The following is a 72,089-nucleotide window of genomic DNA, read 5'->3' on the forward strand; positions in this document are numbered from 1 at the left end:
TTTTCCAATAAAGGATAGGCTAAAAAGATTGTTCATGTGCAGAGAAACAGCATCGCTCCCACGTTGGCATGATGAAGAGCGCTTAGAGGATGGTGCGCTTCAACATCCAACTGATTCTCCGGCATGGAAGAACTTTGATGAAAGGTTCAAGCAATTTGTATCTGATTCTCGTAATATACGGTTTGGGTTAGCTACAGATGGGTTTAACCCATATGGTATGTTGAGCTCTACATACAGTTGTTGGCCAATTGTTTTAGTAATTTATAATCTTCCACCATGGCTCTGCATGATGGAACCTAATCTTCTAATGCCATTAATAATTCCTAGGCCCAAAAGTCCTGGAGATTACATTCATGTTTTCCTCCAGCCACTTCTAGAAGATTTAAGAGACATATTTTTCAATGGCATTTCCACATATGATGCATCTAGAGATGAAACTTTTAATTTGAGGGCAGCTGTACTATGGACTATAAATGACTTGCCAGCTTTAGGAATGCTTGCTTCACATATGGTGCATAGAGAATTTGCATGCCCGCCTTGTGGTCCAAATGTATGGTCCAAACGTTTGGCACATGGGAAAAAATCTTGTTTTATGGGTCATCGTAGATTTTTGCCACCTAATCATGAATTTCGTTTTGATAGAAATTCTTTTGATGGAACCACAGAGATTAGTGCAGAGCCTATAACTTACTATAGGCGTCCAGTATTGGATGAAATAAATGCTATTGGTGATTTTAAGAAGTCAAAAACTTATAAGGCAGTAAGTAGTCTATTCACATTATCTTACTGGGATGGCAATCTTCTTCGGCATAATCTTGATGTGATGCACATAGAAAAAAATGTGTGCGACAATATTTATGGTACACTTCTAAAATTTAGAAGGAAAGTCAAAGGATAATCTCCAAGCTCGTCTTGATCTCAAAGAAATGAACATTAGAGAGGAGCTGCATCCACAACAAAGAACTTCAAGCAAGTTTTACTTGCCACCTGCTAGCTTTACTATGTCGAAAAGCGAGAAGCAATTGTTCTGTAAAGTTCTTCGGGATATAAAAGTTCCTGATGGCTATTCTGCAAATATATCCAGATGTGTAAACTATGCCGAAGGAAAAATTCATGGGCTCAAGACACATGATTGCCATGTTCTAATGCAACAATTGATGCCAATTGCTTTGAGGGGTATTCTTCCCGATGATGTCACATCCGTCTTGTTTGACTTATCTGCTTACTTTCAAGGAATATGTTCAAAAGTTCTTCATGTTGATGAGCTTGACCGTTTGGAAGAAGCAATTCAAATCACATTATGCAGAATGGAAATGATAATTCCTCCTAGATTCTTCACGGTTATGGTTCACTTGGTTGTCCATTTAGCTACTGAATGTAAGATTGCTGGGCCAGTTTGCTATCGATGGATGTACTTTATTGAAAGGTACTTTATTAAATATATTAGTATACAATTTATAATATTTGTCATATGTCATATGATATAGTAGTAACTTATTAATTTTGTGTCTTGTATATATATTACAGGTACTTGGGTAAATTGAAGTCGTATGTTCGCAATAAAGCGCGTCCAAAAGGTTCAATTGCAGAATCATATTTGGCAGATGAGTGTATGGCATTTTGTTCACGATATTTGGAAGGTTTCCCTACCAAGCATAACCTACCATCAAGGAATAATGACAAGCCAGATCAGTTTGAGACTCCCATGAGTAGGCAAGAATCTACTTTGTTTCCTCCAGTAGGAAAACCATTGGGAAAACCATCAGTGTACTCCTTAACTGGTAGAGAGAAATTGCAAGCCCATAGGTATGTGCTATACAACTGTGATGCTATAGTACCATATCTAAAGTACGTATTGTCCTGACATAGCCTTTTATATGTGGCGTAAAGTGTTTTGCTTAGCCTTTTATGTTTATTTGTTTTGCAGAGAACATGCTGCTGATTTGAAAAGGAATAAGCGCAAAAGGTTAACTCCAAAAAAAACATTGAGGACATGTGACGGAGCTCGTTGCCCCTCACCGGGAGACTGCGCAAGCCCCCCTTTGCCGGTTCGACCAGGGGCTTAGGGTGCAATCCCAAGCTCTCTCTCTCTCTCTCTGTATGTGGAAAGATCACCCGCCCGCAAGACACACGAGACACGGCGATGTATACAGGTTCGGGCCGCTGCGAAGCGTAATACCCTACTCCTGTGTTTTTGTGGATTTGTGTATGGACCAGTTACAAAGGATTAACTTCCTTTCCCCTCAGCCTTCCAAAAGGGAAAAGTCCCCTCTCTAAATGGGCAAGGTCCTCCTTTTATATCTCAAGGGGATACCACATGCACCTTTCTCTTTCCAAACTGGACTGTTCTTTTTCTCTTTAATGGGCGGAGATCGGTACGGTTTCCATCCGGGAGCCCTTCTGATGGGACAGCCCACACCTACCCCCACCTCCCCCGAAGACAGAGATGACGCGGGACCGTGGCTGTCTGTCGATGACGCGACCAGTGCCAGACCGGTCATTCTTGTCCACCACGCGTCAGCTTAACAACGTGCATGTTTGCCCTTCTTCGTGTAACACCTTGCCTGTAATGGTTAGGATGAAGCCTGGTATAAATCTGACCAGGGCTAACGTGCCATCTCTAAGAGATAACACGCTAGCTCCGGCTTGAGACGAGTGCCTAGAGGCTTTCGTCTTGACGGGATGGGGCAAGGCGTGCGTCAGACCGCCAGTCGCCACCTAACCCGTGATCTGACCGGTCTGTGACTGGTCACAGACCGGATAAAGGAACGCGCTGTACTGCGTTGCATGCAGCGTGACACGCTTTGACCAGACTGCAATAAATGCTGTTAGGTGAGCACAGCTGTGCTCACTTATCCCATATATGTGGCGCAGACTTCCTTAAGGGGTCGGGGTGCCTCGGCCCTCGGGGCCGGGGCAAGCGCAACCCGACCCCCGAGGCAACCCGACCCCCCCTCGGGGGAAATCAGGAGGAGGGCGGACACCTCACCCTCGGGCCCGACGTCCCCGAAGGTGCCAGGCCACGTGGGCGATTGCGTCTGCCTCAAGCCTCTGGTCATGATACTCCCGGTCCCATATCACCGACAGTAGCCCCCGGCGTTATGCCAGAGCAATTTCCCTTCCCCAGGGAAGCGGTCAGGTGTGACGCCACCCCTAAAGCCTGGTGACAGGTGGGACCGGTCTCCGTAGTTGGGCAAAATACCCAACGGTCTCAATCCATGCACATTGGTATTGGTAACTTTGGTTGTCCATAATGGGCGGTCTATTCAAGACTGCCACACCACTTGAGCAGCGCGCGAATCTGGGTGAGCAGATTTGTCTCGCCCGGAGATATGGTAACGCCGCTTCGGTCGGCGAGCGTAATTAACGCGCGCACGATACAATCCATTTCGATTGCCACAACCGCATATCCACATCATGCGCCGTATGCGGGCGAATGGGATTAGTGGAAGCGTGGGCACGGGAAACGAGGGAGCGAGATAGCGAGATACGAGGGAGCGAGGTAGTGGGCGCGAGAAACGAGGAGCCAGGCCCAGCGATGGCAAGGGTATAAAAGCATCGAGAAAAGGATTTGCTTCCTTCCTTTCGCCATTGTTCCTCTTGCCTTCGCCGCCTGAGCTCTAACTCTTTCTCTGCTACGCCCTACTTTCGCCACACGCGCTCGTTCTCAATCATCTCTTCCTCCACCGCCATGGCACGGGGCTCTGCTCTGCTCGACGGCAGTGTACTACCACCTTCCCGCATCGTGAGCGAGAGGCACGCCGGACTGCCGCGCCGCTTCATGCCGGAGTCCGCCACCGGTCGGGAGATAGTGATGCTGGGCGAGGGACGCCCGGCACCAGACTACCCGGGGCGGTCCATCTTCTTCCTCCCCTTCGCAATGGCTGGGCTGGTCCCGCCATTTTCTTCTTTCTTCATGGATGTCCTGGAGTTCTACGATCTCCAGATGGCGCACCTCACCCCCAATGCGGTGATGACATTGGCCATCTTCGCGCACCTGTGCGAGATGTTCATTGGGGTGCGCCCCTCTCTTCAGCTGTTCCGGTGGTTCTTCACCGTGCAGTCGGTGTCACCGCCGTCGGTGGTTGGCGGCTGCTACTTCCAGCCGCGGGGGCCGGTGTTGAACCGCTACATCCCCTGCGTCCTCCGCAAGAAGTGGGACGACTGGAAGAGTGACTGGTTCTACACCCCCCTCGCCAACGAAGCGCGCCTCCGACTTCCAAGCCAGCCCCCGGCGCAGGTCTCCAGCTGGCGGGCGCCGGTAGATCTGGGGGAGGACTACGACGCCGTCCTCGACCGCCTGGCGGGCCTGCGATCCCAGGGGCTCACCGGGGCCATGGTGTACGGCGATTACCTCCGTCGCCGGATTGCGCCGCTCCAACGGCGCGCCCGGAGCGCCTGGGAGTACACTGGGCCTGAAGACTACATGCGGACCCACCAGGGAGCCAGATGGGATTGGGCTCCCGAGGACTTCAAGATCGTGGTCCAAAGGGTGCTGAATCTTAGCTCCGTGGAGGCGTCTCGCATTCCTCAGGAGATCCTCCCCCTCTGCAGCGATCCCGACCGCGCCTCCATTCTAACCATTATGATGGGGGTCGGGGCCTCAGAGGAGAGAGCCCCTAAGGGCCACGACGGCGCGGGCGAGCGCCGCCGGGGGGAACAATCTGCCCCAGGAGGGGGTCGTGCTTCTGGGCCCCGCGTCGGGGGCTCGGGGAGCAGCCGCCCTGCCGACGCCCAGGGGAAGAGGAAGCTGGGAGGAACACCTCCCCCATCTCCTCCCCGAGGGGGCGGGGCGGCGCGTGCCAGCAGTCGGCGCCCGGAGGGGGCCGCGCCGACGTCGCAGCCCGAGGGGGAGCGCAAGAAGAAACGGCTCCGCAAGACGGGGGAGACGGAACCATGCCGGGGAAACCTGATTTCCCCTCCAAGGTGGTCATTCAACCGACCCCCTCGCAGGTTCGTCTCACTCTCATTGCAACCATCTTTCTCCCAAAAGGAAGTTTTTTCTTACTCATTTTGTTCGTCTTCTGGTTTTTTCTTCTGCTTCAGCGATGTCCCGTCGCATTCCTCCCGCCACCCCAAGTCCGGCCAGTCCGAGGCCGAAGATCCAGCGGCCGCAGAGGAGCGGAGGCGAGAATCTGACCGGCGTGAAGCCGCAGACCGCCTTCGGGAAGCTGAAGAGGCCGCCCGGGAGGCCGCCCGGATTCGCCAAGCGGAGGAAGCTGCTCGGGAGGAGGCCGCCCGGGCTCGCCAGGCTGAGGCAACAACTGCTGCTGGCGCATCAACTGGGCCCACTCCCTCGGGCAACCCTCAGGCGACAGCCTCCGGGGAGGCTCACGACGAGGCCGCGGGCACATCGCCTGGGCCCACCTCCCCGGGCGACGCCCAGGATCAAACGGGTCCGGGGGACATCCCCGAGCCCAGCACGTCCTCCGGGGGGCCGAGCCGCATCGCCTTCTCTCCAAGGCGGCTCTTCTCCTCATCTTCCGTCGCCCCGCTGAGCGCCGAGCCCATTCTGCAGGCCTTGGCCGCCGCAAACACCGCGGTGCTAGATGGGTTCAGCGCCCAAGTGGAGGCCCTGCGCGCGGAACGAGCGGAGCTCGAGGCCGCATGGGCACGCGTTGAGGAGGGGCGGCGCTCGGTGGACGCCATGGTGGAGGTGGGCCGTAAAGCTCACCGCCGTCACGTCTCGGAGCTTGAAGCCCGGAAGGCGGCGCTGACGGAGATCGCTCGTGAGGTGGAGGAGGAGCGAGCGGCCGCCCTTATCGCTACCACCACGATGATTGAGGCGCAAGACGCCCTCCGCCTTCAAAACGCCAACCGGGAGGCGGAGCTGAAAGAAAAGCTCGACGCCGCCCAGGGAGTCCTTGACTCCGCCGCTGCCCGAGAGCGGCGGGTAACAGAGAGTGAGGCGGCGTCCCGGCGGCGCGAGGAGTCCCTTGAGGCCCGTGCTATGGCGCTGGAAGAACACGCCGGCGCCGTGGAGGAAGGCTTGACGGACCGCGAGGCCGCCGCTGCTCTCCGGGAGGCGACGCTGGCGGCGCACGAGGCCGCCTGCGCCGAGGAGGAGTGCGCGCTCCGCCTCCGCGAGGACGCACTCGCTGAGCGGGAGCGAGCTCTCGAGGAGGCTGAGGCCACGACCAAACGGCTGGCGGACAGCCTGTCCCTTCGCGAGGCGGCGCAGGAGGAGCAGGCGCGCCGCAATCTTGAATGCGTCCGCGCCGAGAGAGCCGCACTGGAGCAGCGGGCTGCTGACCTCGAGGCGCGGGAAAAGGAGCTGGACGCGAGGGCGCATATCGGTGGGGCGGCCGCGGGCGAAAGCGACTTAGCCGCCCGCCTCGCAGCTGCCGAACACACCGTCGCCGATATGCAGCGAGCGCTGGACTCCTCCACCGGGGAGGCCGAGGCCCTTCGCTTGGCGGGCGAGATTGGGCCCGACATGCTTTGGGATGCGGTCTCCCGCCTGAAGCGCGCCGGTCGGCAAGCGGGTCTCTGGAAAGGCCAGACGACGGTGCCCCCCACCAATTTGGAAGGCCTCGCTCCGCACCTCAACAGGATGGCCTGGGTTCTCGAACAACTCCCCGAGGAGCTTGAGAAGACCATCAAGTCATCCTCGAGGGACCTCGCGCGGGGAGCGGTCGAACTCGTGCTGGCGAGTTACCAGGCCCGGGACCCCAACTTCTCTCCATGGATGGCGCTGGAGGAGTTCCCTCCCGGGACCGAGGACGATGCGCGCGCGCGGGTCCGGGATGCCGCTAACCACATCGTCCAAAGCTTCGAGGGGTCGGCCCCTCGGCTCGCGTTCGCCCCCAGCTCCGACGAGGAGGGCAACACCAGCAGTGCAGACGATGGTGGTGACGAGGCCGTCGACTCGGGCGCGTCGGAATGAGCCCCCGGGCCCCCGCCAATCTTTACTTTTTTCTTTTTCTTTCTTCTAAGGCCTTCATGCCTCTTTTGTGTACAAATTAACTTAATCTGCAATCAGAAATGATGAAAAAATTTTTGTGTTAGTTTTATTTTGCTATACATACGAGATGAGGATGATCTGTGCCGTGGTCCTTTTGCGTCTTAGCTTGAAATAAGGGCTCGTGCCCAAGTCCCAGTCCTCGAATGGCTCGGGTCGGGGCTAGTGCCTGGGGAGATCCACATGTCGAGACTGGCCAGGCCGGGAACGTGGTGACCGAGGGGTATGGGTGACCCGATTGTGGGTTTTTGTCGATTCCCCCCCGGAGTTCACCACGCCCCGGGGCACGGCTCGGTTCTGGGCCCCGTTTGGCGATTTTAGCTGACCGGACCGAACCCCCGATGGCAAGGTTGAGTACGAGTGACCTTATTTTAAGCCAAGATTCTTCAAAAGGAAAGAACAGCACAGACACAACCTTTAGGAAATTGAAACTGCTTCTATTGAAATGTTGAAAAAAGAGAAATAAGAATGTAATGCATGTGTGGTAGCCCCCGGCCAACCCTACACACCCGAGGGGGGTGCGGGGTTGGCCTGAGCCAAAACCTGACACCCGACCCCCCCTCCTCAGGGGTAGAAGCGACGAAGGTGTTCGATGTTCCATGGGTTAGGCAGCTCCGTGCCGTCGCCCGTGGCCAGCCGTACCGAGCCCGGCCGGGGGACACCGATCACTCGATACGGACCCTCCCACATTGGTGAGAGTTTGCTCAATCCAGCACGCGTTTGGACGCGGCGTAGGACGAGGTCGTCGACGCAGAGTGATCGGGCCCGGACGTGGCGCTGATGGTAGCGCCGCAAGCTCTGCTGGTAGCGCGCGGCTCGGAGGGCCGCGCGCCGCCTTCGCTCTTCTAAGTAGTCGAGGTCATCTCTGCGAAGCTGATCTTGATCAGCCTCGCAGTACATGGTGGCCCGAGGAGACCTCAGGGTGAGCTCGGATGGGAGAACCGCTTCTGCGCCGTAGACGAGGAAGAAAGGCGTTTCCCCGGTCGCTCGGCTTGGTGTGGTTCGGTTTGCCCAGAGCACCGCTGGCAACTCCTCGATCCATGAATCGCCGTGCTTCTTGAGAATATTGAAGGTCTTGGTTTTAAGGCCTTTGAGGATTTCTGCATTGGCGCGCTCCACTTGGCCATTGCTTCTGGGGTGGGCAGGTGAGGCGAAGCAGAGCTTGATGCCCATGTCTTCGCAGTAGTCGCCGAAGAGTTCACTAGTGAATTGGGTGCCATTATCCGTAATAATACGGTTAGGCACTCCAAAACGGGCCGTGATGCCCTTAATGAATTTAAGAGCAGAGTGCTTATCGATCTTGACAACCGGATAAGCCTCGGGCCACTTAGTGAACTTGTCGATCGCAACATACAGATACTCAAACCCGCCCGGGGCCCGTTTGAACGGTCCCAGGATATCAAGCCCCCAGACAGCAAATGGCCATGACAGTGGTATGATCTGCAGGGCCTGGGCCGGCTGATGGATTTGCTTGGCGTGGAACTGACACGCTCTGCATCGCCGGACCAGATCGACTGCATCATTGAGAGCTGTCGGCCAATAAAATCCTTGACGAAAGGCCTTGCCAACCAGGGTGCGCGAGGCGGAATGGGCTCCGCAATCGCCCTCATGGATGTCAACAAGAAGCTCAACGCCTTGTTCCTGAGGAATGCACTTCAGGAGGATTCCGTTAGCCGCGCGCCGATAGAGGGTCCCTTCTACCAGCACATAGCGTTTGGAAATGCGTTGTACGCGTTCACTCCCTTCGCGGTCCTCAGGTAGAGTCTTATCTGTGAGGTATGTTTGGATCTCAGAGATCCAAGCAATCAATCTAAGGGAGCTTGGAGCGCTCCCTTCGGGTCCCGAGGCCTGGACTCCGACGGGCCTCGGGGGCCGGTCAGGCGCATCCGTCTCCCCTAAGGGGTCGGGTCGCGCCGACGGCTGGGTAAGCCTTTCTTCAAAGGCGCCCGGTGGGGTCTGGGCTCGCGAGGACGCGAGCCGTGAGAGTTCGTCGGCTATCATGTTATCCCGTCTGGGCACATGCCGAAGCTCTATCCCGTCAAAATGGCGCTCCATACGCCGTACTTGGCGCACGTAGGCGTCCATCTGCGGGTCAGAGCACCGGTACTCCTTACAGACTTGGTTAACAACCAGCTGAGAGTCGCCTAACACCAGGAGGCGGCGGATCCCCAGCCCGGCTGCCACCCTGAGTCCGGCAAGGAGTCCCTCGTACTCTGCCATATTATTGGTCGCTCGAAAGTCGAGGCGGACCAGATATCTAAGGACGTCTCCGGTCGGGGAGGTCAACGTGACCCCCGCACCGGCACCCTGGAGGGACAGAGAACCATCGAACTGCATCACCCAGTGGGTGGTGTGAGGCAGCTGCGAGGGGTTCGTGCTGGCCTCGGGGATTGAGACGGTCTCTGGAGCCGGGGTCCACTCTGCCACAAAATCGGCGAGGGCCTGGCTCTTGATAGCGTGGCGTGGTTCAAAGTGCAGATCGAACTCAGAAAGCTCGATTGCCCATTTTACCACCCGTCCTATACCCTCTCGATTATGCAAGATTTGACCGAGGGGGTAAGACGTAACCACAGTGACCCTATGTGCCTGAAAATAATGGCGCAGTTTCCTCGAGGCCATCAGAATAGCGTAAAGCATCTTCTGGGCCTGAGGGTATCGGGTCTTAGCGTCCCGGAGGGCCTCACTAACAAAGTAGACAGGCCGCTGCACCCTTCGGTGGGGCTGATCCTCTCTGCTAGGGGCCGTACCCCCGGGGGGTTCTTCGTTCAAGTGGCCTTTGGGGGCGCACTTGTTTTCTGTGCCGATGACCTCGGGGTCGGAGGATGAAAGGGGCGGCCTTCCCTCAGTGGCCTCGGGGCCGTCCTGGGGGTCGGGGGCTCCTGGCATCGTCGGACAAGCGGGCAAAGGGCCAACTCCGGTCGTCAGGGGCCTCTGGCCTCCGTTCGGCTCGGGGGCCTCTTCTCCCTGCTCTTTCCCGGGTCGAGTCAGCACAGGGTTAGCCTCGGGGTCAAAGGGCGTTAAGTGTGGCCTTCCCGCAGTGGCCTTGGGGCCCTCCTGAGGGTCGGGGGCACCTAGCACCGTCTGACAAGCGGGCAGAGGGCCGGCTCCGGTCGTCAGGGGCCGTAGGCCACCGTCCGACTCGGGGGCCTCTCCTCCCCGCTCGCTCCCGGGCCAAGTTAGCACAGAGTGGGGGTGCACGAAATGAGGATTGTCTTCATCGCGCTCCACAACCAATGCTGCACTAACTACTTGGGGGGTCGCCGCTAAGTAAAGTAGCAGGGGCTCATTTGGCTCCGGGGCGACTAGAACCGGGGGAGAGCTGAGATATGCCTTTAACTGAGTGAGGGCATGTTCAGCTTCCTCCGTCCAAGTAAACGGCCCCGAGCGCTTGAGGAGCTTAAACAAGGGTAGCGCCTTCTCTCCCAGCCTTGATATGAAACGACTTAGGGCGGCCATGCAACCGGTGACGCATTGCACATCCCTAAGTTTGCTGGGGGGGCGCATCCGCTCAATAGCTCGAATCTTCTCGGGGTTGGCCTCAATGCCTCGGGCAGAGACCAAGAACCCGAGAAGCTTGCCCGCAGGTATACCAAACACACACTTATCGGGGTTCAGCTTTATGCGGGCGGAGCGGAGGTTCTCAAAAGTTTCCGCTAGATCTAAAAGTAAAGTTTCTTGGTTGCGCGTTTTTACAACCAAGTCATCGACATAAGCCTCAACATTACGTCCTATTTGGCTACCCAAAGAAATTCGAGTAGTACGTTGAAAAGTAGGACCTGCATTCTTTAACCCGAAGGGCATTGATGTATAACAATAGGTTCCTACGGGGGTAATGAACGCAGTTTTTTCCTCATCCTCCCTAGCCATGCGAATCTGATGGTAACCAGAGTATGCATCTAGAAAACACAAAAGGTCGCACCCCGCAGTGGAGTCCACGATCTGATCTATGCGAGGCAGGGGGTAAGGATCCTTAGGACATGCCTTGTTAAGGTCGGTGTAGTCGATGCACATCCGAAGCTTGCCGTTCGCCTTGGGAACGACCACCGGGTTCGCCAGCCACTCCGGATGGATGACTTCACGGATGAATCCGGCCTCCAGAAGTCTCGCCACCTCCTCGCGGATGAAGGCTTGACGTTCCGGGGCCTGCCGCCGCACTTTCTGCCGGACCGGCCTTGCGCCCGGCCGCACGGCGAGACGGTGCTCAATCACCTCCCTGGGGACCCCGGGCATGTCCGCTGGTCTCCATGCGAAGACGTCAGCGTTTGCCCGCAGGAAGGAGACGAGCGCGTCTTCCTATTTGCCATCCAGAAGACCACCGATCCGTGTGGTCTTGGATGGGCCGTCGCCCAAGGCAACCTCCTTGACCGGGACCTCGTCGCATGTGGCAATCCGCTGCCTCGGGGCGGTGGGGGCGGAAGTGCCAAGCCTCTCGTCACCACCCTCGGGCTTGGTCGCCGCAGCGAGGTGGTCCGCACGCTGCTCCATGCAAGCGAGCGCGACTTTAAGGTCGCCACGGACAGAGATGGGGCCACCGGGGCCCGGCATCTTCATCTGGAGGTAGGCGTAGTGGACCGCCGCCATAAACTTCACCAACGCGGGCCTCCCCAGGACCGCGTTGTAGGGCAGACTGAGGTCCGCCACATCGAAGTTCACCCGCTCCGTGCGGAAGTTGGCTGATCCACCAAAGGTGACCGGTAGGTCGATGTGACCTAACGGCCATGTGTGCCCCGGCGTCACACCGATGATCGGTTGAGACGGCTGGAGCACCATCCCCGGGGCCTTGATAGCATCAAAGGCCGCGGGGGAAAGGATGTTGAGAGCCGCTCCTCCATCTATGAGGACACGCCCCAACTTCACATTGCAGATGGTGGGAGAAACCACCATCGCAATCTGCCCTCCCCGGGCAACGCATGGTGGGTGGTCGGTCTGGTCAAAGGTGAGGGCCACCTCCGACCACCGCGCCCGACGCGTCGCCTCATGAGTAGGGGCCGCGGCGAGAAGCTCTCGCCTCATGGCCTTGAAACTCCGGCGAGAAACGTGAGCACACGCTCCCCCGTCGACAGTGGCAATGGTGGCCCCAGGTTCTTGGAAACCTAGGTCATCATCACCGTCATCGATGTCAGCGGCGGGGGCCTTCTGTTTGGCCTCACTTCGCCGTTTACCGGAGGGAACTGCCGCGGACTTGCCCTCACGGCGTTCCTGCCTCCTGTCCTCCTCCCACTTCCTCGTTCGCTCAGCCAAGTTTTTGACTGCGCGACAGTCCGCGAGATCGTGGAGGGAGGTGTTGTGGACGGAGCACCACTTGCTGGCTGGGCGCTCCCTGCTGGGAGTACCAGCCTCTTTCTTTTTGTCGCTCGCAGGCCTCCCCTTTCGGGTGGCCCGCGGAGCGCCCTCGACGGCGAGGACGTGACCCTCGTCGCCGGAATGGACCGACCTTTTCTTCCTCCTCCTGTCACGCCGCCCTGTCTGAGCGGCGGATCCGGGGGCGGCCGAAGCTGCCACACCGGAACTGAAGGGGTTCCAGGTCCAGGCCTCCTCCTTACGAGCCACTCGGTCCGCGAGCTGAAAAAGCTCTGCGGTAGTCTGGGGCTCTTTGGAGGCAATCTTTTCGAGCATGCGGTTGTGCCGCACACCCCCCCTGAACGCGTAGATCACCGCGTGTGCAGGGATGCAAGGTATAGTATTGCGGACTTGGCAGAAACGCTGAATGTACGAGCGAAGGGATTCATCATCCCCTCGCTGTACTGCGTGCAAGTCCGCTTCTTCACCTGGGCGTGGATAGGTGCCTTGAAAGTTCATGGTGAACTGCTGGCACAGATCCTCCCAGGAGTGGACCGACGCGGGTGGCAGGTTCATTAGCCAACCCCGCGCCTGTCCCTTCAGGGCCATGGGAAAGAAATTCGCCTTGACCCTGTCGTCTCCCCCAGCGGCCTCGATCCCGGTCGTATAGACCTGGAGAAACTCGGTGGGGTTGACGCTCCCATCATACTTCTCGGTGATGGTGGGCCGGAACCTTGGGGGCCAACGGACATTCCGAAGACTCGCCACAAAGGCTCTACAGCCAACACCACCAACCGGGGGCACGGAGGGCTGATCCTCACGTCCATGTCGAGGTGACACCCTGGACGAAGAGGCACCCTCCGTTGCGCGGGGAGTACGCCGATCACTACGTCGGCGCTCAATGTCGAGGCGGGCATCCGGCTCTTCATGCTGATCCTCCCGAGTCGGAGGCGCCGACGAGGGAGTGGTAGCCGAATGGCGTGCAGCGGCCGCCGCTCGCCGCGCTCTCCGTCTTGACGACGCGGAACCGGTAGTGGCGGCGCCGGAGGTCTTGGTGGTGGCGGACCGTCCGCCAGCACCCAGGCGTTGCTGTGCCGTCATGACCAAGTTGGCCACGTCGTCCAGCCATCGCTGGGCTGGAGACTCCGGGTCAGGGACGACAGGCGGGTGACGTAGGAGCGCGCCAACAGCCTGAAGCGCGCCTTGAGGCGTGCTGCCGTCGCCGTAGACGAGGAGGCGACGCTCCCCATCTCGCCGTTCTCCTGCACCACCCGCGACTGGCGATGCTGCGGATTTTTCGACTCTCTCGAGCGCCTCCCCCCGCTTGGGACTTTGGCGTGGAGGAGGTGGGGGAGTACGAGCTCGACGGCGCGGGTTTGGCTCCCCGTCGTCGCCGCTCACACTCGGAGAGAGGTCGTGCGCCTTTGCTTGCTCGGCCATTAGGCTGAACAAGGGAAACTTGGTGCACACGGAAGAGTATGAGAGCTCAGAAAACACACGCTGAGCCCCTTACCTGGCGCGCCAGATGACGGAGCTCGTTGCCCCTCACCGGGAGACTGCGCAAGCCCCCCTTTGCCGGTTCGACCAGGGGCTTAGGGTGCAATCCCAAGCTCTCTCTCTCTCTCTGTATGTGGAAAGATCACCCGCCCGCAAGACACACGAGACACGGCGATGTATACAGGTTCGGGCCGCTGCGAAGCGTAATACCCTACTCCTGTGTTTTTGTGGATTTGTGTATGGACCAGTTACAAAGGATTAACTTCCTTTCCCCTCAGCCTTCCAAAAGGGAAAAGTCCCCTCTCTAAATGGGCAAGGTCCTCCTTTTATATCTCAAGGGGATACCACATGCACCTTTCTCTTTCCAAACTGGACTGTTCTTTTTCTCTTTAATGGGCGGAGATCGGTACGGTTTCCATCCGGGAGCCCTTCTGATGGGACAGCCCACACCTACCCCCACCTCCCCCGAAGACAGAGATGACGCGGGACCGTGGCTGTCTGTCGATGACGCGACCAGTGCCAGACCGGTCATTCTTGTCCACCACGCGTCAGCTTAACAACGTGCATGTTTGCCCTTCTTCGTGTAACACCTTGCCTGTAATGGTTAGGATGAAGCCTGGTATAAATCTGACCAGGGCTAACGTGCCATCTCTAAGAGATAACACGCTAGCTCCGGCTTGAGACGAGTGCCTAGAGGCTTTCGTCTTGACGGGATGGGGCAAGGCGTGCGTCAGACCGCCAGTCGCCACCTAACCCGTGATCTGACCGGTCTGTGACTGGTCACAGACCGGATAAAGGAACGCGCTGTACTGCGTTGCATGCAGCGTGACACGCTTTGACCAGACTGCAATAAATGCTGTTAGGTGAGCACAGCTGTGCTCACTTATCCCATATATGTGGCGCAGACTTCCTTAAGGGGTCGGGGTGCCTCGGCCCTCGGGGCCGGGGCAAGCGCAACCCGACCCCCCCTCGGGGGAAATCAGGAGGAGGGCGGACACCTCACCCTCGGGCCCGACGTCCCCGAAGGTGCCAGGCCACGTGGGCGATTGCGTCTGCCTCAAGCCTCTGGTCATGATACTCCCGGTCCCATATCACCGACAACATGCAAAATGAACAATTTCCTAATTGGTTCAGAGATCATGTAAGTATCAAAATTTAGATTTTTCTTTTCAAATATGAGTAAAACTAATGTATCTTTTGGTGTGGTGTAGATCTTTGCAGTTGGAGAATCAAAGAGGTATTGATAGCATTGATGAGGATATTAGATGGTTGGCACGTGGACCAATTGAGGTAGCAAAACGACATAGAGCATTCAATACCCGTGGGTACAGGTTCAGATCAAAGCGTTATGACAGGGTGACTCAAAATAGTGGAGTTGTTGTGACTGCAAAAACATCGAGCTACACGTCTGCGAGTGATACCAACCCTGTCCTTGGTGATATCATGTATTACGGAAAGATACTTGATATAATTGAGTTAGACTACTATGGAAATTTCTCAGTTGTGTTGTTTAAATGTGAATGGGTCGATGTAACTAAAGGAAAAAGAGTGAAAACAGATAAGTTTGGCTGCATACTTGTGAATTTCTCAAATAAAATTCATACCGGTGAAAAGATTGAGCATGAGCCCTTTGTATTTGCAAATCAAGTCGACCAAGTGTTTTACATTGAAGACCATTTAAATCCAGGGTGGTCTATTGTAAGGAAGATGAAACCCAGAGATGTATTTGAACTGGGCGAAGAATGGAATGATGTGGAATGTGAACCATATCATGTCAATAATCTTGGGGAGCTATTTGACAATGCACATGATGGTCAGACATGGGTCCGAAGAGATATAGAAGGAACAACTGTCGATAACATGGTAACTAATTAAAGGTGAGGTTATGAAGGTTGTTCTCTGTCTATCTGTCCATTATCACTGATTTCCTTATATCGTTGATATCCTCACTTGGCGAGCTCTTTATTTTTATGGCAGTAATTTTGGATGGAGATTTACTGGGATCGAGGCTTCTTCACCACAATAGCTTTACTGTGTCGTTCGTAGATTTCATTGGATTGTCCAAGTGATTGAGCCAGATGGATGCATTTTTTTTATTTGCATATATGCTTTGTGTAATAATGTTGTACATTAGTTATATACAGAATTGGTGGTTAGATCTTATTTTTCAATATATAAGATATCATATTGTTTATATGATGAGAAAATGGAATGGCCGACTATATTTTTTGCATCTATCTGTGTTGTGTTATTCTATTTCCATCTTATACAAATTCCTCGAGAAAACTATTTACATTGTCAATGGCACCTAACGTGAATAAATAAATAAAACAGACTTCTCCAATGTGAAGTGGACATAGCCTAGTGGTACTTGGCTGTTTCTACTGAATTGAGGACTCCAGTTCAAATACTAGCAAATGCATATTTTTTTTCATTTCTTCTCTAGTGGCGATTCCTAAAACTTTTTAAATTCTGTCTGCTCAGATTTTTTTAAATTTCTTGAACTTTTTTATTTCTAAATTTTAAAATAAACCATTCAAAAATATATTTTTAGAATATGTGGTTTTTCGCTCGTCCTAACATAATTTAAATAACTATTAAGAAAAAAAATATGTTACGTCCAAATTTCACGCGGTCTATCCTAATCGGGTCGACAACGAAATAACACGTGGCTTTTTTGTGGTGCTAACATAATTTAAATAACTATTATTTTAAGACAAAAAATATGTTACGTCTAGATTTAATCCGCGGTGTCTGGACCACAAGTGTTTTTTCGGTAGCGCTAACATAATTTAAATAACTATAATTTTAAGACAAAAAAATATATTACGTCCGGAATTTATTCGGAATGTCCGGACCGGATTGACAATGAAAAAACAGGTGATTGTTTGGTAGTGCTAACATAATTTAAATAACTATAATTTTAAGACAAAAAATTATGTTACATCCGGAATTTATCCGGTCTGTCCGGACCGGGTCGACAATGAAAAAATAGGTGATTGTTTGGTCGTGCTAACATAATTTAAATAACTATATTTTTAAGACCAAAAGTATATTACGTCTGTTTTTCATGAGGTATGTCCGGACCAGGTCGATGACGAAAAAACGCATGCTTTTTCGGTCGTGCTAAGATAAATTAAATAATGATTATTTTAGGACAAAAAATTGTTACGTCTTGATTTCATCCGGTCTGTCCGGACCAGATTGACAAAAAAAAACGTTTTTTCGGTCGTGCTAAGATAAATTGAATAACTACTATTTTAAGACAAAAATATGTTCTGGGCCGAGTCAACAATGTAAAATAAAGTGGTTTTTTTTCGTACTAGGATAAATTAACTAACTACTTTTTTATTAAGACAGCAATATGTTACGTCTGGATTTCATCCAGTCTTTCTAGACCGGGTCTACAATGAAAAAACACGTGATTTTTCGGTCGTGCTAAGATAAATTAACTAACTACTATTTTAAGAAAACAATATGTTACTTTTGGATTTTATCCGGTCTCTCAGGACCGAGTCGGCAACGACGCGGTTTGTATTAGTAGAAAATAATTTTTACTAGTGCATTTATGAAGTTTTATAACTAGTTCTTATTGATCCGCACAAAAATAAATTAGCTGAACTAGATTAGATAACTGGAGGTTAAATCTGCCCTAAAAAAATCGAGCTTAAATTTACTTGATGTGAATTTAACATTTTGTGTATTTGCGCAAATTATTTTGCTCTCCCTCCATTCTTTCCCTCTTTTTTCAGTCTTATTCCAAATCATTCCCTCCGAAAAATTGAGCTTAAATCTACTCAGTCAGAATTTAACATTATTTTTATCTCCGACAGAACGTTTGCTCTCGCTCCGTTCTTTCCCTCTTTTTTTTTTTCAGTCTCACGTTATTTTCCAAATCTTTCCTTCGAAAAAAATGAGCTTAAATTATTTTGCTCTCCCTCCAGTATTTTCGGTCTCAATATTTTTTTTCTCACGTCTTTCGTTGTCGCGCCATTTATTCCCTCCATTTTATCCCTCCAAGAAAATCTAACTGCCCGTGAAAAACTCTATCTCCTCTCTCTCCATTCTCCAACAAAGAGCTCGTGGGTGGGTTTTCTTCTCCAACGAAACTCTATCCCCTCTCTTCTTCTCTCTGCACTGCTCCTCCCCTCAGGCCTAAGCCAGGCACCAATCTGAAGGTAAGGCACCATGGTGATTTGCTGGCCAGCCGCTCCGCGTGTCCACACCTCTCCCAATCTGTGTTGGCTGCCATCCTCTGCACCTACGCCTCCCCGCCGACCAACAACCCTGAGTAGGCGAGCTCCCCCACGGCCGCTGAGGGCCACGCGGCGACGCCTCATGCCCGGTGGCTGTGCGCTGCACCGCTAGTGCGGTTTTGCCTCCCCAGCGCCTACGTCTACACCGCGCGCGCAGCCCACGGCCCTGCCGCCATGCTCCTGCATCTCCGCCTCCCTTCCTAGTTCCTACACGTTTCACTGCTCAGCTGTGTTGCCAAATCACACTCGGGCCTAATTCCATTTCAGCACTATACTACATTACTAATTTGATATATATGTTCTCTGTATGCAGGTTTTGGATCAGATGCAGTGATCAATCCTAGGTGACAGAGCCTATTAGGCTAGAACAGACCAATAAGCAATCCAATGTGTGATCTTTTTATATTCCTCTGTCCTGGATGTTGCAATCTAGCCGAATAAACCACTTTTGCTTTTGATCGTTCACTGTCCATCTATGCATTTTATCTCCTTGCGTCAAATTAAATTTTGTTCTTTCTATCAATTACTTGTTTCAAATTGTTGGCCAATTAAAATGGACAAAGGAATTAGTGACTGGCAAATAAATCCAAATTGGAATTAGTAAATTTATTGTTCAATTTTTAATGTGTTGACACCTCTATTTGAAAATTGTTCATTAGCTAACAGAGGTATCTAATAACCTGTAGGCTAGCACCTTTCTCATCAATACAAACCATAGTGGTACTTTTTTGGACAACAGTAGAGTAAAATGCCTAAAGTTTTAGCCAATTCTGAAATTATTCTTCTAGAGCAGTAGAGAAAAGTGGTACTCAGACTGCAATACATAGGTTTATGCTATTTTTGTTTTGGTGCAGCAGATATGGCAAGGAGTAGAAGGCGGTGCATTGTTCAAAGCCATGAGGAATATTTGTCAGAGGAACACATTGCAGAAGAAAATGCCCCTAAACAGCTTGCCACACCATCTGAAGAGAAACAATATGCAGTGATGTTCAAGAGGGTAATGAAGATACTGATGACGATGTTGGAGAAGTCAATGAAGATACTGATGACGATGCTAGTATGAATGCTGGAGAAGGCAATGAAGAATCTGATGATGATGTTAAAATTAATGTTCGAGGTAAATACTAAATCTTGATGGTAAGAAATAATGAAATTATTCTTCTTATCCTGGACTGTTGAGCATCACTTTTATCTTTGCAATTTAACATTGAACAGATGAAAATGGAACAATTGAAACACGTGGGAAGACAAAACTGAAAGATATTTGGAACCTTCCGAAAGGTCTTAGGATTGTGGTTCAGTGCAATGATCTCAATCAGGCAGTAGGAGATGAAGCTGGAATTTTGTCTAAATTTCTTGGAATGGTAGCTAGGAATGGTACTTTGTGTAGCTTAAGCTACACAGACTGGAGATTTCTAATAGGAAAGAGAGAGAGAAAAAAAATGAATTAAAAGTTAAAAAGGACATTCTTAAACAAATATCCATGTTCAGGACAAGGTTTTGCAACTACCAACCAAGCAATCTACTGTAGATAAGGTCATTCTCTTCCTATTTGTTATGTCGAACTCACTACATAGCATTATATGATCTCAATATTGTTTGCAACTGTCAACGTTTATTGTAGCTGTTCATTACAATCTTATGTCTTATCTTATTACACAGCAATCAAACTTATGGCCAAAATCACCTTGAGAAACAGAGGAAGATTATTTGTGTGAAGGCTAGTCTTCACTTTTTTATTGATTGGAACTGACAGTGTTTGATTATAAAAATAACTAGATTATTGTAGTTTGTGCCAATATTTTGATATTCCGTGCAGAATAAAGGAAACATGAACCAGAATGATCACATGCAACAAGGGAAGAATAATTCTAATGCTTATAAGGTAAATTTTCACTTCTGGAGCCACCTAATATAAAGATAAGCTATAGAATTCTATTTGGTATAATATGTTTGTACTTTATAGTTAAATTATTGAATCTTGATCCAAATAACTTTGTACAGAAACAACAGTGCAACATAGTGGACATTATGGATGCCAATTCATTGGAGGTAAAACTTTTAATATGATGTTCTTTTCCATACTTAATTGCTCTTTATATAGAGATAATGCTGATGGACATATATTTATGCACCAGATTGGAACTAATGTATTCTTGAAAAGCTGGAAAAATCGAAATAAGAATGTGGTTGTTGCTTCAATTGTAAGCTGTGATCCAACACGCAAAGTTGCAGGTATTGAGCTAGGAACTGAATACTTGATGGTGCATGTTCATTTTCCATTGGCAAAATATGAAGAATTGATCAGGCCATACAAAGGCTACAAAATTATTGGCAATGTCGTACGACTTGATATTGCGTGGCCAGCAATTTTTGTACGGTGCTATTTCTCAAATTCTTTAGATGTGATCTTCTTTCTTCCAATACTGTATCAATGGTTGTTTTTTTTTCTGTTACAGGTTGACAAGATAAATGGATCATGATCTGGGGCAATATGGTTACTACAAGGTGGACAACTGTCATCTAAAGATCCCTTGTGAATATGATGATGACTGTAATGTGGAAGATGGTGGCAATGATAGTGGCAACTTCAGATGCATGTTTTTTTTTCTATAGTTTAGATTACATTTGTGCATGATGTTCTGAACAAAATTTAATGTCATGACTTATGAGGATGATTTTCCATGTAATACAAAAAATTCTCTTTAATTACTATTAGTTTTATGAATGACTTAGTTTTTCTCATGTGTACATCATTTGAGTTTATGGGCCTCTAACCCAACAAGATAATTGTGCAAAGGCATGCTGGAATGAATAGTTGCCTATATTGCAATACTTATAAGTGTTGGTGCAACTTGATTATAGCCATTGCAAGGATTATATATAATTGTTCATCACCGAAACTGCCAACGCATACAAGTATGGCTGAAAACTATTTACTTTGTTGCTAACTAGCAATGTTTATTCTTACATGTTACCAACGATTGTGTATGTGTTGTTATTGGTGCTAGCAACAGCAGCATAGGTAACGCATATTAAATGCGTTGATACAGACCCTAGCAATGCTTATTTTCACTTTTTGCAATACATATATGTATTGCTAAAGGGAGGTTCCTCTTGTAGTGCCGCCGCTCGCCCAACAGTGCCGGTAAATGGGAATTAATATGACTTGTGAGCCCTGTTTTTTTTTTTTGCTGATTGGATTTCCACGTCAACGCCTTGTAGGATTGAAACCGCTCCGAATCTAATAGGATGGTAATTTGTCCGGTTTCAATAGTTTGAGGTTTAATATGTCTGGTTTTGTGGTTCGGAGGGAGGGGGTAATTCATACTTTTTCCAATAATAAATACTAAAAGGTCTGTACTAAGCAAGAAATGTCACAAAATAGTAGTACAATATACTAGCAAGGAATAAAAAAAAAATATTCGTTCTCTTCGCTATGTGTTGATTCTGTCATGGCAAAATTTACTACAGGACACTCAAACATTGTGTAATTTGAAATTAGATACTGTTAAAACGTGTCATGGCTAAAAGATACTTGAATAACTAGTAATTTACTGGAGGACACTTTCAGCTCAATTGAAGAGAAATTATTGAAAAAAAATGAGAATGCCGATAGGGTCAAAAACAAATACAGTGTATGCTAGTGATATACTTGTGGTGATGGTAAATTTAGAGTTGCACAATTTCTTAAATTTTACTTTATTGCCGTGTGTTGGTATTTCTTACTACATTACTGCAGAAATATTATGGTTACAGAGTTTATCCGCAAGCACACGTATATACCATTGTAGCATTTCACCCAAGAGTATTCCAAGGGTATCGTATTTGTTTAATCTCGTGGGAAGATCATAGTAGAAAGAACCGTACTAATAATTTATATGTTACTTGTAATAATCATAGTCTAAGCAGGGGTTAATATAATCCAAAGGATAGGTTGACACACAAGCATAGCACTACTCATTCTCATACTAAATTATCTAAGCTAAGTGGAAAGAAAATAGAAAAGAATCTATTCCTATACTTCTTGTATACAAATTATACATACATTCTAATTATACGATTAACTAGCTAATACCCTCTTTCTGATGCCTTTCTAGTACTTCGAGAAGCCACCCCTAACTGTCGAGTTCCTTACGACAGCCCGTCGTAACCATACAACCGGGGCTAAATACGGAGGAGTACCCTTCCCATGAAATTAACTTAGGACTATATACACGCGCGGAGGAATACCCGTAGTGAGCTATCACCATCAGCGACCCACCTCTCATCCGCAGCATATAACCCCAAATAATGATACCCAATAATCTAGACACTACGCCTAAACTACCAGATACTACTCTAATATCATCGTCATGACAGAGAATAATTGCAATAGCAAACATTATACCCGTACCTATGCAACTCCCAGATAAGCTAGCAGTATAATCAGTATAACATGAACATAAAGCAAAGTTGGCATTCGTATACTCAGAAAGTATTTCAATGCAAAAAAAATGTATAAAGACGAATATTCTAAACAAAGTACAAATCTTACAAAAGAGGAAAGGAGAGCTACTAGAGTCATACCCGAACTCTTCCGAAGACTTCCAGACTCCGATTTCTATTCTATTCCTACTCCACTAGCTTCATACTACTAAACTAAACGTGAGAGAAATGAGAAAGCTCATGCTTGAAGTGTGTGAAGAAATGAAGAGAGTGAGCTCCTTAAATAGGCAGGTAATGACGGTTATGGCAGTTGGAAAGGTCGGTAATACCCTCCGACCGCCATATCCAACAACATATGGCTCTTGCACTGTCTCATGTTGGGACTATCCAACAACATGTTCCCCAATATGTGTCCACATTATTAATTTGGTATCTCCATACCATGATCCATGAGACATGATCATCAATTAATACATGTACTGATCATTTAAACATATTTGTTCCACATATGATATTTGATAAGGGATCCTTTAGAAATAGTAACATACAACATAAAGAGTCTCATGAAAGAATCACATATTCATTAACCAATAATGAGTTATCTATTTCAAGGAATAATGTCGGATAAATATGTAAACATAGTATGTGATTCAATCATCTCTATGATTGCCTCTAGGGCATATCACCAACAGTCTCCCACTTGCACTAGAGTCAATCACGCATGTCTCTATTCCCATTGCCCTAGTGTGTGCCTCATGCTTAGGCTGAGAGAGTGGCTTTGTCAATGGATCTGCAACATTAAATCCATATGTATTTTGCATATCTTCACATCTCCTCTACCCACTATCTCGCGAATGAGGTGATACCGCCGTAAAATGTATTTGGAATTTTGATGCGATCTAGGCTCCTTTGCTTGCGCAATGGCATCACTATTATTGCAATAGAGGTTCACAGGGCTGGGAGCACTGGCCATCACACCCAATTGAGAAACAAATTTCTTTATCCAAATAGCCTCCTTTGCTGCTTCAGAAGCGGTAATGTATTCAACTTCTGTTGTAGAGTCAGCGACTATATCTTGCTTGGAACTCTTCCAGCTCACAGCGCCTCCATTTAGGCAGAACACAAATTCAGACTGCGGTCTAAAATCATCTTTATCGATTTGGATGCTTGTGTTGGTGTAACCATTTACAACGAGCAGTTCCTGTCCTCCATAGACTAGGAACATATCCTTAGTTCTTCTCAAGTACTTTAGGATATTCTTTATAGCAATCCAGTGACTCTTACCTGGATCTGATTGGTATCGGCTTGTTGCACTAATTGCATATGAAACATCTGGACGTGTAGATAACAGGCATACATGATGGATCCAATTGCCGAGGCATATGGATTCACACTCATCTTGTTTTGCTAATCAGTCGTTTGAGGACACTGATTCTTGCCAAGATTAATGCCATGTGACATCGGTAAGAAACCTTTCTTAGAATCTTGCATGTTGAACCTCTTCAACACATTGTCAATGTATGTACTCTGGCTTAATCCAATTAGCCTCCTTGATCTATCTCTATAGATCCTTATGCCCAGAATATATGCTACTTCTCCAAAGTCCTTCATTGAAAAACTATTTTCCAACGATGTCTTAACGGATCCAAGCATAGGAATATCATTCCCAATCAACAATATGTCATCTACATATAGGATTAGAAACACCTGTGCGCTCCCACTAATCTTCTTGTATACACAAGGCTCTTCTTCATTTTTGACAAAGCCCAACACCTTGGCTACTTCATTAAAACAAATATTCCAACTCCGAGATGCTTGCTTCAACCCATAAATGGATTTCTGCAACTTGCATATTTTTTAGCTTATTGTGGATCAACAAATCCCTTGGGTTGTGTCATGTACACATCCTCATCAAGATTTCCATTAATGAAAGTTGTTTTGACATCCATTTGCCATATCAAAAATCGAAATAGGCAGCAATCGCTAAAACAATCCGAATAGATTTTAGCATGGCGACTGGTGAGAAGGTTTCATCATAATCAACACCTTAAATTTGTCTAAAACCTTTCGCCACTGTCACGCGCGGAATTTCTATCCAAAATTCCAAACGCTTACATGTGTGTAAACCCTCGTACAAGAATCAGCCAAGGCACACAATAACAAATTGATAATAGAGTGCAATCATTACTCTAATTAATAAGCGAATATAAAGTTATTACAGAGGTAGATAGTTCCTCTCAAACAATAAAAATCCATGCAGCGGAAAAATAAGATGAACGGCGCAGACGACTCCATCCCACAAGCAGCTTGACCAGGGCTACACCTAATCCTCCACACCTTCAGCATCACTGTAGAACTCTTCGTCTGATGAATGATTGCAAGGTGAGTATATGACATACTCAACAAGTCACGCAGCAAATATGCAAGTGCAGGGAATAACAAAGAATGGCATAATATAGTCTCATTTGCATAAATGGCATTTAATAAATACTCCAGAATTTAATAAAATAGTAAAGTATTTAATTAAACAGTATTAATCCAACGCTATACAACATACCCGTTGCATAGGCCCAACCATTCTGAACAACCAATCCCGGCTACACAGTTCTACCTCCAAACCAGGAATATACCATTCCAAACCAGGAGCTAAACAAATTATTATCATCATCATTTAATATGGTGAGAGGTATGAAACTAAACATTATTAGACCCGCCCATAACCGCGGGCACGACTATTCGAATAGTTTTACTCTGGCCATGTCGCGCCCGGAAAAATTACCTTTTCCCAAACGCTAGTGTATTAATCCCCGTCCCAGGAAAAGCCGAGGTACACCACTCAAACATGATACAAAAGGCACATCTTTATTATATCGATAATATTTACATTATTACAAAGACACTTAAGGCCTGACAATCAAAAATAAACAGCAGCGGACTAGCGGGCCTACGGCTCCATCTTCACAGGCGCTCAACTGGGGTATAAGCTAGGAGTCCACTTAGGACTTCTTCTCCAAAGCTTCTCGTACTGAAGGGGAGGGAAGATAGAGCAAGAATGAGTACAACCACAGTACTCAGCAAGCCACACCGGGAGATGCATGATTAATGCAAGGGGGTACAAGGGGTAATAATATAGGGGTTAAGTTTTGCAGTAAACAGCATTTAAAAGTCACTTAGTTGCCCAAAGCCATTTTATAAAGACGATCCTAGAGCTACACTGTTATTAATCAAGGCCGTGAACCCTCACGAACCTGCCTTAACCCAAGGCCTACGATGATTCAGACCGAACTGACAACCCGACCTAGGTCCCAGCTTGTCCCAAGCCAACCCAGGCCAACCATTCCACATTATAGTTGTTAAGCAAATTTTAAGAAGTAAACCACTAACTTGGGTACATTGCTAGGCTTGCCCATAACCGAGGGCGCGGCTATTCGAATAGATTATACTCTGATCAGAGGTGTAAATCTTTATCCACAAGACACGTCTTCCTCACGTCTAACAACGCGCCACATACCACCACGGCATACGGACGAAAGACGTGACATAGTTCCCAACCCATCCTAGCCATAAACAAGAGTACCGACCTAACCCTGGCTACGGCCGGGATTCCCGAGACGGGCAACCAAGGTTGAGCCCCTAGCAGCAGGACACCGGCCCTGTGCCATGACATCTCGACTACCGGGCCGCAGCTCATGTAGCCTTCATTTGTCCTAGAGATGTCCATCGGGCCCCGACTTCGTCCATCTCCATCCGTGTACCTTTGTTTATAACCAGACTGAGCCACAAACTAAGCCTTACCCACTAGACATGTGGAAGTACGGTAGTGCTTTGCAATAGAGGCCTGAGCTTAATCCTTATATTGGCCGGGTGCTACTTCCCACAACTGGCATGCACCCAAACCCCACCGGAAAATAGGTTTTAGGGGTTTTGAAAGAGAAAGAGAGGTGTATGTCCAATTCCATCATAATCCAACCATTCCATAGTGTCCAAATGATATGAGAATTCCCAAAGTCTAAAGTTATAAAACCACCTAATGTTGCATAATTAATCAGCGAAGAATCTACCTAAATTCATACTAGTGGAACCATGAATAGAGTACCCACTAGTTGGGGTTTTGTTTATCCTAGGGTGAACAAGGTAATAATAACAATAGCAATAATAATAAGGTCATAACAAAGGTAAATAGGCATGGCTAAATAATACAGTGATAACGCGGGAATTGAAATAAAGCGATAATGCATTAATTTAAATCAAAATAATTTTATAAACTAGGATTCAATATGCTCAATGATGATGTGACTTGCCTTGCTCAAAGAGAACGGCCTTCCGAACCTTCGGCGACGATCGCAAACCACGCTTCGGGAACCTCCGGAACGATAGAAGCTACACGAAGCACAAAAGCAAAGCTACAAGGCTATAAAGAAGCAATAACAATACATAAAAAGGAAGTACATGGTTCTTTAGGTTATAACAAACATTAGGAGACTTGAACGGGTCGATTCAGAGTTCGTATGACCAAGGCATGGTCATTCGAAGTTTAATGCTGTTATATGGAGATTTGTGGATTATTATAATTAGGTTTTACAACTATAAAACATGTGTAAGCGCTAGCCTGGAAAAGACAGGAAAGCTGCGCCGTTGACATGCGGACCACCTAAGGGACCACGGTGGACCGGGTACACAGAGACGGTCCACGGGTCGATAGAAGCAGATCCCGTGTGTCAACCGAGGCGAGTGGCCGACAAACGGACTCCACTAGATACCAGACGGGCTGCACACGTGGAAACCACGCGGCTACCAAGCGGGCACACTAACACGGTCACCACACGCACAAGCGAACGACTACCGACACCGGTACACGGGTACCGGGGTCGACAACCGCACAACGGGCACGGGCGACACCGATAGGATGAGAACGAGGGCAGCGAGAGGAGAGATCCTTACTACCACGCAACAAGGCATGGGAACGACGACGAAGAACGGGCGCGGCGGAGACAGACGGGAACGACGGAGACGAATGGCGAGGGGACGACTTCGGCAGTGATCCTTGGACGAAGGCGAGACGCGGCCGGCATGAGGCCTGACGACGTGGAGCCGAGGACGAAAACGACGATGGGGCTGCAGCAACCTTGACGAAACGCGGGCGACGATCAGCACGGCTTGACGGAGGGACAAACGCAACGACGACCGAGAACGACGGGAGGACGACGACCGGAACCGGCGAGGAGGCGACGAGGGCAGCCGGCAGCAGCTGCACGGAGACAAGGACGGCATGGAACACGCCGCTGCGATGCCGACGACGGTGGCGGCGCAGCGAGACGATGAGCCGGCGAGGATGAACGGTGAAGACGACGACGGACACCGGCGGTGTTCCGCCGATGGGGAGGCGAGGCCAGGGGCGACCTTGCCGCTGCGACGCTGGAGGAGGAGACGGCGACGTCGGCCAATGCACGGGCACGGCGGGAGGGGCTGCCGGAGGCGACGTCGACAATGAGGAGGATGGATAGGCCGGCACGGGTGACGGCATTCTGGTGAAACAGAGGAGCAGCCGGAGGAGAGGACAACGCTGCGACGCCGACGGAGGAGATGGCGACGTCGATCGGCGCACCGGCGACGAACAGCAGCCGGCCGGAGACGGTGCAGTGGCGGCAACACCACTGGACGCCGGCGGGAAAGCGCCTCTGGTGCTCCCCACGCTAAACGGAGGACAGCCCGGGGGTGAGGAGGAGGCTACGTGGCCGAGGGTGGTGACGGCGTAGCCGGAAGGCGCACGGTCGTGGCGGGAGGTGCGGCTGGAGGTCGACCGGCGCCGGAGAGAGAGAAGGAGAAGGCGGGGAGAGGTGGTGAGGACACGGGAGAGCATGGGAGGGGGCTAAAATAAGAGAATGGAGCGAGGGGGTTCCATTTTATAGGAGAGGAGAGGGAGCCGGCCACGGGAGAGGTGGGAACGGCGGAATTTGTGGCCGGCGGCAATGGAAGGCGGTCGGTGTTGGCGCGTCCGTTCCCGGTGATTGGGACGCCGTTCAAGGGGGAAAATGGGGGAAATCAAAGAGGAATCAATGGAGATTAATTCCCCCTATTTAATTTGGAAAAAGCCGGCTTGAATGGGGTGGATTTGGAGGAGGAACAACGCTAGGGTTCACGGGAGAGAGAGAGAGGAAGGAGGCCGGCGGCTGGAGGTCGGGGACGCGCCTGGCAGGCGGGACCCATGCGAGAGGCGCGCAGTCAACGCGCGGCAACGGCGCGCACGCGCGCGCACATGCGCGGCACGGGTGGGAGGCGCGGCTCGGCTTGGGCCGGGCAAAGCCGAGGCGGCCCAGGAGGAGAAGAGGAGGGAGCTGGGCCGAAGGGAGGGGAGGAGGGAGGGGCGGCCCGGGAGAAACAGGGAAAACAGAGGGAGGATTGAAGGACTTTGGGCTGGACTCGGCCCAAAGGAGGGAGGAGGATTATTTTTAGTTTTTCTTTTTAGTTAATTGTTGTTGTTGCTTAATATATAATTCCGGTGCTCTGAAAATTCAAGTAAAATTTGAGAGCTCCTTTTAGACCAAGGAGAATTTAACAAAAATTTTCTGGGCCACATTCGAATTTTTCTTATACGTATTTTAGTGTTTGCCAATTTCTTTTCGAATTGTAATTAATTCTATTATTCCTTTTATAAAATGATTTTTATTTTGGGATGAATTTATCAGGACGTGACAGGTCAGAGGTGTACCACTGTACCCACAAGACACAACCTCAACATCATGTCAACCATGCGTCGCGATACTTAACAAGTACCCGAATAGAGATTGTGACAATACCCTCTGCATAACACAATTCAAAGCAGTTTACTATTCCTGGATCATAATCACCCCCTTATAAACAAGGCATAGACTCCCCAGAAACCCCCGTGTGCTTATCTCCGCCACTTCACAGTCTGGTGCTCCAGAATGAACCATACTATATAAAAAGTAAAGCCGTTGCCCACGCTGGCTTGTGGTTGGCACGGTTAATGTTTCACAACCGAAAATCGTGAACCGGTCCTTAATTGTCATGAGCACGACCATCAAAACCATGCGCTCACAACCCACCATTATCAAGTTTTAGTTGGCAAATTAATTAATTAACCAATCACGATTAACCATCGTGAGCTATCATTAAGCCATCATTAAATAATAGTGAATCATAAGTTATCCCATTTATATGAGCTAATGTCTCTAAGCATGGCTAAGCATCCTATGCACTTTTAGCTAAAACTATATAATGTTCTAGCTAATCCAATTATTAATCAAACGACAAAGTATAACAAAGGCAATAGGTTATTCCCACCCAATGACATTCGAAAATAAATGCAGTAGTTGAATAGAAACAATAGCTTTAAACGGGATCAACATGCTCAAAGGATTGTTTGGGATATGTGTGACTTGCCTTGTTGGCCTTGGAACTCTTCAAAGTCTTCTCCTGCAAAATCGGACTCTCCAGGAACGTCGGAATCGAAGCATAAAAGAGCAAAATCACCAAAACAGCACATAAACAATCATGAACAGTACATGTGGATACTTTTAACCTGTAGATCTCAATTTTAGAAAAATTTAGAGACTTGAACCAACTAAATCCGAGCTAAGATGAATTAGTTATGAGTTTTTAAAGATTAAATCGGATTAAATCAATTATTTAGATTTTAATTGAATTATGACGGAATAAAGAATTATTTTTGAAAAGGAAAAATGATTTATTGCGTCAGCGGGCTCGGGTTCATGGTGGACCAGGTGCACGGGGACGGTCTACGGAACGAACGGCCGAGATCTAATCTAGACAAAACGAACGGCCGAGATCGATCTAATCCACCACGGGTCTACAGATGACACGGCGATGACGTCATCACCGGCGGCGGCTCGGCAACTCACGCTCACCGGCGAACGACGGCGCGGCGGCGCAAACGGAGGGCGCCTACGCGTAGAGGGCGACGCGTTGAAGTCACCGAGAGCTTGGACAACGGCGGACGGCAACGGACGGCGACGGCGACGAGGTCGAAGCGGCGGAGGCGTTCGGGTCGACGACGACGGCAGTGCTCCGGCGGTCCTCGGTGGAAACGGAGGATGGGATGAGGACGGCGACGACTTGGCGAACCTGACGGCAGCCTTCCTGAGCGACGACGACGACCGGAGCGGCGGCGGCGCATGGCTGGACTCGCAGCGGCGACAGCGGCGCACGGGTTGTCGCGGAGGCGGTGCTACAAGCGGCGGCGAGCTGAGGCGAGCGTAGCGACGAAAAGAGGAGGTCCCGGGGGTCCTTATATAGGGGCTAGGAGCAGCGATGGAGGCCCACGGCCGCCGGCAACGGCGATGGAAGATCTAGGGTTAGGAGGAAAAAACGAATTCGAATCAAGCTCGAATTCAACGATTTCCAAACGAAATTAGCCGAAGATTCCAAAAGAGAAAAGGAAGAGGGGATCCCGAGGATCATTTCCCCTCTATTGATTTGATCCGAGATATAAAGACGCGGGCGAATTTTGGAAGGGGGCGGCGGCGGCTTGCGCGGCTAGGGCGCGGCTGGGCGGCGCGAGGAAGACGATGGCCCTGACAGGTGGGCCCCACCTGTCAGCGGGAGAGAGGAGCGCGAGCGGCGGCTCGGCTCGACTGGCTGGTTGGGCCGGGCGCAAGCAGGCCGAGGAGAGAGAGGGAGAGAATTGGGCCGACTTTCGGCCCAAAGCCAAAAGAAGATTTTTAAAACCTTTTTCTTTTTTAAATTATTCATGAAATGCAATTCCATTTATTAAAAATATTTCCTTGGCCCAAATAAATTCCAGAAAAATCTAGGAACTATAGAAGTATTTAATAAAATTTTATCTAGCCCACTTTTATATTGGAATTTATTATTTAAAATTAGATCTTTTCTTCTAGGCTTTTTAAATCATTTCTAATAATTCCATTTAAACAACAATTTATAAATTCAGGATTTTTAGAGTGTGACAAACCTACCCCCCTTAAACAGAATCTCGTTCTCGAGATTCGGAAGAGCTGGCGAAAAGATGCTTATGAGCTGACTTTAATTCATCTTCTCGTTTCCAAGTAGCTTCTTCTTCTGAGTGATTACTCCATTGGACCTTGCAAAAACGGATAACTCGATTCCTGGTTCTTCTCTCATCTGTCTCCAGGATACGGATTGGTTTCTCAACATATGTCAGATCCTCTTGGATTTCTATCTACTCAAGATTGGCTTCTTCAGTGGGTACCCTTAAACACCTTTTCAACTGTGACATATGAAACACATTATGAACATCTGCCAAGGATTGAGGTAACTCCAACTGATAGGCGACCTCTCCTCTTCTACTGACAATCTTATTAGGTCCCACAAAATGCGGTGCCAATTTTCCTTTGGTGTGAAAACGATGAACTCCCCGAAGAGGCGTGACACGAAGGTACACATGATCTCCTTCCTCAAAACTTAAATCCCTGCGGCGATTGTCAGCATAATTCTTATGACGAGACTGGGCTATACACAATCTTTCTTGAATGATCTTTACCTTCTCTTCTGCTTCCCTCAGAATATCGGTCCCAAAAACCTGACGTTCTCCCGTCTGATCCCACGACAGCGGAGTGCGGCACTTCCGACCATATAGTGCTTCATAAGGAGCCATTTGAAGACTAGCTTGGTAACTGTTGTTGTACGAGAATTCCGCGTAAGGCAGATTCTTATCCCAACTTCCACCGAAGTCTAAAGCACAAGCTCTCAACATGTCTTCCAAAATCTGATTTACCCTTTCAGTTTGTCCGTCTGTCTGCGGATGATAAGCGGTACTGAAATTCAACTTAGAACCCATCTCTTCCTAAAGCTTCTTCCAACACTTTGAAGTAAACTGGCTACCTCGATCGGATACTATTTTCTTAGGAACACCATGCAAACACACAATCCTTGCCATATACAATTCCGCCAAACGGCTTCCAGAATATGTGGTCCTCACCGGGATGTAATGAGCCACTTTGGTAAGTCTGTCGACTATCACCCAAATAGAGGTATGACCCGATGACATTCTGGGTAGACCAGTGATGAAATCCATCCCTATTTTCTCCCACTTCCATTCTGGTATCTTTAAAGGCTGCAGCAAACCTGCGGGTTTCTGATGTTCTGCCTTGACTCGCTGACAAACATCACACACAGCTACATACTCTGCTATCTCACGCTTCATACTTGCCCACCAAAATTTTTCCTTGAGATCTTGGTACATCTTGGTACTAACTCACCAACTTCCTAACACTTGAAAGCAAACAAACGCATGCATTTACATCCCACCAATGATGTAAATCACAAGTGAAACCCACACACACAACCAAACTTAAACAAGATAACTAACACAATGAACTAAGGCAACGACTCAACAAGACGTCTAGGTCTTCCGGGCATCGGAGTTGATTGAAGGCTCGTCCTCATCCTCTTGGGTAGCACCCCACTCGACCTTTGAATGGGTGTGCTTCGAATCTTCTCCATCATCATCACTCACGTTAACGACGGGAGGATCCGCTGGGACTGGGGCAGCTTCTTCTTCTTCTTCCACCACATGAACCTTAGGCACCAACTGGTAGCGAGGGACAAATAGAGCTCTCTTCCTTGTGGTAAGACGAACCCTGGCCTTTTGTGGTGGTGCTTCTCTCTTCAATGCGGCTAGTTCCTTCTCCAAACGATCCACCTTGTCCTCCAACTTACAGATCTTACCACGATTCCAGTCTTCACGATCTTGAGCAGCTAATACGACCTCAGCGCGGGACTCATCCATGGCCCACAGCATCTCAACCAAATGCCTTGTGGTAGCATCATTCTCAATCCCTGCAGGTTCAAGATAGCTGCCACGGTCACTTCCTTGGGGTTGGCGAGGATGGTAGCGATACTCAGTGTCGGCCAACTGATCACTGTAGCGATCCTTGCCATCTCCTGACAAGCATGAGGATAGTTTCCCTCTCCAGCCTCGAACATCACCGATGGGATGTCTTCACGATTACTGTTCAAGGTGACCATGACACGGCACTTCTCTTCATCACGATCGTGAGGAATCTGGGCATACAAAGGGGCAGTCCCAAATCCTATGGCGAAGGACATCGTACGCAATTCCTGGACAAATCCCTCAGTACCGAACAAGTACTCAGGCTTGAAGCGCGGCATCTAAAGACAAGTGAAAGGAGGGAGTTAAGACATTTATCCAATTAATAGCACAAGTTTTTGGATTAATTTGAATAAAGTTAGAAAATCAAAGTAAAAGGTAAATAAATAAAGTAAACCAATCTTTGCAAGATAAGTTGAAACAGTATAAAACGGGATCACAAATTTTTTTTTGCACTTCTGAATAACAGGTTTCAAAAATAAAATAAAAGAGAGAGTTATAAAATCAACATGCTAAATTATGTTGCAACATGATAAAAAGAAAGGTTGTAAAATTTCTGCTGAAAAGAAAGATAAAAAATGGGCCATTAGTACAGTAATAGATGTACAGTACTAACAACACAAAATAATGAGTAAATTTTGAATGAGAACAAATAAAGGGACTATAAACTGCATATGCCATTAGCTTGGTTTAATTAAAAGAGAAAGAGAGGAGAACAGTTCTACTTTTTCAATATTTTTAGAGGGCTTCTATAGGTAACCGTTTGGCATAACCTAGGGTCAAGGAGGCTCTGATACCAACTTGTCACGCCCGGAATTTCTATCCAAAATTCCAAACGCTTACATGTGTGTAAACCCTCGTCCAGGAATCAGCCGAGGCACACAATAACAAATTGATAATAGAGTGCAATCATTACTCTAATTAATAAGCGAATATAAAGTCATTACAGAGGTAGATAGTTCCTCTCAAACAATAAAAATCCAAGCAGTGGAAAAATAAGATGAACGGCGCAGACGACTCTATCCCACAAGCAGCTTGACCAGGGCTACGCCTAATCCTTCACACCTTCAGCATCACTGTAGAACTCTTCCTTTGATGAATAATTAAAAGGTGAGTATATGACATACCCAACAAGCCACGCAGCAAATATGCAAATGCAGGGAATAACAAAGAATGGCATAATATAGTCTCATTTGCATAAATGGCATTTAATAAATACTCCAGAATTTAATAAAATTGCAAAGTATTTAATTAAACAATATTAATCCAACGCTATACAACATACCCGTTGCATAGGCCCAACCATTCTGAACAACCAAACCCGGCTGCACAGTTCTACCTCCAAACCAGGAATATACCATTCTAAACCAGGAGCTAAACAAATTATTATCATCGTCATTTAATATGGTAAGAGGCATGAAACTAATCACGAAAGACATTGTTAGACCCACCCATAACTGCGGGCACGGCTATTCGAATAGTTTTACTCTGGCCAGAGGTGTACCACTGTACTCACAAGACACAACCTCAACATCATGTCAACCATGCGTCGCGATACTTAACAAGTACCCGAATAGAGATTGTGACAATACCCTTTGCATAACACAATTCAAAGTAGTGCACCGTTCCTGGATCATAATCACTCCCTTATAAACAAGGCATGGACTCCCCAGTGACCCCCGTGGGCTTATCTCCGCCACTTCACAATCTGGTGCTCCACAATGAACCATACTATACAAAAAGTAAAGCCGTTGTCCACGTTGGCTTGTGGTTGGCACCGTTAATGTTTAACAACTGAAAATCGTGAACCGGTCCTTAATTGTCATGAGCACGACCATCAAAATCATGCGCTCACAACCCACCAGTATCAAGTTTTAGTTGGCAAATTAGTTAATTAACCAATCACGATTAACCATCGTGAGCTATCATTAAGCCATCATTAAATAATAGTGAATCATAAGTTATCCCATTTATATGAGCTAATGTCTCTAAGCATGGCTAAGCATCCTAAACACTTTTAGCTAAAACCATATAATGTTCTAGCTAATCCAATTATTAATCAAACGACAAAGTATAGATAATCAATATCAAAGGGCTATAACAAAGGCAATAGGTTATTCCCACCCAATGACATTCGAAAATAAATGCAGTAGTTGAATAGAAACAATAGTTTTAAACGAAATCAACATGCTCAAAGGATTGTTTGGGATCTGTGTGACTTGCCTTGCTAGCCATGGAACTCTTCAAAGTCTTCTCCCGCAAAATCGGACACTCCGGGAACGTCGGAATCTAAGCATAAAAGAGCAAAATCACCAAAACAGCACATAAACAATCATGAATAGTACATTTGGATATTTTTAACATGTAGATCTCAATTTTAGAAAAAATTAGAGACTTAAACCAACTAAATCCGAGTTAAGATGAATTAGTTATGAATTTTTAAAGATTAAATCGGATTAAATCATTTATTTAGATTTTAATTGAACTATGACGCAATAAAGAATTATTTTTGAAAAGGAAAAAATGATTTATTGCGTCAGCAGGCTCGGGTTAACGGTGGACCGGGTGCACGGGGACGGTGTACGGAACGAACGGCCGAGATCTAATCTAGACAAAACGAACGGCCGAGATCGATCTAATCCACCACGGGTCTACGGATGACACGGCGCTGACGTCAGCGATGACGTCATCACCGGCGGCGGCTCGGCAACTCACGCTCGCCGGCGAACGATGGCGCGGCGGCGCAAACGGAGGGCACCTACACGTAGAGGGCGACGCGGCGAACTCACTGAGGGCTTGGACGACGGCGGACGGCAACGGACAGCGACGGCGACGAGGTCGAAGCTGCGGAGGCGTTCGGGTCGACGACGACGGCGGTGCTCCGGCGATCCTCGGTGGAAACGGAGGGTAGGACGAGGACGGCGACGACTTGGCGAACCCAACAGTGGCCTTCCCGAGCGACGACGACGACCAGAGCGGCGGCGGCGCACGGCTGGACTCGCGGCGGCGACAGCGGCGCACGGGTTGTCGTGGAGGCGGCGCTACAAGCGGCGGCGAGCTGAGGCGAGGGTGGCGACGAAAAGAGGAGGTCCCGAGTGTCCTTATATAGGGGCTAGGAGCGGCGATGTAGGCCCACGGCGGCCAACAACGGCGATGGAAGGTCTAGGGTTAGGAGGAAAAAACGAATCCGAATCGAGCTCGAATCCAACGATTTCCAAACGAAATTAGCCGAAGATTCCAAAAGAGAAAAGGAAGAGGGGATCCCGAGGATCATTTCCCCTCTATTGATTTGATCGGAGATGGAAAGATGCGGGCGAATTTTGGAAGGGGGCGGCGCCGGCTTGCGCGGCTAGGGCGCGGCTGGGCGGCGCGAGGAAGATCACGGCCCCACCTGTCAGCGGGAGAGAGGAGAGTGAGCGGCGGCTCGACTCGGTGGGCTGGTTGGGCCGGGTGCAAGCAGGCCGAGGAGAGAGAGGGAGAGAATTGGGCCGACTTTCGGCCCAAAGCGAAAAGAGGATTTTTAAAACCTTTTTCTTTTTTAAATTATTCATGAAATGCAATTCCATTTATTAAAAATACTTCCTTGACTCAAATAAATTCCTGAAAAATCTTGGAACTATAGAAGTATTTAATAAAATTTTATCTGGCCCACTTTTATATTGGAATTTATTATTTAAAATTAGATCTTTTCTTCTAGGCTTTTAAAATCATTTCTAATAATTCTATTTAAACAACAATTTATAAATTCAGGATTTTTAGGGTGTGACAGCCACCAATCGTGCCTTGTAGATGTGAACATTTCCATCTACGTCTGTCTTTTTCTTAAAGACCCATTTGCACTCAATGGCTTTTACACCATTAGGTGGATCAACCAAGTTCCAAACTTGATTGTCATCCATTCATTGTATTTCGGATTTCATGGCTCCAAGCCATTTCTTAAAGTCTGGTGCCACCATTGCTTCCTCATAGGTAGTAGGTTCATCGTTGTCTAACAACAATATATCATGTTGTCCTGTAGTTAACAACGCATATCTCGCAGGTGTACGTCATATCCTATCGGACCTTCGTGAAGCCGGCGCTTCCACAGCTGGTTCAACAACAACTTGTTCAACCAATTGAACAACATCTTGCTCAACTTGTTGTGGTTGTGTGGACGTTGAAGCGTTTACCGGTGATTCCTGGATTTCTTCAAGTCCCACCATGCTCTCACTATCCTTTTTTGAAATAAACTCTTTTTCCAAGAAAACACCGTGTTGGGCGACAAACACTTTGCCTTCTTCCCGTTTATAGAAACAATATCCTTTTGTTTCCTTACGATACCCCACAAAGAAGCATTTATCTGATTTAGATGTGAGTTTGTCCGATCTCAAACGTTTTACATAGCCCCTCACAGCCCCAAATCTTTAGGAAAGACAAATTGGGACACTTCCTTGCCCATATCTCATATGATGTCTTATCTACAAATTTTGATGGAACCCTATTTAGTGTGAACGCAGCTGTCTTCTAAAGCGTAACCCCAAAAGCTTAGCGGGAGATCAATTTGGCTCATCATTGATCGCACCATGTCCATCAATGTACGATTCCTCCATTCAGACACTCCATACCATTGAGGTGTTCATGGCGGAGTGAGTTGTGGAACAATTCCACAGTTCTATAGATGACTGCCAAATTCAAGGCTCAAGTATTCTCCACCACGATCAGATCGTAGATACTTGATTGTCTTGCCCAAATAATTTTGTACCTCATTCTGAAATTCCTTGAACTTTTTAAAGGATTCAGACTTATGCCTCGTTAAGTAGACATAACCATATCTACTAAAGTCATCGGTAAAAATAATAAAGTACCCAAAACTACCTCTGGCAGTTGAGCTCATTGGTCCGCATACATCAGTATATACTAGTGCCAATAGTTCACTTGCCCTTTCACTTTGACCCGTGAAAGGTGCCTTTGTCATTTTGCCATGTAAATAAGATTCACATATCTCAAATGATTCAAAATCAAAAGAGTGTACAAGTTCATCTCTATGAAGCTTCTCCATGCGTTTCTCATTTATATGACCCAAGCGACAATGCCAAATAAAAGTAGAATTTAAATCATTAGGACGTTGCCTTTGACATTAATGCTATAGACTGAACATCCATCAAGATTCACAATGTATAAGCCATTCGTCATGGGTGCACGGAAATAGAAAATGTCATTATAATAGACTGAACAACCGTTGTCCACTGATCTAAAACCATAACCCTATGCTTGCAAACAAGAAGCAGAGATAACGTTCTTACACAAAGCTAGAATGGAATAACAATTATCTAACTCTAAAACTAATCCTAATGGTAAAGATAATGGCATAGTGCCGACCGCAACAGCAGCAACTCTTGCTCCATATGACTGTCCACTTTGCTTCTTGCTAAACTCCTACTTCTTTTTAGCCCCTGCAATGATTTGCATATGTGAGCAACTGACCCGGTATCAACTACCGAAGAATCAGTAGAGGAAGTAGCAAGATTAATTTCTATAACATTAATACCTTAGGTGGAACCCTTTCCATCCTACTGCTTCTGCTTGAACTGCTCTAGGTATTTCTTACAGTTCCTCTTCCAATGGCCTGTCTCCTTACAAAAGAAGCACTCTGCATCCTTAGCGGGCCCTGTCTTTTGAACCTTGGTCTTAGAGTTGCTAGTACTCGTGATCTCATCAGAGTTTAGCTTTCTCTTTTGACCACTCTTCTTGTTATTGGGCTTGCACTTATGCATAACCATCACATAGTTAGAGTTTTTCTTAATGCTTTCCTCGGCAGTCTTTAGCATCCCATGTAATTCGGCCAAGGTCCTATCCATGTTGAAATTCATTATGAACGGCTTAAAGCTGGGAGGGAGTGACTGGAGAATCAAATCAATAGCCAACTCTTTGCTAAGGGGGAAACCAAGCTTTTCTAGACTCTCAGTATAACCAATCATTTTGATCACATTTGGACTCACTGCATTACCTTCTGCAAGCCTACACGCAAACAAGGACTTTGAGGTATTAAACCTCTCAGCTCTTGCTTGGTACTCAAACATGTTACATAGTCTCGTGATTATCGTATGAGCATCCAATGTCTGATATTGTCTTTGAAACTCAGGGGATATAGTAACAAGCATGAGACAGCTTATATCAAGGTATTCATTGCATCGCTTTTCATGCTCCCTACGCCGAGCAGCAGTAGCATTGTTCGGCAAGTCAGTTGGAAAAGGCTCTTCAAGCACAAACTCTTTGTGCTCTTGCCTAAGAACAATTCTCAAGTTGCGATACCAATCCACGAAATTTGTTCCATTCAACTTCTCTTTCTCAAGAATAGACCGCAAGTTAAAACTGGATGATGTAGGAGCTGCCGTAATCTACAATAGAAATATATATAGAAATATATATATATATATATATATATATATATATAGAAATATATATATATAAATAATATATATATATATATGTCTAAAATTTCCAAAATTTTCAAATTGTGAGTATGTACATAGTTATAATTATTCGATTCATACCTATACCTAGCAACAAAACAACTCAAATTTAACTTTATTTCACAATCCAATATTATATACCTAACTAATTATATGTTTGGATGTTATATACCTAGAATCAAATTCTAATAAAAACATGTTCAAATTCAGTTCAAACTAGTTTGAACTAGTTAGTAAAGTAGTTAATGTTAATACCTAAACATTTAAAAAAATTTCATACTCATTTGAATTGAGTATATAACTCAATTTGAATCATGGAGCCCGGACACCATGGAGCACCAAACAAATTTACTATAATATATATATATATATATATATATATATATATATATATATATATATATATATATATATATATATATATATATATATATATATAGACATACTATACCGCACCTGGGGTGCGCAATAACTAAAACACTCCCCCTCACAACCTACCCCCCTCCCCCCCCACGGCACCCTCACCCACCCACCCCACCCCCTCGGTAGGCACCCCACACCTGCGCCCTCCACTCCTAGTAACCCACCTCAATCCTAGATAGTAATTCGTTTATCATCAACTCTATCTACTAGTTATATTAACCTCTGTAGAAACCGTCCACCTCCTCCCTCATCCACATTTTTCGGATCTAGCGGCACAACCACAAACCGGCGACGAGCAGGAGAGGCAACGACGTCAGGCGCCTGGCGAGCTGTGAGGATGACGTGGTGTCATGCGGAGGTGAGCGCCATCCTCTGCGCTGCACCACGGCGATCCACCGCCCTTCCCCACCGCTGCTCGAGTTGTGCCGCCCGGGGTCGTGGCCGAATAGCCCAGTCGCGCGGCAGCGGCTTGGCGACGAGGAGGAGCGGCGGCGAGGCGGATCCGGTGACGGGATGCATCAGCGGCGGACGACGGGCTCGGCAGGGTTGTCCCCCTCCCACATCCGGCGCCAGCGGTCGCACTTCGCCCAGATCCACCGGCGGCGGCCATCCCCCGCCCGGATCCAGCAGCGGCGCCCGTCCCTCACCCGACCCCGGTGGCGTCTACTACTCGTTCGCCCTTTTGTAGCGCCGATCTCTTGCACATCCTACGACAATGGCCACCGCCACCTCCACCTACGCAGCCACCGTCGCTAGGAGGCAACTGCGTCGCCGTCCCGTCGTATTCTTGCCGGTGGCCGGCCACCTCCTTCCTCTACAAATTTCCTTCAGGGTGGGCCTCGATCTCTCTCCCTCCAGGTCTACATTTAATCTTTCCTTAAACAATTGAACAAAAGATACTCCCACTATATATTGTGAAACAAAATTCCCTCTAACAACATAGTGAGTCAAGATCCTCATTTTATTAGTGTCCAGTGAGTTTTTACATCACAGCTAGACAACTATCAAAATAGTTAAGCAACACCTTACCAATCACATCATATGTGACTCTTGTGCTGTCGGAATGACATCTCCATGTCCAATCCTACATATGCCTCAAGGTCCAAAACCGTTTTGATAACCTTGTCAAGTAAACCGATAATCTCCGCATATAGATGTCTAACATCTATCCTATTTTATCATGATAAAAAGTGAGACTCTGCTATGGCAAACCCATCACTTATGATCACAATCGTAATAGGTGCAATTATTGGAAGAGCATAAATTACACTTAATTTTTGAGGGAATCTATCCTACCATGTCATATCCTGAAAAGGTCACGGGGTACACAGATCTCATCTATGATTCGCCATATGAAAACCTTAACGGTGTAATCAAATTGTGCCGAAACTGAGTCAATCTCATTGTCTCGTTTTTCTCAATGCGTGCGGTTCCAGTGGACATCGGACTATCCGATGAACACAATCATGCTCGGCCGTGGTGAGTACCAGACATTCTAGTGAAGTCACCAACACATATACTGATTGATCTCATCAACCCATGTGCCTATCGGTCCATCTTATGTTCCGATCATCTAAGTACTCATCTACTACAAAATAGATCTCATCTACTACGCCCGCATATCAACTATATGCAATGATCTAAATCATAAATTATACAAGGCGGCTCTGATACCACTGTTAGGATACGCGAAGGCTACGATAGCATAAATCAAAATTTTCTACCACGTAAACTAGGAACCATGCAAGTATTAGATCATAGATCATTACCACTCGACGTGTTGCGCAGCGGAAGAAAGCGCTAAGAAGGCAAAGGAACCCTCGCGATGTAGCGCGCGTCGATGTAGAGGAAGTTGTCGATCGCACCAGGTCGACCTTCTCCTTCCCGTGCATTCTCCTCGCCGTAGTACCACGCCGATCAGCACCGCAATGCAGCGGCGCCTCTACTGTACAGAGACGGAACGCCACGCGCAGATGCGCTAGCACCCGCGCGCGGCTAGGGTTTTTCTCGGGAAGGAGAGTAGCGGCTAGGGTTTCTCACGTGATTCAATACCTCCACCAGTCACACCCCTCACGAATATATAGGATCCATGACTCGGGCCTTCAAGGCCCGTAGGACTCCTATTCAGACCCCTATCCGAATTATGCTCATATTGGATCTCCATCCAATCCTCTTATTCCGACCTATTAAGCGTACGACCCTATAGGTTCATGCATACTCGGCTGTAACCCGAAAATTCTTTTTCGGTCCACGTGTCAACAGCGGCCCCTAGCAGAATGTACTGACTGACTGGGCATACACAAAGATCATATCGGTTGGACCTCTATTGTATACTTGTATGAACCCTTTGACTCACGATATCTATTAAGCTCAAGGCTAGATATGTGCCATCCTATAATAGCTCAATCATTCACTCGAACTTGTGATAGATTATGTAACTTGTGATTGACTCTTCAGTCACCTTTGGTATGGCTATGCACTTCTATAATCTATAACATCGAGGGGCCCAGAGATATCTCTCCATAGGAGGGGAAAATCCCATCTTTATTATTCATATCCCACTACATGTTTCGTAGCATACCCGAAGAATACTTTTATAACTACCCAATTACGGAGCATGCTGCGTTTAGCAGTTACTAAGTAAGCTACTACACATGTTGGGAGTCATGATAATCTAAGATCTAAGGACTCAACACCAATACTAAATGAAATCATTGATGACACGGCACATATGGCTCTTGCACTGTCTCATGTTGGGGCTATCCAATAACATATTCCCCAACATGTGTCCATATTATTAATTTAATATCTCAATACCATGATCCATGAGACATGATCATCAATTAATACATGTGTTGATCATTTAAACATATTTGTTCCATATATGATATTTGATCAGCGATCCTTTATAAATAGTAACATACAACATAAAGATTCTCATGAAAGAATCACATATTCATTAACCAATAATGAATTATCTATTTCAAAAAACAATGTCGGATAAATATGTAAACATAGTATGTCATACAATCACTTTTCTCCATGGTAATGCGCATGACTAGTAAAAAGAAAGAAACATTATACCTACCCGCACAATGGTTGTTAGAGTAGTGTGTAGAATTAATAAATGATTGGCTGGAGTGTCCATGTACTACTAATCAAAAGTCTACTTCGAAGGAGAGATTTAATTGGTTTCTAGTTATCTAATTTAATTTAATAATTCACTAATACACTGCGTCACATATGTAACGTCCTTATACATGCATGTTCGCTTAAAACCAGACATCATATATTAAAAAAAAATAAAGCCTAAAATTGCACACTCCTAAGTCTAAAATTGTACTTGGTATGCGTGTGTATGTTTACCTTTTTTAACAGTACTTATGATGTTAGATATGGCTTTACTTTATTTTTATCTAAGATTGAACTTTTTGTAACTAGTTTTGTAAAGGTTATGAGCTGTAATTTTTGTTATTATTTCTATATGTTAAAATATATTGTTCATCCTTTTCGATAAGAAAAAAAAGATGAAGCAATTGAAATCATTGAATGTCATGTGTGAGAATCACCTAGACAGTCCTAAAACTAAAAACACTACTTTACATTGTGAAATGGAGCGAGCATATATAATTAATTGGATCTATGAACAATATAATTAGATCTGCCTTTTGACGTTACCTTGTCACAAATTATGGTGCAAATATACGGATCGAGCTACAAAGCACTACTGTCCGTCTGCCATCCCTGACCATTTCTTTATTGTCCTTAGCCGGCTGGTGACATATTTGGTGACGCCTAACAACAAATTCAGGTGATCACCCTACTGTTCATCAAGACACTTTAGCAGCACACACTACAGTGCAATGGCGCTGCATCTTCTCTCACTACGGGAGAAACCATCTTTGGTCGGTCAATCAAATTCCACAATAGTTCCGGATGCAATAAAAACCGGGACTAACGATATTCTTTAGTCTCGATCAAAAGGTTAGAGCTACTTTTTTTATACCAATCAAGACTAAAGATCAATTTTTAGTCCCGGTTAAAAAACGGTAGGCGGTGTCAGACCCCTCTATTATCTTTAGTCCACTAAAGATCTATTTCTAGTCTCGGTTGCTAAACAACCAGAAAAAAAGATTGGCATGCGCGGAGAGGACCAGGCATGCGCGCGTGATCGAGGAGGAGGCGCATGGGATCAGTTAATAAGTTAGTCTCCTTCTCCTCCCTCACATTTATCTCCTCCTCTCCTCACTCACCCCATCTTTTCCTCTTCCTCCTCCGGATCCGCCCCCTCCCCTCTCCTCCCCCTCCTCCTCACATCTCAGGCGGCCGGGCGGTGATGGCGGTGGCCTCGCGTGGCAGCGGCCGGGCGGCGGCGGAGGCAGCCTCGCGCGGTGGATCCAGGAGGGGAGGCGGCCAGACCACCCCCGGCAGCTGCAGGCGGCGGCCGGCACGGAGGCGCGCGGCGGCAAGCGGTGGAGGCCGGCGCGGCTACACGGATTTTTTTCTTTTTTCCTTCTTAAAGTGTGATTCGATCTGTGTTGAGAATGAACTATATTGTTCTGAATGATTTATGTTGAACTATGTTGCTGTGAATGATTTGATATAATGGGCGTGAGATATACAAAATAGCAAAAAAAAAAAAAGAAAAAAAACTTGGTCCCAGGTATTTGAACTTCGTAGTCCAGGGGTTACCAACCGGGACTAAAGATCGATCTTTAGTGTCAAGTATTTAAACCTTCGTAGTCTCGATTGGAAAACCGGGACTACAGGGGGTTACCAACTGGGAATACAAAGCATTTCTCCACCAGTGTATGAGAATGATCTTTTCTTCCGTGGAATTGCTGTATATCTGTCGACAGATTTCGATTTCTTCACCGTCAAAATGTTCTGAACACTAAAATTAATATATCTTCCTGGCCCATGCACATGGATAGGATGTAAAAGCACAAAAAAATGAGTTTGAAAAGAAAGTATAATATATACTCGCTCCACTTTTTTAATGTTGGACCTTAATTTGTATATATATTTAACCATTTATCTTTTTAGAAACTCACATAATTATTATTTATTTTGATATGATCTAGTTTATTTTTAAAGGTGCTTTAAGCTTGGCTTACAATTTTTACGTAATTGTATAAAAGTTTTAAATAAAATAGCAGTTAAATGAATGAACAACAGTCAAACTGAAGGGAGTATATCACAGTCCGCATAGGCAGAAACAAGTGCTCAAGTTTTCAACAAACTTGGATGTGTTAATATGCAGATGGGGGAGCTGAAGAAACTGGTTGAAGAGGGAAAGATAAAGTACATTGGACTGTCTGAAGCGTCGGCATCAACAATCAGAAGAGCACACGCAGTGCATCCCATCACAGCTGTCCAGCTTGAGTGGTCTCTGTGGTCAAGAGATGCTGAAGAAGACATAATCCCAACTTGCAGGTCAACATAACAAACAATATATATTAATCTGCCCAGAGTGAATTTTCATAATATTTTCAATTGGACATATGTTTCTGAACATTTCAGGGAACTCGGCATTGGAATTGTCGGCTTTTTGTCCAGTGGCCCAAAAATAGTAGGCACAATGTCCGAACTAGAGATGAAAACGGATCGAATACGCTCGGAAACTAGCTCTATCATATTCGTTTTCATATTTTTTCTCGAAATCAAAATCGGAATCGGAAACCCGGATACGAAAACAGAATCGAATATTATCGAATACAAATACGAAGCGAATATGAATCGAAACGAATACGGTAATGTATAATTATCAAAATATCAAGACCCCTCAAAATAAGCTTCTTAAAACGAGGAAGAGATGTAGCCATTAGTTTTCAAAAACAAAACATCAGTATTCTCAAATTTTATCAGTATTCTTAAATGTTATGTTTATTTTCCATACAAATTTATGTTATCATGAAACAAATAAATTAATGTGTATAGCTGAAATTTTCGTAAGCACATTGAAATTTTTGAAAATTGGTTGAATATTTTAAATTTTGGGTTGAACATTTCAATTGAAAGTTTTTAAAAATTTGAGTGGTTCTTTTTCAGAATTGAATTTTTTTATTTGTTTGTTTGTGGACCATTTAAGGACCCGCATGGAAAAATCAATTTTTCCATACGGATGACTTAAGAAGCCGTATGCAAAAATAAAATTTGAAAATTTGAAACTAATTTATCTCACTCATATGAACTCCAAATTGGATGATTTTTTTTTCCTAAATGTTTTTAAAATCATGCTCTATCATGTTATTGTGTTCTTACTGCTATTATTTTGGCAATTTTTTTCTTGTGACTTTATTTTATCAATTAAAATTTTGAATTTCAAAACTTCAAATAATATTTTGAAGCTGTAATTAATTTCAGCTGAAAAAGTCATGAACATAAAAGTTATAGAGCTCATCAAGACATACAACTTTTATTTTGGTCATTTCTTCATCCGATAAAGTGATAGTAGTATTATTCAAAAAGTTTACACATCTCTCTTATAGTTTATAGAAACAAATGAGATAGATGTAAATTTTATGAACAATGTTACTATCACTTTGTCGGATGAAAAAATGACCAAAATAAAAGTTATAGATCTTGATGAGTTATACAACTTTATTGTTGATGACTTTTTCAGTTGAAATCATTTAGTATTTCAAAATATTGTTTGAAGTTGTCATATTTTGAAATTCAAATTCAAACGGTTCAAACAAAGTCATATAGAAAAATGACCAAAACAAAAGTTGTAGATGTTGATGCGTTATACAACTTTATTGTTGAAAATTTTTTCATTTGAAATCATTTACTACCCGAAAAATTATTTGAATTTCTTATATTTTTAAATTCAAATTTTATATGGTTTAATCAAACTCGGATGGAGAAATGACCAAAATAAAAATGATAGATCTCAATAAGTTATACAACTTTGTTTTTAACAACTTTTTTCATATGAGTTGATTTAGTGCCTTTAAATTCGTTTTAAAGAGCCACATGTAAAATGAAAATTGATTTTTACATTAAAAAAATCCACCATTTTCTTCACCCCAACCTTATCCTCTTGACTCTTCCTCTCCTCTCTCTCACACACACACTTTCTACTCTCTCTCTCTCACTTCCTCTCATCCACAGGGCGCAGGTCGGGTCGGGCGGCGGCCGGCCGAGAGCGGTGCGGAGCGGGGCAGGCGGCCGGCCGAATCGGAAAATTGGTCCGGACAGACGGAAAGTATCCGAACCACTTTCATCCCTAGTCCGAACAAGATTACCGGAAGGTTTCTTTTGCCCATATATATTTTCTCTCCGTGTTTTTAATAGATGACGCCGTTGACTTTTATACATATATTTGACTATTCATTTTATTTAAAAATTTTATGTAAATGTATAAGATATAAATAAAACTTTAAGCAAATGTATAAGATATAAATTATGCTTAAATACTTTGTGTGATAAAACAACTCACAACAAAATAAAGTATAATCAGTTAAATTTTTTGAATAAGACAAATGAACAAACGTATGATAAAAAGTTAACGGCATCATGTATTAAAACACGGAGGTAGTATATAACAATCCATTTGACCACCGTCATCTCTCTTAAATCAATCATGACACTATCCAAAATTTGCAAACTCAATGAATGGCCATTTTCTGTTTCTTCCAGGATCTACCAAGATTCCAGCCGGAGAACATGGAGAAGAACACGGTGATCTTCGAGCGGGTGAGCGTGATGGCGACGAGGAAGGGCTGCACGGCGTCGCAGCTGGCGCTGGCGTGGGTGCATCATCAGGGGAGCGACGTCTGCCCGATCCCGGGCACCAGCACCACCAAGGGTGGCCAACTTCGACCAGAACGTGGCGGCGCTGGGCGTGCGCCTCGCGGCGGAGGAGATGGCCGAGCTCGAGTCGTTGGCGGCGGCGGACGTGCTGCGCGGGGACAGGTACCACGCCAGCTTCCTCACCACCTAGAGGGACTCCGAGACACCGCCATTGTCGTCCTGGAAGGAATAAGATTGAATGATAACTACACAAGTGTGGCTATGCCTCCATTATCCTTCTTGGCGTTGTGAAATATGCACTTGTGTTGTGTGTGTTAATAAATTCTTAATATGAGATGTTCCCTATACAAGGTTTGCTATGGTCCAACAGATAGTACCTCAAGGTACCAGATGAAATCGAACAGTCGAATTGATGGGGGCACGATTGGAAACGAACTCAAGCCCTCTCCCTCGCACAAATGAGCACTTGTATATCGATGCCTTTCAATCTTCTCGTCCTCGCGTGCCCGCATCGACACCGTAATCTCTAGCTAGCCCTGCCTGCGAACAAATTCTTGATACGATGCTGGCCACTTGTCTGCTCCTGCGAGGTACCAAAGTTTTGATGGGCGGTAAAAAAAAAAACTCTCCCCATATAGTTTGATAGTGTAAACTCTTTTATTTGACGGTATGTAATCACAGTTCTCCATCTTACCTCTGCCAGAGATTTTATAGCTTATAATAAAATCCCGTTGTTCAAAAATTTGGGGTTTGAGAGTTGTGCTAAAATTTCTATTAATTATTTAGTTCCATAAACATAATGCAGAGATCAGCAGAAAAAAAAAAGGAGAGTGTGCTAATTGGTACACAGTTATACTTCTTTTAGATCAAATCATTCATTGATCTACTAAATACATGCACGGTTACCAAATAATTAACAACCAGAATTCCTATTTGGACTTTTGATTGGAAATTAAGCATAAACATACATAGTATTTTGAGTACATATGTTTTGAATTTGAAGCAGAAGAAAACAGTGTTTTGAAATTATGTGTTTCTGTAGTAACAGGATTCTAATATAATTGGTGACAAAGTAATTTCAGTTATTTCTAGTATACTCACCATATTGCGTGCTTGGTGAGCTCGGCGTCACCACGGACATTTCCATGCCTACTTAATTTCATTGACGCTGCTTCGGTGTAACACTAATCTATCTGCTCATCCATGTTGCTCAGAAGTGCATTTGAAATCCCCCCACAAATTTTTGATGCAAAATTTGTTGTATTCAAGCCTAGAGCTGGGACATGGGCTGTGCATTCTGGGGCCGAGGCAGGCCCAGGGAAGGCAGCCCGGCACAACGAAAAACACTATAGCCTCAGGCCGATTTGAACCTAGCCGGGCAGTTGGGCCGTGCCTGTGCCTGAAAATTTGGCACGATGGCTGTCATGTTAAAGTCCTATTTTGGCTCCACTATGATCTGGAATCATAGTTATGAGGATCAGACCATACGTCAAACCGTTGAAGCCCTCGATTTAGTGTTCGCTCAGTCTGACCGGTTCGACCACTCGTTCAACACGACTCAAATATACTAGTACTAATGGCCGTCCTTGATATTTTTTTTGTCTGAACTCTAATGAAAGAATTGCTTTCGCCCACACGTTTCCTACCAATAACACGAGGGGGAATGTGTTTTTCTTTTGCTGTAGGGATGTGGAAGGATCTACTTGCAAAAAGAAGTTTCATGAAGGACCACAAGAAGATTCCACCGATGCAACAATCCAACGGTTCGCATCATCTGGAGTGAAGATCTGACGACCTTTGTTTTAGACGTGGACATGGTAACTTTGCAATAAAGGATTCTTCTTTCACTTATTTAGATTAGCGATTTCAATTAAATTGTCAACTGATACATAGCTCAGTGGTGTAAGACAACACCTGGGCCCTAAGGTCAGGGGGTTCGAACAACACGGCAAGCACCACAAAGGGTAACAATTCTGAGGCGTTTGTCGTCTATATACATAAAGAGAGCAGGGTGTCATGGGTCTAGTAGTCGATGCTATGCAATGAGGCTAAATAGCATGTCCACGTAGCCATGTATTCAATAAGGCAGTAAATGAAATGAATTGAATTTGATTCCTCTCCTGTTGTTCTTCTTCTTCCTTTGTCTCCTTCTATTCTGCACTAGATTCCCCAGTCTCTTTCCATATTATATTGAGTTCTCATTGTATTCGATCTTGTGGTAGTTTGTGTGATTCGATCTCTCACGAACTTGGGTCATAACAATTGGTATCAAAGCCGTTCCGATCCATCGTCTCTTGGTCTGAGCAGTAGATCCAAGCAAGGTTGGTGTTTATCCTTAGCGCCGTGATTCTGTTCCATGGTTTGAGCAGCGAGAAGATGAGTGAAGACGGTGGTTGTCATGCTCATGGAGACGGTCATGTATGCTTTGAACAACACGGCAAGCACCACAAAGGGTAACAATTTTGGTGAAGCTTTGAAAAGTTAGATGTCATGCTTCACAAAGGAGGCCATGTATGCTCGAATTTTGGTGAAGCTTTGAAAAGTTAGATGTCAATTTGGACCATACCCTCGGTTGTGCATCCTCTTCCCCAGCCGGCCTCCGATGTAAATTAATGCTTCACCAGCATCCTCGGATATCACCAGTAATGTGAATGGTTGCAGGAGAAAGAAAGATTGAGGAGATTCAGAGAGAATATGATTTAGGGGGGCAACGTAGATATTTCACGTCATCCGTTCACACTGGGACACCTAAGAAAACAATATTAAGAATTTAGAGGTTATATCTCCATTGACAAAAACATCTAAGGCCAAACCTAAAAATGGACATTTTCAAAAGTTGTCGGTTTTTATTGCGACAACTAGTGGAAATTCCCCCTTGGCTACAACATTTCCACTGTTCTCTTTTTTTTCTTCTTCTTTCCTCTCTGGCTCAGCTTGCTCGGCACATCTGTTATTTTAATATTTTTTAATTCCCAGCTTGCATCAGTAACCACGGCAGCAACAAACGAAGAGTAGACCAGGCAGCAGGCAGCAGAGCACAAAGCAGCAGCAGTAGAAAATAGCAAGCAGGAGCAGGGATGGGCAGAGCAAAAGCTAGCGGGGGTGGAAGCCAGCTAGAGCAGATCGATCCATCTCTTTACGCCTCTTTTTTATCCGTTCTCCCTTTATTTATTTTTGAGAGTGAATCGAACATTAGTCTAGATATCTTAACCATGTACTTTCGTATCGGATCAGGGACAGTGGCGGACCTAAGATTTTTTTATCTTGGGTGTGCCCACGTAAACCTTAGTATACAAATTGAGTATTTCATTAAGGTTTTAATCTGAAGATAGAACGGTACTAGAGAGGTGAAAAACTACTTGATGACCTTATCTAGGCTATGTTTAGTTCCACGATAAAATTGAAAATTTAAAGAAATTAAAACGATGTGACGAAAAAATTAAAAGTTTATGTGTGTAGGTAAGTTTGGTGTGACAAAAAGTTAGAGGAAGAAAAAAGTTGGAATCTAAACAGGACCCTAAGTCTTGGGACAAACTCCAAGCCCCAGTTGCTTGTCCTGGCTGCCAATGACCCAATGGCCTTAGGCAGCGGCGTGCCTTTATTCTCAACCAGGAAAGCGGGCGGCAAGGGGCCCGAATGCAAAAAAGCCAGTCGGGGCCGGCTATTTTGCAGGCGGCCCCTTGCCGCCCTCTGGCCGGGCGGCAGGCCTGCCGCCCAGCCCCGAGCCCTCATTCCTCCCCCTCAAATCCAATGAAAAAAAAAGAAGAAAGGGGAGGAGAAGAGAAGAAGGGGCGAAGCCCTGCCGGATTCAGACGCCGATTTCAGGTAATATTCATAGATCGTATATGTGACTATTGAGTTAAATAGTGTGTATTTTTTAAAACTTTGTTTGAATAAATGCATTATATTTTTAGGGTTTTAGTTGTACTAATCTAGAAGTGCGTATTGTAGATATCGGTAACTACGTAGATCTACTAGTTTGGAATCAATACATTACCGTTGCATTGGCATACACAAGAAGATATTACGTTTTAGATTGCTTCAGCATGAAAGAGTAATATGATCTAGTTATTTTGTTGACAGATATGTCGAACAAACAAATATTCCAAGTTTACCATGGACCAGGAAACGTCCGTTACGGGCCAACTGGGGTAGATCTGTCAGATTTTATTGTATTAGAAAGGGGAATTGATAGACCGGCTGAGAGAAGTGTACCTTCTATAAAAGGATGGTTAATGAGGGGCTTGAGAGTTGATCCACAGACAAGTGACATATCAATCAATATTATAGTAAGTCGGGCAACTGAGGGTTTTTATTGGGAACTAATGCCAGTTCAAAACTCTCGAGTGTGGAAATGGTATGTGGAAAATGCATTGCAACGCGGGTGGCCTTTAGCTATGGTTCCGTTTGTTCACCCGAAGGATCCAGGTGTGCAGATGAACATGGATGATGGCGAGGGACCAAGTGCTGAAGTAAATGAGACTTCTGTGGAGGAGGTCAACGCACGAGAGGATGGGGGCGTAGTAGCTCCAGTAGGCATTCAACCAGGTGGAGTGGCCGACGAGGGGGAGACTGTCGGTGCCATTGTGGATGAAATAGACAGGGAGGATTCTGACAACGAGCGTGTAGAGAAAGGTGATTCGTCAGATGATGAGACGGATATTAATCCAGCAGAATGGGCTAGTGAGGATTTTTCTGAGATGGTCGTCTCTGAAGAGGATAGTGTGAGATGGGAGTACAAAGAAAATGAGGTTATTCAGGGAGCGATTTATAGTAGAGCAGAAGATATGAAGGAGGCGGTAAAACATTTTGCAGTGTCAATTCATAGAGAGTTTTGGGTTGCCAAGTCCAACCGGTCGCAATATGAAGTTCGGTGTGTTAAGGAAAAAGATGGTTGTCCCTGGAGAGTGCACGCGTATAAGGGGAAATGGAAGGATTATTGGACAGTGTCAGTCGTTACCAAGCATACATGTTTTCTACCTGGTGTTTAGAAATACCACAGGAACATTACATGTGCATTTGTTGCAACTGAGATGTATGCGCATGTCATCGATAATCTCACATATGAACCAAGGTCAATAATCCGACACATCGAAGAGACATACAAGTATACTATTAGCTATGCCAAGGCCTGGAGGGCCAAACAGAAAATAATAGAGATGAGATTTGGAACTTACGAAGCCTCGTATGACAATTTGCCACGCCTGCTTGGTGTTATCGAGGAAAGAAACCCTGGGAGCTCTTACGAAGTGAAGAAATTCCCCTCAATTGAACATCCTGGCAAGAGTGTGCTGCAAAGGGCGTTCTTAGCTCTACATGCATGCAAGGTGGCATTCATGAACTGTCGTCCTGTTCTCTGCATTGATGGGACATTCTTGACAGGAAAGTATTGGGGCCAGATACTAACAGCAATAGGGGTAGATGGGAACAATCAGGTATTGCCCTTGGCATTTGCTTTTGTTGAGAGTGAGAATACCGACAGCTGGTACTGATTCCTGAAATTAGTTAAAACAAAAGTTGTTGGTATGAGGCCAAATGTGTGCCTGATACATGATAGGCACGCTAGCATTCTACGAGCGATAGAAGAGTTGCAGTTTGGGAGTATGGAACGAGGATACCCTGGTGTTTGGGAAGATGTACAGAGTAGGTGGTGCATGCGTCATATGGGAGCTAATTTGTTCAAGCAATTCAAGAACAAGGAGCCCATGAACATGTTCAAGAGGCTATGCAATCAGAACCAGGAGAAAAAATTCAATGAGCTTTGGAAGAGATTAGATGAGTTGACAGCCAAATGTAGTGATCAGCGTGCAACGGCTCCATCGACCGCCGTTGCTGACCCTCCTGAAGCTCTTGGACCTCTCCCAATGAATAGTCCAACATTGGTTAGAAGAACTGGATTGGAGATTCGGAAATTTTCTCAGTGGATTCTTGTAACGCCCCGATTTTCGTTCGGGATTAAAAATCATTTAATGATGCATTTCCTAGAAATTGAATAAAAAGTTAAGCAATTTAATCAAGTGAAATAATGGGAGAATTAAAATTTTCCCTTAAAAATCATTGGCCGGGAATATTTTGTAATATTCTTTGTGCCCTAATGTACTCTCCGGAATTTTCCGTGAATTTTCGGAGCTCGAGAAATAGTTTTAAAGTCACGAAGATCATTTAACCAATTAAAATAAAAAGAAAACAAATAAAAACCTCCCTCCTCTCTTTGGGCCCCTTTCGGCCCAATTCCCCCCCCCCTCTCTCCCTCTCGGGCCGGCCTTCTCCCTCAGCCCGCTCGGCTCTCTCTCTCCCTCAAGTCTGCTTTGCCTCCCCGTCAACCCGAGGCCCCACCTGTCATCTTCTCCCCCAACCGTCTCCTCCTCTCTCCTTCCCCCCGAGCCGCCGACAGGTGGGCCCCACCTGTCAGGGCCATCCCTAACCTCCGGCTCCCTCAGCCGAAACCGCCGCCACGGCCTCCCCACGTCGCCGCCGATTCCGCCTCCTCCTCCACCCGCGCGCTCGCCCCGACCGCGGGACCGCGTCACCCCACCTCCTCCACTCTCCTCCCCCACTTTTCCCCCCCTCCAAAACCGGCGCCAAACCACCCCACTCGCCCACGTCGCCGGCGCCTCTTCCCCCTTCAAATCCGCCTCTCCCGGCCACGTTCTCCCCCTCCGGGACCTATATAAACGACTCACGTGCCTCCCTTCATCCGTTTTCCCCTCTCCCCGAGCACCCCGCGCCCCCTAGACACCTCCCCACCGTGCTCCCTCTAGCCGCCGCTCGCCGGCGATCTCCAGCCGCCCGCCACCGCCGCTCCCGTCGCTGCCGCGCTGCGCCGCAGCCACCTATAGCATCACAGCGCCCCACCGCACCCCGGCATTCACTCCATCTCCCTCCTCCACCGCCGGAACCACCCTCCCATCGCGAGGCCGAGCCACTACCGCCACACACCGCCTTCAGCCGGCCGTTGCCGCCGCGTTAGTCGTCGCTGCACCTCGCCGCTTGCGCCGTCGGCAACGCCGTGCCAAGCTCTACCCCGGCCTCCGCTCCGTTTTCCCAAATCGCCACCGTAACCACACCTCCCCCGTCAACCCGAGCCACCACCACCACTGGCCGACTCCAGCCGCGTCGCACCGCTGCTACAGTCATTGCAGACCCACGCCGTTGCCTCCCTCGGCTCCACAAGGACGAGGAGAACCTCGGCCATCTCTTCCCATCGCCGGAAACTCACTGGACGTCCAGATTCCCGTGCGCCGGTGAGCCCTTCCTCCCTTCCCTTCCTCTCCAGCTGGCCATGTCGCCGCTCCGTCCTCCCTAACACCTCCCCTCCCATCCTAGGGTGTAGCTGCCGCTCATCCGCCTCTTCCCGAGCGCCGCCCGTCGTCGGAGCGTCGTTGTTTCCGTCCGTCCCGAGCTCTGCCGTCACCGCCTCACGTTGCCATCTCGCCGCCGGCCACCTCCTTCCGTCGTATGCTACTCGGTGAGCTCCCCCTCCCTTTTCCCGCCGCACTCCGCCGCTCCCCGGTCGGCCGGTCGGCGAGCCGGCTCGCGCCCGCCTGAGGCCGCCCGATTCACCTGGAGTGAATCTGGGCCGTCCACGTGGCCGTTCGGCGCCGCCCGCGTCGGTGCCCTCGTGGCGCCACGTCGGCGCCACCTCTGCCGCATGTCCGCCGTGGCCGCCACGTGGCCGTCCACGTGGTGCGCCCGCGCCTGTGCCGCGGTGGACCGAGTCCACCGTGGGCCGCCCCCTTGGCTCGCTGACGTGTGGGGCCCGCCTGTCGGCGCCGGCCCTTTGCTGACGTCAGCACTTGTCATTTCCTTTGAGAAATTAATTATTAATTGCGCAATAATTCGGTTTAATTCTAGAAATTCATTTAAATGGCTCAAAATTTCTAAAATCCATATCTAATTCATTCGAACTCCGAATTGAGCCATTCAACTTGCAAAATTCATCTAAAATTGAGCTCTACATGTTTGTTTAGTTTTTATGTCCTGTTTCCTTGGTTTTTATTAGAGTTTTTTCTCGTTTTGCGTGCCAGCGTGTAGTTTCCGTCGTTTCGGAAGTCCGCGGTCGCGAGGAAAAGAGTTCGGAAGATCAAAGTGAAGAAGGCAAGTCACACATTCCCCTTGAGCATGTTGATCCCAATTTACAAATGTTTTACTGTTTGCAAACAAATATGCATGTTTTGCTAATTACATGGGGTCAGGGTTTTACCTATCTGCTCGCTTGTGCCATGTTTACTTGATATCTGTTCTTTGTCAACCTTGGGTAATGAATCGACTAGCTCATGTTACTTATGTGACCTAGCTAGAACTATATGCTTAGCCATGCTTAATTACCACTAGCTCAGTTGATGGGATAACTGCAGTATTAGACCTTTTTAGTATCAGAGTGAGCTGCGTGCTCGAGACACCTGGCCATGCTTCATGGTCGTAATTATCCAACTAAAATGCGACTGAATGGTGGGCTGTGGGTGCATGGTTTTGCTGGTCGCACCCATGGCAGTTAAGGACCGGTTCGCGGGATGCCCTGGAAGAATTTATCGTACTTACCACAAGCCAGCGTGGGCAACGGCTGGGCTTGTAGTGTAGCTTTTCTCTAGCCGACGTACCCAGGCGAGGGTGGGCGTGATGGAGTTGGGTCGGCCGGGGTGTCCGGTTGATCGGCTTCCGGATTCACCGCGGCACGAAAGGGGGGCTGCCCGTTGTCTGCTGGGGACGGGGGCGAACCCTAAGGTGTGGTGCGATCGGTTAGAGGGGGTTATGCGAAGGGTCCTGTCACGGCCTCTTTCCGGTATGTCGTGGTGGCATGTCGGCGCACGGGAACGTGTCGTGGGGCTGTGTCTTGTGGGTACAGTTGTACACCTCTGATCAGAGTAAAACTATTCGAATAGCCGTGCCCACGGTTATGGGCGGTCGACCAGATTCACCGTGATTAGTCTCACACTTAATAAATCGACCTAATACACTGTAGTTTAGGTGGGTTGGTTGGGCCTGTTCAACGTGGTGTAGCGTTGATCAGTGGAGATTTAATGTTACTTTAATTACTCAACAGTTTTACTGTTTTGCTCAATAAAATGTTTTACAACCGTCTTTATGCAAATAGCCACAAACCGTCCTTGTGTTCCCCTTGCACGTCTGCATCGTTGGTGTGGCTTGCTGAGTACGGTGGTTGTACTCAGTCTTGCTATTATTCCCCCTTTTCAGAAGTGTAGTGCTTCTGAGCTGAAGACGAAGTTAGAGGACCAAGGCTCAGACCCCAGTTGAGTTTTGCCTGTGGAGTGGAGCTGAAGCCCCGCTAGGATCGCCTTTTTCCGCTGCGGTTGATCGGCTTCCGGATTCACCGCGGCACGAAAGGGGGCTGCCCGTTGCCTGCTGGGGACGGGGGCGAACCCTAAGGTGTGGTGCGATCGGTTAGAGGGGGTTATGCGAAGGGTCCTGTCACGGCCTCTTTCCGGTATGTCGTGGTGGCATGTCGGCGCACGGGAACGTGTCGTGGGGCTGTGTCTTGTGGGTACAGTTGTACACCTCTGATCAGAGTAAAACTATTCGAATAGCCGTGCCCACGGTTATGGGCGGTCGACCAGATTCACCGTGATTAGTCTCACACTTAATAAATCGACCTAATACACTGTAGTTTAGTTTAGGTGGGTTGGTTGGGCCTGTTCAACGTGGTGTAGCGTTGATCAGTGGAGATTTAATGTTACTTTAATTACTCAACAGTTTTACTGTTTTGCTCAATAAAATGTTTTACAACCGCCTTTATGCAAATAGCCACAAACCGTCCTTGTGTTCCCCTTGCACGTCTGCATCGTTGGTGTGGCTTGCTGAGTACGGTGGTTGTACTCAGTCTTGCTATTATTCCCCCTTTTCAGAAGTGTAGTGCTTCTGAGCTGAAGACGAAGTTAGAGGACCAAGGCTCAGACCCCAGTTGAGTTTTGCCTGTGGAGTGGAGCTGAAGCCCCGCTAGGATCGCCTTTTTCCGCTGCTGCTGTTTTCGTTTCGGTGCGAGGACTAAGTGCCTCTTTTGTAAGTATTTTACGCTTTATTTACGTTTGGAACTGTATATTACTTGTCGTTTTGTGTACCCTGGCTGGTCCTGGACAGGGATTTAATACACAAAATAGTCTGGAAATTTGGGCTAAATTTCTGGGCGTGACAAAGTGGTATCAGAGCCAACTTGACTGTAGGTTGAGCCAAATGGTCAAACCCTAAGGACAAGTTTTCTGAAAACCCTACTTGCAAATTGTCTCCTCTCGCCCTTCGGCATTTCTTTGTGAAACGGTTTTTCAAAATTCTCCTCCCAATCTCTCCAATTCTTTTAGTTGTCAAACCTAGAGGACCAGCTGTCAGCTTCATGTCTGTTCGGAAGTCAAGTCAATTCGAGCCTCAAGCTTCGTGCAAGGAGTGAGAAGATCAGTTCAGAGTCGTCGTTCTGCGAAGATCAAGTGGAGTTTTCTCGGAGATGACCTAAACCCAATCTTTCCCAGAAGAGTAGTTCCGTTAGCTTTCTAGATCGTGTGTTGTTTGCTTGTGTGTAGGGGTATGGTTTGCATCATTGGTGGGGATGCGACCATACTAGGTTGTTTGCTTAAGCAACTTGAAGAATAAAAGTCTACTCACAACATATCAGTAGGCAAGTGGTTTAGTACCTTATCTTTAGCAACCCCTCTCTTCCACCTCTCTTCCGTCCTGGCAGCGGATGGTCAGTGTCAGAGATAAGATCAATTAAAGTCACCAATCAATGGTTCAGTTGAAAGCTACAAGGTATCCCAGTGCCAGAAGAACCCTGCTCGTGATCAACATTTGGTGTCCAAGATTAGATGATGGATGTATTGATGCGGGAGATGCAAAGCTCGATGCAAGGTCAAGTGTAGCGGAAAGAACTCCAGCAGTAGTGTGTTGCAGTCAAGAGTCAGTGTGTCCATGAGCTAAATGAGAGTCACTTTTATGTGGAATTTCCTATCATCAACTAAGGCTTAAGTTCCAAATCTTGTCGGGATGAAAGTGCATCGCCATTGCTTCAATTTGATGGACCGATGAAGTTTCAGTCTTCAAAGTCAGGGCATCTGTAAATCCGAGAAATGTTGGTCATTTTTTTCAAGGACAATAGTTCAAAAGTTCTCAGTCAGGCGAAAGTAAGACTACCCACTGTAAGGGGGGTAGGTCTCAGAGATGAGTTTTGGTTTACCTCGTCGGCATTTCACTTGAATGTTCAACCCAGTGCAGCAATTTGGTTAGTAATTAAAGGAGTCCGTTGCGAGCCACTAGCAGAGTCTCCCAATCTCAAGTCAACAGGTTCAATTCTAATGTACACCCTTGAGGCCAGGTCAACAGTTCAGCTTAGAGAAGTAGCATCGAGGATGGTTGCAGTTCAGACGAAAGACAGGTCAAGCAGGTTTTCCTGGAATTACTTGTTATTTGAATTGGGACCAGTCGAAGCGGACATAGGGTAAATGATTTATAAATGCCAGATTCCATTTTCATCCTCTTATAGCCAGCGTGGTGAATTCTCAGGTTACCAAAATTGCTAACCTCAACAGTTCAGTCCAAACTAAGTAAGTTTCAGGAGCATCCGCAGTCCTAGACTGGGTCAGTTCAAGCAGAACCAGTCGGTCCAGTTTTGGCAAAGCAAAGGAACAGAAAGGTCGAATCCAGCCAGTTCAATCGTGCAGGTTTGATCAACCAGTCAATCAATCAGTTCGAAGCAGAATGTGGCAGTTCAAGGTGCAGATCAGTCAGACCGCCCATCTGCACCGGCTTTCTTTCTAGCCATCCCAGAATCTCGGGACGAGATTCCTGTAAGGGGGGTAGATTTGTAACGCCCCGATTTTCGTTCGGGATTAAAAATCATTTAATGATGCATTTCCTAGAAATTGAATAAAAAGTTAAGCAATTTAATCAAGTGAAATAATGGGAGAATTAAAATTTTCCCTTAAAAATCATTGGCCGGGAATATTTTGTAATATTCTTTGTGCCCTAATGTACTCTCCGGAATTTTCCGTGAATTTTCGGAGCTCGAGAAATAGTTTTAAAGTCACGAAGATCATTTAACCAATTAAAATAAAAAGAAAACAAATAAAAACCTCCCTCCTCTCTTTGGGCCCCTTTCGGCCCAATTCCCCCCCCCTCTCTCCCTCTCGGGCCGGCCTTCTCCCTCGGCCCGCTCGGCTCTCTCTCTCCCTCAAGTCTGCTTTGCCTCCCCGTCAACCCGAGGCCCCACCTGTCATCTTCTCCCCCAACCGTCTCCTCCTCTCTCCTTCCCCCCGAGCCACCGACAGGTGGGCCCCACCAGTCAGGGCCATCCCTAACCTCCGGCTCCCTCAGCCGAAACCGCCGCCACGGCCTCCCCACGTCGCCGCCGATTCCGCCTCCTCCTCCACCCGCGCGCTCGCCCCGACCGCGGGACCGCGTCACCCCACCTCCTCCACTCTCCTCCCCCACTTTTCCCCCCCTCCAAAACCGGCGCCGAACCACCCCACTCGCCCACGTCGCCGGCGCCTCTTCCCCCTTCAAATCCGCCTCTCCCGGCCACGTTCTCCCCCTCCAGGACCTATATAAACGACTCACGTGCCTCCCTTCATCCGTTTTCCCCTCTCCCCGAGCACCCCGCGCCCCCTAGACACCTCCCCACCGTGCTCCCTCTAGCCGCCGCTCGCCGGCGATCTCCAGCCGCCCGCCACCGCCGCTCCCGTCGCTGCCGCGCTGCGCCGCAGCCACCTATAGCATCACAGCGCCCCACCGCACCCCGGCATTCACTCCATCTCCCTCCTCCACCGCCGGAACCACCCTCCCATCGCGAGGCCGAGCCACTACCGCCACACACCGCCTTCAGCCGGCCATTGCCGCCGCGTTAGTCGTCGCTGCACCTCGCCGCTTGCGCCGTCGGCAACGCCGTGCCAAGCTCTACCCCGGCCTCCGCTCCGTTTTCCCAAATCGCCACCGTAACCACCCCTCCCCCGTCAACCCGAGCCACCACCACCACTGGCCGACTCCAGCCGCGTCGCCCCGCTGCTACAGTCATTGCAGACCCACGCCGTTGCCTCCCTCGGCTCCACAAGGACGAGGAGAACCTCGGCCATCTCTTCCCATCGCCGGAAACTCACTGGACGTCCAGATTCCCGTGCGCCGGTGAGCCCTTCCTCCCTTCCCTTCCTCTCCAGCCGGCCATGTCGCCGCTCCGTCCTCCCTAACACCTCCCCTCCCATCCTAGGGTGCAGCTGCCGCTCATCCGCCTCTTCCCGAGCGCCGCCCGTCGTCGGAGCGTCGTTGTTTCCGTCCGTCCCGAGCTCTGCCGTCACCGCCTCGCGTTGCCATCTCGCCGCCGGCCACCTCCTTCCGTCGTATGCTACTCGGTGAGCTCCCCCTCCCTTTTCCCGCCGCACTCCGCCGCTCCCCGGTCGGCCGGTCGGCGAGCCGGCTCGCGCCCGCCTGAGGCCGCCCGATGCACCTCGAGTGAATCTGGGCCGTCCACGTGGCCGTTCGGCGCCGCCCGCGTCGGTGCCCTCGTGGCGCCACGTCGGCGCCACCTCTGCCGCATGTCCGCCGTGGCCGCCACGTGGCCGTCCACGTGGTGCGCCCGCGCCTGTGCCGCGGTGGACCGAGTCCACCGTGGGCCGCCCCCTTGGCTCGCTGACGTGTGGGGCCCGCCTGTCGGCGCCGGCCCTTTGCTGACGTCAGCACTTGTCATTTCCTTTGAGAAATTAATTATTAATTGCGCAATAATTCGGTTTAATTCTAGAAATTCATTTAAATGGCTCAAAATTTCTAAAATCCATATCTAATTCATTCGAACTCCGAATTGAGCCATTCAACTTGCAAAATTCATCTAAAATTGAGCTCTACATGTTTGTTTAGTTTTTATGTCCTGTTTCCTTGGTTTTTATTAGAGTTTTTTCTCGTTTTGCGTGCCAGCGTGTAGTTTCCGTCGTTTCGGAAGTCCGCGGTCGCGAGGAAAAGAGTTCGGAAGATCAAAGTGAAGAAGCAAGGCAAGTCACACATTCCCCTTGAGCATGTTGATCCCAATTTACAAATGTTTTACTGTTTGCAAACAAATATGCATGTTTTGCTAATTACATGGGGTCAGGGTTTTACCTATCTGCTCGCTTGTGCCATGTTTACTTGATATCTGTTCTTTGTCAACCTTGGGTAATGAATCGACTAGCTCATGTTACTTATGTGACCTAGCTAGAACTATATGCTTAGCCATGCTTAATTACCACTAGCTCAGTTGATGGGATAACTGCAGTATTAGACCTTTTTAGTATCAGAGTGAGCTGCGTGCTCGAGACACCTGGCCATGCTTCATGGTCGTAATTATCCAACTAAAATGCGACTGAATGGTGGGCTGTGGGTGCATGGTTTTGCTGGTCGCACCCATGGCAGTTAAGGACCGGTTCGCGGGATGCCCTGGAAGAATTTATCGTACTTATCACAAGCCAGCGTGGGCAACGGCTGGGCTTGTAGTGTAGCTTTTCTCTAGCCGACGTACCCAGGCGAGGGTGGGCGTGATGGAGTTGGGTCGGCCGGGGTGTCCGGTTGATCGGCTTCCGGATTCACCGCGGCACGAAAGGGGGGCTGCCCGTTGCCTGCTGGGGACGGGGGCGAACCCTAAGGTGTGGTGCGATCGGTTAGAGGGGGTTATGCGAAGGGTCCTGTCACGGCCTCTTTCCGGTATGTCGTGGTGGCATGTCGGCGCACGGGAACGTGTCGTGGGGCTGTGTCTTGTGGGTACAGTTGTACACCTCTGATCAGAGTAAAACTATTCGAATAGCCGTGCCCACGGTTATGGGCGGTCGACCAGATTCACCGTGATTAGTCTCACACTTAATAAATCGACCTAATACACTGTAGTTTAGGTGGGTTGGTTGGGCCTGTTCAACGTGGTGTAGCGTTGATCAGTGGAGATTTAATGTTACTTTAATTACTCAACAGTTTTACTGTTTTGCTCAATAAAATGTTTTACAACCGCCTTTATGCAAATAGCCACAAACCGTCCTTGTGTTCCCCTTGCACGTCTGCATCGTTGGTGTGGCTTGCTGAGTACGGTGGTTGTACTCAGTCTTGCTATTATTCCCCCTTTTCAGAAGTGTAGTGCTTCTGAGCTGAAGACGAAGTTAGAGGACCAAGGCTCAGGCCCCAGTTGAGTTTTGCCTGTGGAGTGGAGCTGAAGCCCCGCTAGGATCGCCTTTTTCCGCTGCTGCTGTTTTCGTTTCGGTGCGAGGACTAAGTGCCTCTTTTGTAAGTATTTTACGCTTTATTTACGTTTGGAACTGTATATTACTTGTCGTTTTGTGTACCCTGGCTGGTCCTGGACAGGGATTTAATACACAAAATAGTCTGGAAATTTGGGCTAAATTTCTGGGCGTGACAATTCTGCATGAACCAAAAGAGAAATGGGCCAAGGCGTATGACACAGGTGGTGCATCATATGGAATAATGACAACAAATTTGGCAGAAGTTTACAACTGGGTGATGCACGGTGTTCGTGGACTGCCACTAGTTGGCATAGTGGAGTTCATTTTACATGGGACATGCAGATATTTTAGGGATCGGTTCCAGGCAATTCTTCCCTCTATGCCGAACAACAGCATTTTGTTTGGAACTTTCATGCAGAAAAAGCTAGAGGAGTTGCGTAAAAAGGCCATGAAACATCGAGCTCTAGTGCAAGGTACTCAACAACAAAGGTTTGAGATACTTTGTCAAGATAAGGCAGGCAGGGGTATCTACCGCAAGAGAGTGAAGCAGGAGTGTGTTCTCAAAGCCAACGGCACATGTCATTGCTCTTGTGCAAAGCCGAAGCTGCTCCACAGGCCATGCACCCATGTCATTGCTGCCGCAGCGGAGTGTGGCATACCAGATGCAGTATATGTGTCACAGTACTTCAGTAAGCAAGCAATATATCATACATGGAGCAGCGAGATTTATGGGTTCGGCATAGCTGGGGAGTTCACAGAGACTAACGATGAAGTACTCAATATTCCTGACCCATCGAAGCTCCGAGGCAAGGCTAGAAGGAGGAGGACTCGTCGCATCCGCAACGATATGGATGAGTCGGATGCTGGTAGGGTGAAGCATTGCAGCAAATGCGATGAACGTGGGCACACCTACAAGCATTGTCCTAAAGACAAGGAGAAACCAAATGCGGCGGAGGCAGGACTATCAGGATCAGCAGTAGATGGAGCTCGCCCTACGGGTGAAGACACTACCTACACTCGACCACGTCCTAGGCGTCGTCGTGCCACATCTGGCTACGTGGTGTAGTTCTTATGTTCTATGTTGGCATGTGGCTTTGCTTGTAATTTGTTTCGAACTTATTGATGTGTTTATGTTTCGTCATGTAATGTCAGACTTCGGCATGTCATGTCTTTAGGTCTCGTGATGTAACGTCAGACTAAGGCACCTAGTGTGTTTAGGTATGCTGATGTAATGTCGGACTTCGATACGTAATGCTATGTTATGTTATGTTATATTATCGAACTCTACATATATGTTAAATTGCACGTCATCGTTATGTACCCTTAGTAACGTTTGCTATATTTAAATAGCCTGTACTCTTGTTGTACATAATTATTCTCATGATTTTATTACTATTTCATAATTTTACAACTTATCTTTTGTTTTACATTACTACTTTTTGAATTGTTCTAACACGAAACACTATATTTTTCAGAGATGGCACGTCAGGATACACCTCAGTTGTTGGACCCGGCGATAGATCACCGACACCGGTCTCACCTTACTGCGGTACAGGGGGCTCAGATTGGGACGTTCCGGGCACGGACGTGCGGTGAGCTACTTACGGTTCACGACTCCTTTGTCGAGAGGTACAAACAGTGTATTACTATAAATTAGTTGCGCTGTAATAATTATTATAATGACATGTTAATTTGTTATTGCAGGTTGCGTGAGGCCGGCCTCCTACCGATGTGTCGGCTGGTGGAGGCTGCCGCCGGCGACGTGGACCCGGCCAGACGATGGACTGTGGACCGGTCCCTCCTAGCAGCTTTGGTCGACCGATGGAGGCCAGAGACGCACACTTTTCACTTGCCGTGCGGTGAGGTAGCCCCTACCCTACAGGACATATCGTACTTGTTGGGGCTACCGCTCGCGGGAGACGCTGTTAGGCCAGTGACCACGGGTGTGGACTGGCAGGACGATCTTACGGCACGTTTCGCACTAGTACAGCGCGCACCGCATCTCCCGCTCGAGCCGTTGGCACACCACCGCAACACCGGACCTACGAAGAGGTGGCTGCTTCAGTTCACCGTGAGTGTTTTTGTACCGAAATGACAACCGTACTACATATTTAGTCCACAGTTAAGGTGCCTAACATTTTATCGAACGCTTGCAGGTCGAGCAGCTACAGGCGGAGGCTGACGAGTACTCCTACAGCCGCTGTTTGGAGGCGTACTTGCTCTGGCTTTTTGGCTGGGTGATGTTCTGTGGCGGTCACGGGCACGGGTACAAATCCTACCGGCTTTCGTCAATGGCTAGACGCCGGGGTGTTGAGGATCCGAACTGGCGTAGCGATCCTTGTGTATACCTACTACCACCTTGGTGCCAGCGTCCTCTTTGCCTATGCGGTGATCGATGCCAACTAATGGCTTCGAGGAATCCTGATATTCGAGGAAGGCACTTTTTTAGGTGCCCTAACTATGACCGTGAGGTATTTTATTATCTGCATATGCTTATTCATTCCGTATGGGCAATCGCTTTATTCTTCGTAACACTACTCTATTCGACAGACCCGCACTACGGCTTGCGCATACATCGAGTGGGTCGATACAGAAAATCCCGTTCTCGACCTAACCACTTGTTTACAAGAAGGTCGCTGGTATTTCGCATCCGAAAGTACTGAGCAATACTTACAGAGAAAAGCGGCTTATGAACGACAATGTCGTGAACAACAGAGCGACTGGCGGGTGCTAACTACAGCACTCCCTCCATGGGAAGCCCGTCCAAGATGCAGGTGTGGTGATCGTTGTCAGGTTCTTCGTTCTATAAAGCCTACAACATTGGGTCGAAGGTTCTTTGTTTGTCTAAATATTCTTGACGATGATTTCATGGTAAGAATATTTTGATTACATGAATCTTTATTTTCTCACAACATTTACTAACTTTGCTCGCTTGACATCTATTCTTTCCTCTCAGGAACCACCAAGGAGATGTCAATATAGAGAATGGATAGACACTAGAAGGGTTCTAACTCCACCTAGCCATGTTGTGCAGCTTGAACTACCAGAGCAATACAGGGTTACTAAAGCGCGGTTTGAGAGAGGAGAGGGATCCTCACGTAGGGGTTAGCTATTATCGGACAACTTGGCATATTGAAATTTCTACTGTCATGCTTCCTTGTCCCATTACTGCATCGTCGTTGTGTTCAACTATTGCACTACCTCCCTCCTAGTTCGAATCTAATATCATCTATGTAACCGCAATGGAAATAGTTGTATCATGTTCAAATTGTACTACTATTTCTTCATGTTACATAATTCTCCTTGTTTAAGTCCATATAATGTTTCTACGACCGAGACTGCGATAGGCCTATATTAATTATCCGAGTACTGATACGTCGAATAAGGTACAAAATAATACCTCACTTAACATATGAAATTGCGAAACAACCAACTTCAATACATTTTTATAACAATATTAACAAGTTTTACCAATAAATACTTCTTTATTTATTATTAACATAACATAGAAAAATCTTTTGGCCGTACTTTTTGCATCTGGGTCCCTTGCCGCCCTTATTGGGGCGGCAAGGGACCCAGATGCATAAAGTACGGCCGCAAGCTCTTTATGGGCGGCAAAATTGCAATTAGCCCCTTGCCGCCCTCTGTATGGGCGGCAAGGGGCTAATTGCAATTTTGGCCGACGGCGGCAGACGGCGCGGTCGACCCGCCGTCTGCCACGTCAGCTTGCCGCCCACCACTAGGGCGGCAGGGTCTATTTTTGCAATTTTTTTAGCCGATAGATTATTTCTATAAATATTTAAAAAAAAAACTAAAAACGAAAAAAATTCGGCAAGCTGCTGAGGCTCAGGCGCTTAATTAGCCTCTCGGCTCTCTGGGCAGCGATAGACGCGCACATTGCCAACCACTGTCGCACTTGCCGCATTGCCTGTGTTACATGCGTTGTGCTGGCCGCAAGGCCAATAGAAACAGATGAAGGCGAGATCCCATATCGACGCACGGCGCACACGCGCGTTGAGTGGTGGCTTGCTGAGCACTGGAGACTAGCCATTTAGGTCTCTTAGGCTTTTGATTGATGCACTTATCCATCATTTAGACAAGTTATTACATGTTACATGTTAAAATTTTCTTAGAATTTCTGGGTATGCCGGTGCATACCCGGCACACCTCCTAGGTCCACCCCTCTGATCAGGGCATAGGTTTACAAGTTAGACCCGGGCAATTTGAGTCAGAACTGCATTGATTTTCACTACGCTGGACCCTCTCACCATTGACGGGTCCATGTCATCACCTTTGACGGATTTAGCCCTCGTCAGAGATTAGTGGTCACTGATGACTGCACCTCACCTCTGATGGGTGAAAAGCCGTCAGTGGTGATTAACTCCTTTGACGGGCCGCATAGAAATAGCCCGTCACAGGAGAGAATCACTTGTAATGGGTGACTCTTTCTAGCCCATCAAAGGTGACATACACCTCTGACAGGTCTAATTTATCACCCGTCACAGGTGTGAAAATTCATCCAAAAAAAATTCAAAAGCCCTCAGCCCTCAGCTCACGACATGAAGCAAAAGATGCAAGATTCATCTCAAGATGCAAGACAATAACTTTGCATTTCATTGGCAGATCTGATAACATCAGAGAAACAATATACATCACACAACTTGAGTAACAATATACATCACACTAGTAATGATCTGCATCTTAACAAACTAGATATCCACACAAACAACACAGAATATGGCCCAATCTAAAATTTGGCAATGAACATTTGCAAGATAAGAAAAATCAAGCACAACCTACAAGAGTCAGAAATGACGGTGGCGCTCGTGGGTGAAGGAGACGGTGGAGGACGCCGGTGGTCGGGGGGAGAGGGCGTGGACACCGGCGGTTGGGGGATGGAGGCGGCGGTAGCCGGATCCACATACCAGAACCCCGTGGAGGCCGGATCCAGCAGCGGCTGTTGGGTGGGCGTTGGAAGACGACGTGGGCGGATCCGAGGTTTGTGGGCGTAGAAGTTGGTGGCGCCGTCGATGGAGGCGGTCACTCGTCATCTTCATCGCAGCCGCCATCAGCATCGTCGTCATCGTCGCAGCCACCATCGCCGTCGTCGTTGTCGCAGCTACCGCCGCCATGGCCGCTCGCTCCCGCCCGCCCAAGCCCGCCGCCGCCACTCCCGAGGGCGGAGACGGGTAGATCTGCTGCCGCCGAGCCGCCGCCGCCTCCCCTCCCGCTGGATCTGGCGGAGGGGAGGGCGCCACCGTTGCCACCGTCGGGCCGCCACCGCCTCCTCTCCCTCAGTCGGGCCTCCAGATCTGGTGGACGGAAGGCGCTCCCACCATCCGCCGCTTCCTCCTACCCTCCCGCCATCTACAGCCGTTGCACCTCCACGCCGTCCGCCGCCACCATGCCTCCCTTCCCGCGCCTCCCCTCTCGCCCTTGCCGGATCTGGCGGGATGGCGCCGCCGCCCCTGCCAGGCCGGCGCTGGCGCCGCCGCTACACGCAGAGATATGGAGAAAGGGAGAGAGAAGTCAAGAGAAATGGAGAAAGAGAAAGAAGACAGCCTTATCTCTTCCGAGTGTGGGCCCCGCCGGGAGAAGAAATATCTCCTCCGGCTCGGCTTGGGAAGGTAGGTGACGGCTTCGAGTATATATAGTGGGGACAACTAACCTCAAACGGTTTAGGGTTTGAACCCGTTTGAGGTTAGTAAACCTCACCTCTGACGGGCCATCCGATTGCAACTCGTCACAGGTAACTAGTCACCTGTGACGGGCCAGAAGTACAAACCGTCAGAGGTGAGGATTAACTCACCTTTGACGGGTTCCGTTTTCGACCCATCACAGGTGACTAGTTACCTGTGACGGGTCGCAGCTGAATAGCTCACCGATGACGGAATCTTTTAGGACCCGTCAAAGGTGACCATCATCACTGACTACCACTTATGCCCGTCATAGATATGTCGTCACAAGTGTGAGGATCTGGTGTCGTGTTTGTGGTTGCTAATTATAGCAGAGGAATTGGTGTTGATTATATTTGTTGGATGTTTGAACTAATCATGTTGCATGTATTTGTACTGTCAATTTGTGGCTTGGGAGCAATGTTGTCCACACTAGTCCAATATGCAAACATATGCAAATTTTTGTGCTGCTAAGTGAAAAAGGATGGCCAAGTCCTAGTCTAATGTAAAACTATGGTGAAAAAATCTAGTCCATTGTGCAATTTACTCTATTTTTAATGATAACGATATAGACCATGTCCAGATTTATATACAAAACTGAACTTATTTTAGGACGGAGATAGAATTACATAAGCATTATGTCAGCACATAGATTGCTGCATTGTTGATAGCTCAGTTCTAGATGGGGACAGGATTCACAAACAGATCCCCAACAATCTCCTGAATATACCTGGAAAATGTATATGCATCTTTCTTCTTATCGTAAAAGAATGGCACTGATACGGCCAAGTTCAAAAGTCGTTGCACCACAGGGAACTGCTGGTGATGATCACAACGAACCTGATTCAAGGTTCTCCATTCACTTTCAATCATTGATTCGATCTTGTCTAAGGCAACTTCGCTTGTAACCTTGTTCTCATTCATATAGCACTCTACAGTGTTTGCGGCATCTCCTTTGTTCTTTCTTCCAGACTGCATGAGTGTGAAAAAAAAGTATGTTACTTCCTCTAATTTACAATATATATTTAGCTTTTCTTCTCAAATTTTGTTTCAATATTATATGCTGCAGGAATTAGCTAGTTATATACAAATAACATTTCAACTCTCCACTAAGAATTTAGTAATGTAAAGTGATAAAGTAGCTGAACCGCATTCAGCATCCAATTCCTGCGTGCATATTTAGGTTGTGTTCCATAAACTAGGTTGGGGACTTCTCCAAGTGTATGTAAAACAAGGGACTTATTAACACACAATTAATTAACGATTAGCTATTAAAAACTTGAAAAAAATAATTTTTAAAGCAACTTTTATATAGGTTTTTTTTTAGAAAAGCACCACTCAACAATTCACGAAACATGAGCATGGAAAATAAGAGAGTATAAGTTGGGATCTCTAGTTCCGAACACAGCCTTACATATCTAAACACAATTAATCGGGGAAGTACATGGAATTAATGCTCTTAATTTTTTTTTTCAAAACAGTACAATTGAAGTCTATACCTTGAATGCAGCAATGTCGTTCATGAAACGCATAATCTTTGCACAAGCTATAACGGCACTTGATCGTACTGTTGTCAATTCAAATGATTCCTTCGTTACTGCATCACCCTGGCCAACTGCAGCAGTCACACAGAGTAGTGGAACAGTACTGGACAGGGTTGACAAAGCAACCCGCTCCTTAAATGCTGGCTTGTAATTTTGATGCAACCATTCAAATTCTTGCAGGTAATACGTGGATAGATTTTGGAACTGCACCCATGCAAATCAAATTAGCCAAAAAAAACTAGTTAGCTACATCATTATAATTATTTTACCGCACTACTACCATACTCATCAAACAAAGACATACTCCACCCGGTTCCAATAATTATCATTTTAGACAAGTTATACATAGTTAAAGGTTAACTTCGTCGAGTTATTTAATGGTGAGTGGACGGTGTCTCCCCCCTCCTCCACTTGACTATCCTTGTGCGCTGCCGTTTGCTTTCGAGGTCAACCAACTGTAAGGAGAGCATGTGCCGGCCACCCCCTTCCCCTCATCCTCGGCAGTCACCACCCACTGGCTACCCGATCGAGCTAGCCAGCTAGCCATCTTTGGAGGTGAGCGTTGTTTCAATGTATCCACGCTAATGTCAGGTTGATGCATCTATTTTACTTTAAACTAACCAGTTTGCTTGTAGCCAAAGCCAGTCTATTGTGAAATGCTTAGATGGGATCCTTGTCTGTAATTTTCTTTCGAATGATTTTTGTCTACTGTATTAAGTAAGGTGCTTGAATGCTGAGAGGTTGTGACTTCATAGTTTCCTATTGTAGAAAAAAGCCATGGCCTTCCCTTGGTTTCTTCTAATATTGTTATGATTAAAAAACAACATATTTAGATCGATGTATGCACTTAAAGTCTCTAGCTAGTTCATTATTTTGCGTGTATCTTCAGTCCCTGTCCATCTTGTTAAGGATATGTAGTTCGTGTGTCAGTGAAGGATATATATTTTGTGCAAAGCCCGCTGGAATACGATTAGATTAAGTATAAGCTATGGGTTAATTGTGCTTCCTGCTAGCTAGATTGATATGGCAGATAATTCCATTTAAGCTATTGGGCTAAATAATATATGAATTTCATAAATAGTATAGAACATTAAAGCATGATAATAGCAGCCATATGATTAATCAGTTATTTATATCCTTGGAATTGTTAGACTGACAGTTACTTACATGTATTCAATATTATGCTGTTTGTAGTATCCTCATGAACCACAACTTTTTAAGCATATAGCAGGATCTTATTGATCAGCTTACAATATTGTGTGTCTCCTATACCTTGATATATTTTTACCATAATCTGTAGTATTCTCAAGGCAAGTAAAGAGGAGAAAATAGATAGAGATAAAAATGCATTGAAAAGGGATAAGATATCTGCATTCATTGTCTCATCTAGCTTGGAATATTGCTGCCGGAGGACATGTAGTACCATAACTTGTAACTTATAGTGGTGAATAAAAGATTCTTGTTGATGTGAATTGGCATGTACGTGTATTGGTTATATAACTTACAGGATTGAAGTTTGCTTAAAATTTGATGCTGAATTGTTGTGCATGCCTATCTGTAGCTTTATCACTTATGTATCAGTAAAAAAAAAAGAGTTCATTTGCATATTTTGTTGAAAAAGTTATGTTCAATAATCCATATGGATATGTGGATTGAATTGTTGGGGGGGGGGGCGGGAGGTTGTCTTGGAGCCATTTTATTTTATGGTGCCACATGATCTTTTTTCCTGACGGCAGCACGTCACAATTTAGGCGACAAAACCCGATGCCAATGGAATT

The 72,089-nt window shown here is 47.1% G+C and overlaps 2 protein-coding genes and 1 pseudogene across 9 annotated transcripts in view; 2 read left to right on the plus strand and 1 right to left on the minus strand.

The window, feature by feature from the left end:
* Window positions 1–17,840: 17,840 nt before the first annotated feature.
* On the plus strand, window positions 17,841–20,745 carry LOC4335520 (uncharacterized). 8 transcript variants are annotated; one of them, XR_010740888.1, is made up of 9 exons: window positions 17,841–17,916; window positions 18,308–18,383; window positions 18,852–19,111; window positions 19,210–19,530; window positions 19,657–19,714; window positions 19,814–19,879; window positions 19,999–20,046; window positions 20,133–20,369; window positions 20,454–20,745. XR_010740888.1 is itself a non-coding variant. In XM_015777880.2 (7 exons), exons 3-7 carry the CDS (start codon window positions 19,058–19,060, stop codon window positions 20,475–20,477), a joined length of 429 nt encoding a protein of 142 aa, XP_015633366.1. In that variant the 5' UTR covers window positions 17,841–17,916; window positions 18,308–18,383; window positions 18,852–19,057; the 3' UTR covers window positions 20,478–20,745. The 8 variants fall into 8 exon arrangements, 4 of the variants coding, with proteins under 4 accessions (XP_015633366.1, XP_066165807.1, XP_015633365.1 ...); XR_010740887.1 differs by lacking the exon at window positions 19,657–19,714; XR_010740889.1 differs by lacking the exon at window positions 19,657–19,714 and having other exon boundaries at window positions 20,133–20,229.
* Window positions 20,746–45,412: 24,667 nt separating this feature from the next.
* On the plus strand, window positions 45,413–48,139 carry LOC9272006 (probable aldo-keto reductase 3; annotated as a pseudogene).
* Window positions 48,140–69,286: 21,147 nt separating this feature from the next.
* The window catches only part of LOC9267045 (alpha-copaene synthase), an 11,423-nt gene continuing 8,620 nt past the window's right edge, over window positions 69,287–72,089 (minus strand). The window contains exons 6-7 of the mRNA XM_015778955.3: window positions 70,267–70,515; window positions 69,287–69,739 (exon numbers count right to left, since the gene is read on the minus strand). Coding sequence (XP_015634441.1) covers window positions 69,446–69,739; window positions 70,267–70,515 — 543 coding nt within the window. The 3' untranslated portion in view covers window positions 69,287–69,445. The remainder of the gene's footprint in view (window positions 69,740–70,266; window positions 70,516–72,089) is intronic.

The sequence above is a fragment of the Oryza sativa genome, chromosome 4 (genome assembly GCF_034140825.1).
Source record: "Oryza sativa Japonica Group chromosome 4, ASM3414082v1".
NCBI lineage: Eukaryota > Viridiplantae > Streptophyta > Magnoliopsida > Poales > Poaceae > Oryza > Oryza sativa.

Excerpts from the sequence above, each read along its gene's own strand:
- LOC4335520 (XM_015777879.3), top strand. The coding sequence starts at position 19,058 with ATGCTGGAGAAGGCAATGAAGAATCTGATGATGATGTTAAAATTAATG. Across the intron at positions 19,112-19,813 it reads TGTTAAAATTAATGTTCGAG|AATAAAGGAAACATGAACCA; the intron begins GTAAATACTAAA and ends TATTCCGTGCAG. Across the intron at positions 19,880-19,998 it reads ATAATTCTAATGCTTATAAG|AAACAACAGTGCAACATAGT; the intron begins GTAAATTTTCAC and ends AACTTTGTACAG.